The sequence below is a fragment of the Aedes aegypti genome, chromosome 3 (genome assembly GCF_002204515.2).
Source record: "Aedes aegypti strain LVP_AGWG chromosome 3, AaegL5.0 Primary Assembly, whole genome shotgun sequence".
NCBI lineage: Eukaryota > Metazoa > Arthropoda > Insecta > Diptera > Culicidae > Aedes > Aedes aegypti.
This window is the reverse complement of record NC_035109.1, coordinates 125,974,561-126,046,649: the sequence shown is the minus strand read 5'-3', so window position 1 is coordinate 126,046,649 and position 72,089 is coordinate 125,974,561. Positions and strand designations below refer to the sequence as shown.

Genomic DNA, 72,089 nt, shown 5'->3' with positions numbered 1-72,089 from the left:
CTCGAGTTTTTCGACAATGGACCAATGCAAGAGTTCATTATTTGACGTATGAGCGGTGCCGTGTTATTTATGTGGCCATCACAGAAAAAAATATTTAATTTTCAATGTGATGTAAACTGAAGTCTACTGTAAAAATAAATCAAATTCGTGTGTTATTACATTATCATGTAAATTTAAATCAATATACATTTCATTTTCAACTAAAAATGGTTGAATATTACATGATCGTGTAAATTTAAAGTGAATTCAATTGAAAAATAATGAAATTTACGTTTATTTTGATGCTCCAAATATGTGCATGAAAATAAACTTAAATTTACAACATATTTTTAGCTGTGATGGTAACCAGTGAATTTGGCACCGCTAAAACGTCAAATTAGTGAACTCGTGCATTGGTCCATTGTAAACTAATAGATTACTATGGCAATCGACGGGTGACATCTAAAATATGTCTGCTTGCTTTGATCGACAGTGATTACAGACGAGTCACATGCATCTGCTCGATTTACAAAATAGATCCCTATATGAAACATATATTGGCTCTAATCTTGATGTTAACATTTCTTTACAAACAAAACTTTATGTTGACAATGCTCTTGAAACTTTAACAAATTCCATTGTTGAAGCCAGGAGCATTGCAATTCCAAAATGTGAAGTAAAATTTGAATCCGTGATTATAGACGATGATCTTAAACTCTTGATCCGTCTTAAAAACGTGAGGAGAAGGCAATTTCAACGCACTTGCGATCCTGCTATGAAAATGATTTGGCAGGATTTGCAGAAAGAAATCAAGAAACGTTTTGCATAGAGTGTCCATCCCGGGACATCCCGGGACAAAAAATCCCGGGATTTGACAAATTTCGGGATTTCCCGTTTCCCGGGATTTTATTTTTGACATCTCGGGAATCCCGGGATTCCCGAAATGTACGTAGAATTTGATGAAAACCACAAAATTCAATGAATAACGATGACATTTTTTCCTCACTATCAACCTTATTTGATAAAGAGAAAATCATAATGAAAAAGAGAATAAACGAGTAATTATTTGTATGAAAAGATCAATTTACCAAGTAACAAACACAGATTTTTATTTGTCTAGTTGCAAAGTTTTAATGCTTTTCTTTTCAACATTAGCCGTTTTTATAAGCTAAATAACAAATTTAAAAGTACACCTTAACTGCCGCAAATCGCAATTCAGTACCATCTGTAAAAAGTAGGCATTGAGAAAAGTTGACTTAGAAGTTTTCAATCTCGTTTTCCATACAAATATTCAAAAAATTCCAGGACATTGGAACATGTTTCGATCTCAATGAAACTGTCATAATTTGCTTTTCGCTCCGTTATCTTTGCAGGAAAAATATAAAGATGACCAAATAACGATTCACGATGCAGATACATGCGTTTACTTTTCATTATAGGACAATTCGACTTGGTGGGTGCTTTTTTCTAATTTTACTGAACAAAAAGTGATTTCTCGTTAGTGCAGCTGAAAGATCATTAGAAGATATAATTAAAACTGATATCAACTCAATTTTGACCAAAATACAGATGGGACTGACTTGCGATTCACGGCATCAGTAAACTTAAGTCAATAATTTTCAGTAGTTAACTTTTAGCATGATCTACATTAACTTCAATGATCTTCAACCGTTTATTTTGTTCTAAAGTTTTTATGACTTTTCAAATGTTTGAAGCAAATTGCTTTAAAATTATGATTTAAGTACAGAATTTGAAAAAAATCCATAGCAAACCCGAAATTAGTCAAGCTAAGTTTTGATTTTTGTTAGGTTACTTCATCAGAATAAGGAAGTCTTATCTGAAATGTGATTTGCTATAAAAAACATATTGGTTTGAAAAGTAACATTATCTGTTTATTTCATTGACAAAAATTGTATTGTTGAATTTGTACTTCCATTTCAACTGAAATGCTACTAAAAACTATAGTTTTATTGAAAAATTGATAAATCCCGGGATCCCGGGATTTCCCGGGACAAGCATAGATTTTTGTCCCGAATCCCGGGACGAGCAAAATGGCCGGGAAATGGACACTCTAGTTTTGCACAATTATAAACAAACGTGCTTATTCTGCGCGGCGTGTGAGTAGAGACGAGTCGCTCTCACCGCGAGTGACGTGAGACGACTAATGTTAATCAAATGGGAGCGAGTCGACAATTGTCACCTCATTCGACTCGTGTCACCTCACACGCCGCGCAGAATAGGCACGAAAAATTTTGAAATAAAATTTCTCAATTGAACCCTGGCTCTAAGCCCTTTTGGGAAATTATCTAAAATTTCGAAAAAAAACCTCAGAAACCTATACCGGAATTGAAAGAGGAAAACAAATTATTACTAACTAATTGCGAAAAAGCTCAAAAACTTGCTATGCAGTTTGAAAGCGCGCACAATTTTAATTTAGGACTTACTAGTCTAATTGAAAATCAAGTTACTCAGGACTTCGAGAATATTCTCAATCAAGATAATGTTTTTGAAAATTCCTGGGAGACTGTGGAAAATAGGAACTATTATTAAAAAAATCAAAAACATGAAAGCTCCTGGCGATGATGGAATTTTCTACATCCTCATCAAGAAACTTCCAGAAAGTAGCTTATCATTCTTAGTTGATATATTTAACAAATGTTTTCAATTAGCATACTTTCCTGACAAATAGAAAAATGCTAAGGTTGTACCAATTTTAAAACCAGACAAAAATCCTGCGGAATATCGTCCAATCAGTTTGCTTTCCTCCATCAGTAAACTTTTTGAAAAGGTCATTTTGAACAGAATGATGGTCCGCATCAACGAAAATTCAATTTTTGCCAATGAACAGTTTGGATTCCGCCATAGACATTCGACCACTCATCAACTTTAACGTGTAACAAATTTAATTCATTCTAACAAATCTGAAGGCTATTCTACTGGCCTTACTCTTCTAGACATAGAAAAAACATTCGACAGAGTTTGCCATGAAGGTTTGATCGTAAAATTAGAAAACTTTAATTTTCCAACACACATTGTTAGAATAATTCAAAGTTATCTGTCAAATCGTACACTTCAGGTTAATTATCAGAACTCCAGGTCTGAAAGACTTCCTATAAGAGCTGGTGTTCCTCAAGGCAGCATTTTGGGACCAATATTATACAATATTTTCACATCTGACTTACCTGAGTTACCTCAGGGATGTCAAAAATCTTTGTTTGCGGATGACACAGGCCTCTCCGCCAAAGGACGAAGCCTGCGTGTCATCTGTAGTCGATTGCAAAAAAGTTTGGATTTTTTTTTTCATACTTGCAAATATGGAAGATTTCTCCTAATGCTTCCAAAACTCAACTAATAATATTCCCACATAAACCAAAAGCTCTATATTTGAAACGTCTTGTAATCGATTCGTCTTCAAGGTATATCAAATAAGTCTTTGAGGTATTGCAATGCATCAAAATTAGTGTAACTCTAGTATTATCCTATGAACTCATATATGAGAGAAGGATAAAAATACAAAAATCGACTTCTTCAATTTTTGCCGATGAAAGATTTTTTAATATTCCGCAAGCTTTTTTTGACTATCAAGGCTATCTTTAAGTGAAAAAAGATCGGAGGTTCATGCAAGTTCGATAATATGTGTGTTTCAGCACACCGTGATGTCAAATAAAATCATTAATTGTTTCAGGCAAAAATCGTTACAATCTTCTATTGAAACGATTTATGCGTTATATATTTAAGTTAAGTAAATTACGTTATATTTTTTCTCTTATAAGCAGGTGAAATCAACTCACCTGTAAATAATCTGAACTGCTACGGCAAATGAAATGTAATATGTTGTTAACAAAATGTTAATAAAATCTTAAATTTGTTTTACCAAATTAGGATGATAGTGTTGTCTAACACAGAACACCTGGATAAAAGAAATTAATGTTATGTTTGGAATGAGACTAATAAAGAAATTAAAAAAAAAACCTGCATGATGGCAAGATTAAGTTTGCCGGGACCACTAATAAGTTATAATTTTAACGCCTATCGGGGCCCAGATAGCCGTAGCGGTAAACGCGCAGCTATTCAGCAAGACCAAGGTGAGGGTCGTGGGTTCGAATCCCACCGGTCGAGGATCTTTTCGGGTTGGAAATTTTCTCGACTTCCCATGGCATAGAGTATCTTCGTACCTGCCACACGATATACGCATGCAAAAATGGTCATTGGCATAGTAAGCTCTCAGTTAATAACTGTGGAAGTGCTGATAAGAACACTAAGCTGAGAAGCAGGCTCTGTCCCAGTGGGGACGTAATGCCAGAAAAGAAGAAGAAGCCTTCTCATTATGGAGTATAGTTATGGATCAACTAAGGATCTTTTCCCGGAATAAAATATAATTTAAAATCTTGGTGACACTGTCCAAAACAAAATAACCTCTCTGGTACCTATTTACAAATAAATCAATGGTACAAAACAGAAGAAATAGATGGTAAGTGCGTTGGGAAAAAATATTGCTCTCTTTCGTAATCCTTAAAAAACGTATTGTTACCATATAACCTATCGTATTTAATTATATTTTTATATGGGTCGACAAACCACATCCACCTGACAACGATGACGGCTTGAATGTTTGCTGGATTGCTGGACTCGAGGTGTGATTGTTGACGATCAACTTGTTCCACCGCTGAAGATGGTGGCAAATGTTTATTTCTCTATAAACGGAGTTTGTGTGCGGTTTTTGCTGTTTCAAACAGGAGGCAGGAGCAAGGGCTGGCCGGGATTGGGTTTTTGTGTTCTGTTTGGACTCCGGAGTTGGCCTCGTGGTAGGTTGTGGAAAAGTTCTGCTGTTCACTGACGCCACCGCCGTCGGCCTTTACGGTTAATGCTATGGAATTAAACCGTTAAGTGAAACCGAAAGCACGTTGATGTGGCCCGAGTTGCCGATCGCAGAGCAGAAGGGAGCGCCTTAGGGGGGTAATCACGGATAGAGTCATGATATGAAATGGGCTTGATGGTTAATAGCATATTATTTGCATTATGCCTATTATTAAGGGGCCCAAATTGATCTGTGATGAGATGAAATTCAACGAGTGATTGTCGGCAATTATGTCCATACAAATGTTGGTAACATTCAAATACGTCAATAAGGTTTATGAATGAAACAGCTATTTATAGCTTAGATACCAAAAACATAAAAATTAGAACATCGAATCCCATGACTAAGTGGATTTTAAGCTTTGCATACATTTTCATTCATAACCAGTGGAACTGAAATGACATCATAACGGCTGTGGAGCCGGCGCTGATTGGACCTGCTTGGAGAGTGGTACTCTACTGCTTCACCAACGTTGTTTTTGTTGTTGCTGCTGCTGCTGCTGCTCGGGACCTGTTTCGGGTTGAACCTAGCCGCAAGTTGTTTTTTCTACGCGATCGCTCTGCAAGCCTATGGTTGTCGTCTGTTGGCTCAATTTGGCCTCTGGTCTTTAGAGAAACGGTCTGACTTCGGAAAGTAATCAGCCACAGCAACACGTCTCCGCCCACACGACCCCAACAGACTGTAAAGTAATGTGGGGCATAGGTTCGCACCAAACCTTTTGCAGAAGTTATCTTTTGAACTTAAGGTGAAGATGAAACGAAGCCAAACTTCAAATTTTCAAGAGCACAAATTTGGATAACCAAGCAACCGTTTGAGCTGAAAACTTAATCGATTGATCACTAGCTGGTGGTGACCTGGGAGGGAAAAAACAATACAAAATTTCTCTACGTCACAGTGAGCCGAGATTTTGCTGTCACGAACTGTCACTGTGAGCCCGGATCTTAAGCAATAGACAAACATGATAAAAGCGCGTAATTAACCTAAGCATATTTTTGCATTTTATCAAAAGTAGCAAATATCGAATTAAAATCAATTCATGCACATTCAAAAGTAACGTCACGAGAGCACCGTTTTTGTCTAATTGAATGTAACGTATTGAAATGTGGCTCTTTTTACTGTTTTCATTAAAACTGAAAATTAAACGCATAGAAAACTGAGGCCCTTTTTCAATGTTTGTCCAGTAAGATCGAAGGTACACAACAAATGAAAACTAGTGATTTTCACTAAGCCTGCCTTGATTGTCGTTGGCAAACTGGACTTATCTTGCAATTTGAAAAACAATTGTATCCAATTTCGTGTGTAGTATCGGTGCCTCCCTCCCAGGTGGTGACCAAACAATTAAGTTTTCAGAACATACGGGTGTTCGGTTCTCCAGATTTGTGCTCTTGAAAATTTTAAAGTTTGGCTTCGATTAATCTTCACCTTAAAGCATTTAAATTCAAAAGTGATGAAAATTGTACCTCTTTTTTACTTGCCACGGAATATCAAGAAAATTTTCTTGACATTAAGTTCAAGCTTTTTTTTGCTTAGTGTTCTATGAACTGTTCCACAGGTACTTTTGCATTTTATTTTTCAAAATGTTATAAGTGTTTGCAACTAGGGTAGGTGTACCAGTTATGGACATTATCTTATACATTTTTTCTAAAAAATGGTTTTAGGCTGTTTAAGGTAATAAATATAAGTTCAACAATGATTTTACTATGGCAAATCAAAAAATGCTTCTTAGCTGCTAATGTTAAATATGATGTCGTACTACAGTACAAAGATGACAACTAGCTAATGGAAGTAAATTGATTCCAACTAGTGCTGTGTATAGGGCCTCATACTTAGGATGGTCGGTGAATGGCACCCTAAACCTGTATCATTGGCATGCATGTCATTCGGTACCATTATACATTTTCCACATTCCAACTTTTTTCCTACAAAAACAAATGGTTTACTTAGCGTCTAGCGCAAAAAATTATGAAAATATCAAACGACGGATTTTTGACAGAATTTAACATGTTGAAATGCTGTTAAATGAGCGGTGAATGGCGTCCTTACGGTACAAATTATTTGTGTTTAGATCTGTGGACAACTAACCTAATAAGGTTGCAAATCCATACATTGTTGCCAGAGGGTCTTCCTCGTGTGCTGCGAACCCTCCCATTGCGACCTTTTCTCCCGAGCGAACACGTTCCCCGAATTACTCTATAGTAGTCAGTAGACCTGAGCGTGGTGAAACATGGCACACGAAAGAGACTCAACGTGAGTAGGTAGGCGACGACCGGCAGGCTAAACTAGAGACACGCGTCTCGAGCAACAACGAATTTATGAATGAAATCACGGCAGCGCACTCGTATTGCTGCCGTTGTGGGTTCATAGCGATCAAGTGTGACGATGGCGACGACGATGACTGCGGAGCTACGAAAAATGCCTAGTATGGAGAGGTCTTATGTAAACAACAAACCAGAAGTGGTGCATCGCACCAAACGATAAAGATGCAAGGATGTACCTACTATATTTATATTTGGGTGACGGGATTCCAACAGAAGGCTAGAATACGAAAGGCTTCCATAAGGCTGAACACGTCCACATACCTCGTGAATATAAAAATCCCGATTTTGGACCCCTCCTCCCTTACTGTGGACAAGCGTGCACATTTTGTAAAACCCTACACAGTTAAAAATGTGTTGTAAATTTCAGTTTATTTTCATGCACATATTTGGAGCATCAAAATTAACTGAAATGTCAACGACAAATCGCTTACAGAAACTCCTTAAGCACGGACTTAAGAAGAATTAATTAACGTTAAATAAACGAAGCACCAGTGTAGGGGAACTGGGGGTAATATGCCCATAGGGGGCAAAACGCGCCACCCTCGATTTGGACGAACGATGTGTTTTAGAATGCTTTTTTCACCCTAGATCATAGAGAATTGGTAAAAATGCTTCTATTAATATATTTTTATGTTTTTTCTCAAGAAAATCGTTATAAACGTATAAAAACGTTTTTCGCTGTTTTCGTTGCAATTTTGTGCGATTTTTAAAGTAATTTTTCAGGTCGAAAAATAACCAAATTTTTGAAACTATCGCCGAGAGCAAGGATGGAATAAAATCAGCTCTAACGACAAACAACACGGTATTTGAACGGTCCAAAAGGGCCATCGCTCTTGCAGCAACATGATTTCAACACCTCACCACGCGCGCTTATCATAGATATATCGAGCATCCGATAAACTGTTTGTCGTAGGACAAAAGGTTTGTCGGATATTGTAACAAGTTGCGATTAATGCGAATCAATTTAAAATTCACGGATAAACTTTCTCACATTCCATGCACGATTGACTTTAGGAACAAAAATGGTATGCTAGAAGTCATATCGAAGAGTGAAAGCGTGAAAATCTTCCAAAATTTATGAATTCGGTTTGCGAACAATTGATCGTTAGCACACATGCCGAGCGATTCATTTTTCGCGGAGCGAAGTTTTTTATGATGGCTTGACGACTGAGGGTTTATCGTTGTTGCTATGATCGCATGATAAAGAACAACCACGATGCATCATTTGTTTTATCATGATCACTAGATTTTCATCCTTGGCCGAGAGCTAACTTGTGCACTGTCATAGTTTGTATTACATGCAAAAAATATGTTAAACTAGTGGTCCCGGCATACTTCGTCTTGCCATTAAGTAGGCTATTGAAAACCGCTATGAATCGTCCCATACAAAATGTCAGTTCCGTTCACTCTCGTTTTTCTGAATTTTCCGGTGAACATCTTGGAACTTTTATACACACAAACACGTCGGAACCCTTGAAGAACAAAATGTAGAAAGAATCATCCGAATCCGTTGCCCCATTCGTGAGCCATTTCGTGACACACAAACACCATTCTATTTTTATTTATATATATAGAAGATTTGTCCTAAAAAAGCTTATCGAAGGACCTAAACTTTAATCAACTCTGGGGGCAAAACGCCCACCCCTTTTTCATAACACCAAAACATCCGTTTGAATTCAATTTCTACCAAACGTAATGCCACGTTGAAGTTACGCACAAATTGGAACCTTACAAATGTATATTTTTCGCATCAATATGTATACTATTATTGAACAAAAACATCTGAACAAACGCCTGGATGTATGCAACCTATAAAAAAGCATGATTGTGTGCGTACATTTACAGCTCAGCTAACGCCGGACGGGACGAAACAAAATGTAAAAATGAACTCATAGAAGAAGCGTTTTATGCAAGGAAGCTCATCAATCTGACGATTTTATCTAGGGGGACTGGGGGTAGTTTGCCCACGTTAAGGAGAACAGCGATTTTAGATGTGAAAAACATTATTTTATGCTCTTTTTTAGTTATGGTCGGATAGACAAACATGATTTCTACCAAATAGTTAAAACAGCTATCCATTTTAACTTTTCTGGGGTTTATAAATCAATTTTAAAAAAAATGCTTGCTTAACTGCATATGTATTGTTTTGCGGGGTAAAACGCCCCGCTTGAGTTCGGCGTTAGCCATGCTGTAAACGAACGCACACAATCATGCTTGTATGTGAGTTGCATACATACGGGCGTTTGTTCAGATGTTATTGTTCAATAATAGTATACATGCTGATGCGAAAAATGTACATTTGTAAGGTTCCAATTTTTGCGTAACTTCAACGTGCCATTACGTTTGGTAGAATTTGAATTCAAACGGCTGTTTTGGTGTTATGAAACAGGGGTGGGCGTTTTGCCCCCAGAGTTGATTAAAGTTTAGGGTCTTCAATAAGCTTTTCGAGGGCAAATTTAACATATGTTTTGCACGTAATACAAACTATGACAGTGCACAAGTTGGCTGTCGACAATAGTTTCAGAAATTTGGTTGTTTATCGACCTAAAAAATGACATTGAAAATCGCACGAAATTGCAACGAAAACAGCGAAAAACGTTTTTATACGATTTTATCAATTTGGTTGAGAAAACCACCTAAAAACATATTAGGAAAAGCATTTCTATCCATTTTCTATGATCTAGGGTGAAAAAAAGCATTCTAAAACACATCGTTCGGCCAAATCGATGGTGGCGCGTTTTACCCCCTATGGGCATATTACCCCCAGTTCCCCTACCGTGTCATGCAATTTTTATGTAGTTTGTATGAATAAACGAGTTATAGCGTGAACTCTTATGCAATTTCTGGTTGTCTGGGAAGGTGGTTCCAAGAAGAAAAAGGTCTTACACCACTTACAGTGCATAGGTTGGTTTCAGTAGGTCGCTGGTGGTGCGCACGTTCTATGAGTTACCTTCTCAGCAGTCTGATTGCCGATTTCCCCTTGTAATAAAGGCGTATCTGCAATAATCGATTTTTCTTTGTCGATATTCTTTTTAGATTACTGCACGTAATTCAATCAATTATCATAACTGTTTTCAATGCGAAGGACGTTGAGCACTTTCATACTTTCTATTAAATAACAATAGAGAGCGTGTCCTTGCTACTACTTTGGCGAACTTTCCCACTATAATAACGGCTCTATCGTGTTCACCCATGTAACCGTGGAGCATTATATCATTACTTATATGAAGCAGCTGCATTGCCGTAAGCCTACCATTAAAGTACCGTCGTAGGGGGTGAGAATGGGTCAGAAAAGGATATGTACAAAATTTTTATTGAATAACTATCGCAATTTAACTACAATAAACATCTAATTTGGTGTATATGTACTTTGATGGTACATTAACAACTGTCCAAAAACAATAGAGAAAAATATTAATTCACTACGGCACTATACATGCATGAAAAATGAGGGGGTGACATTGGGTCACTGTACCTGAAATACCTTGCTCTTGAGAATATGATTGCAAAACCATTCACAGTTGAACAATATTGATGAAATACGATGCAAAAAATACAAAAAGACATCAAAGATGTTTCACAAGTATGATAAACCCACTTACAATTATACAATTATACCAAAAAATTGGAGAGCTATGAGAAAAAATATGTAAACCCAGCATTTATCGTCAAGTTAACATAAATTTACTTTTTTTTCTCCTTCAAATTGTCTTCAATGTCTTATCTCCATCGCCATAGAGCCTATTCAGTTTCCCAAAGGTGCACTAAAACAGAGATTATTTTGAACCTTCGCATATAGTTAAATTTGGTGCAACATTCCACGATCAAAACATTTCATACAGTTGTTGACGTCATAACCCCGGTATTTTAGCAATCCAATTCATTTGTACTTTTGTGAGATATTTCTATAATATGAAAACACTAAAAAATAATTAAATTTGAATATGAATTTTTATAAAATTGTACGACGTTGCTGCGCATGAAAAATAGTTGCTGTTTTAGGAAGTTGTCAAAATGCATTGGATTGTTATTCAATGCACGGCATCCTCAAGTAGACTTGTTTGATGTTTCAGTGATACTGTATTTAGACAAAATAAACACATGTTATTGATGAAAGGGTACACGCGGCACCGTAAAATGACAAAAAAGTAGATTTTTGATTTCATTCCCAATCGTTTTTGCATGACCCAATCTCACCCCGCTTTTTACATTGATACATTGCTCAGGAGATATTCAATATTGTAAATTTTCTCTAGTTTCAACATACAAGTTCATTGATATGTTAAACAAAAACTACTGTTTCCAAAAATGCATATTGTGATTGATTATGTGTGATAACATGTTCCCTAACATATGAGTTATAAATCTTAGTAGCGATGTTAGTAGATGAAATATTTCATAAATCATATTTTTCCGTTTTGACCCAATCTCACCCCTTAGACCTAGACGGTAGTTTGAAAGTGGAAAAGGCCATGATATAGTCGAACTAATGCAATAATGTTTATAAAGCAACCAAGCGCTAATGCTCTTTTGCTTGACAGCTCTTGTAATTTGTCTAATAAAAGCAATGTCGCATCAGTATAGTTGATATGCAGAAGAATACGTGCAATGTTACAATGCTTGGTGTTACTTGGGCATACTTTAATTTGAAAATTCATACAAACTTGAACCTTGACACTTTTGATCATGTTGACGTTTACTTCGCTGAAAAATTTTCACTGGAGTTTCACTTTTTAAAAACCCCCGTTATTTCTATCTGACATTTTGAGAAGGTCACGGGCTTAAACCAACGAAAAGCACTTAAAAAATGAGTAAACATGTGTTTCTGGCCTTAGCTTAAGCATTTGGTAATAAAATTGGAACAGGGCTTTAGGACCCTACTAAAAAAGCAGTCGAAAACAGTCGCTCGCCAAAGTATCAAGCAAAAGAGAAAATCGACGAGCAGAAATCGATCACTGCAAATACGCCCATATGATACTGAACGCGAAAAATAAGCTATAGAAAACGAGATGGTCATCAATTACATATACTATGAAGCTCTATCAGTACCCTTCTCTCTCTCAACGTCCGATCAGGAACTCACTCGGAGTCCCATTCAGGTAATCGTTTAAGATTCAACTTCACCGGAGCTGAGCATGTTCACGCCGACGACAAGTTTTCATCTGTCTTTAATCGTATTCCCGCCAATCCGAAAGGTCCAAAGTAAGAGTCTGAAATCTTATCTCTGCTCGTTTCATGCGACATTTCTCATTGCACATATTTAATGACACCAGGATCCATTTCAGGAGGGAAATGCGATGACGACAACAATCAACACCACATCAGCTGGACACTACGTAGATATCCGCGGATATTTTTCTTCTTCTTCTTCTTGGCATTAACGTCCTCACTGGGACAGAGCCTGCTTCTCAGCTTAGTGTTCTTATGAGCACTTCCACAGTTATTAACTGAGAGCTTTCTTTGCCAAAGTTGCCATTTAAGCATTCGTATATCGTGTGGCAGGTACGATGATATCCTTTGCCCAGGGAAGTCAAGGAAAATTTCATTACGCAGAGATCCTGGACCGACCAGGAATCGTACCCATACACCTTCAGCATGGCTTTGCTTTGCAGCCGCGGACTCTAATCACTCGGCTAAGGAAGGCGCGGACATGCCCTTGCTGATATTTTGAACAGCTGAGAAGTAATGGAAGATACTGAAACATGAATGGTAGTCAGACCGACTCTTAAATCCGGGGTTCACAATGAATTTACTTCAAAACGTTTTCATTATCTATTCTTTACATTAGCATAACTGTCCCAAATTGGACAAACAGACATCGATAAAATAGCGCTCTTAATACAATGAAGAAACAAATGATAATCTTACCAACAGTAAGATTGTTCCAAATGAACCGCGAATACAATAAGATTGGCAACCGCTAGTCCGGAAAGTTGGATTGTCTTCCAATCGTTACACAGTTTTTCCTGGTTCTCAACGACATTTATTGACCGCTTCTAAGTTATTCACGTGATGTCTATATAAATTTCCGCACTCCCGAGATATGCTGCTGCCGTTGGCTGTACTTACTACGCCGGATCCCGGTTCTTATCTGTCGTTACATTTCCATTCGGCGTTGACAATAAATTGCACCCAGAAATTCCGGTTGTTCCTTCTATCCTTCGATGTGCGTCAACCATCCGATGAAAGCTACATACAGTATTGGACACTAGATTGGACAATGCATTTGCAACTTTCCATATAAAAAGTCAACTTTGGAGGTTTTATATATGGACCGATATGAATAAAATTTCCATAGCACCTTAGAAATAACTTGAATTTCAACATATATTTTTCACTGTTCTATTTCCCTTGGTTGCCTGAATTTCAATATATATTTTTGAGTGCTTTTTCCAATCCAAAAGTTCAAAAGCAATAACGGTATGACTAAAGTGAATTTCAGGATAAATTTTCATAATTGATTTAGTCTAGATTTAAATAGATTTTGAGTAGAAGTTCTATATTGTTAGGTGAATCGTTTATGTTTCGTTAATAATTTCACTTTTATTACATTGTTTTTATTTTTAAACTCGTTATCAGAAAAAATATTAAGAAATATATGTTGAGTTATGTCTGTGTTAATTTCATTCAAATCGGTTCATAAATATCTGAGCTCCAATCAAAGGTACCGTTTTGATTCATATTCAGAACACTTAAGGCCAACAGTGATTTCAAACGCATCTAATGGGCATAAATAAGCAGACATCTGTAAAAATTTAAATTTCTCCGCAAAGTCTAACTGTTAACTGTTGGAGGTGCCAAAAAAAATGGTAATTTGAACTCGTTTAGTATTGTTTTTACGTAAAAGTATGGAACAACATTTTGATTCAAATGCCGAACACTCTGTTTATTCTGTCTCATATTCCGAACACCTTGATTCAAATTCCGAACAGCACGAATAAATCGCATTCAAATGAATAATTTCGCAAATAAATTTATCTGAGCTGGTTCTACTGGTCTCGAACTAGAGAATCATCACTACTCCCGAAGTATAAAGAAGATTGGAAGACGTTAAAACTGAATTGCAATTGACTGCTATTTCTTAGTAATTTGATGACATATTTCAGCGAAACATTTCAACCAAATCGCCATACAAAAGTCGAGTGTTCGGAATATGAGTCTGTTCGGAATTTGAGACAAAACGGTACCGTAAAACGGGGTAACTTTGATAGTTTTTTTTCGAAGAAAACTTCAATATTTATGCATGCTGTTTCAAAGAATTATTATTTATATTTTTATAACAAGTACTGGCATCCTAGCTATCGATTGCACTCGATTGATTTCTAAAAGATTTATTTTGAATGGATATATAATTTTTCATATAAACGAAAGTCGGTTTCCTGTTTTGGGGTAACTTTGATAATGGAGTATGAATCGAACAAAATTGAATGAATAACGAACATTTGTAGGGCATTGCATACCTCTAGGCGTTTAACGTTATATGGAAATTTCTGACTTAGATTACAAAAATGATCCCAGTTTGTGAAAATGCAATTCGCTAAGAGATTTGAGACCGTATTCAAGTTCTATGATAACTTGGCTGTCAAAGATAAGTGGCCAACTATTCAAAATTACATCAAATAGTGATCGTAGAACAGATTGTTTGTAAGCGTTTCGAAAATGCTAAAATTCTGTCAATTTTTAATATTCGTATAAAATGCCTCAAATGCACTTGATTCCAATGAAAATAGCTTTGACATGAAGTGTCATACTAATACTCTTTACTTTTGCATTTGTTTTGCTCAACTGATTAAAAGAAACTTCGTTATTCCGTTTAATATGTTGTGGGTCTCGCACTATCAAAGTTACCCGCATTATCAAAGTTACCCCGTTTTACGGTAATCATTTTGTAAAGAAAAGTTTCAAATGATTGTCCAATACTGTATAACATCTCTTTACCTCACACCTTCGATAAACTACAAGTTAAATCCAATCGAACCGACCGGACCGCAAAGTGCACCCTCGGGGTAAATCAAATTGATCCAGTCGACCAAATCGAACTCTTCCCGAGTGAGGGGCATCGGAGGAAAGCTGTTGCCTCCAATCTGCTCGAACAGGTAAAGCCCATACCGGTGCTCGTAGGGTCCCGAAGTTGGTGCTAAATAATCTAGAAGGAATATGGATTGCGATAGATTATTATTGCACAGGTGGTACCCAAGATACAATGTTGCTGACGATGGTCGCTGCTGGATGATCAAAGCGACAAAGACGAAGCTTACCCAGAATAGTATCGCCATCCACATAGGTCAAGCCTTCGGCCAGAGCGATTGCCTAGAAAGAGAGCCAGCAGAAACCAGTGTTCGAATAAAATTTAATGTGAGAGAGTCATATTAGGTAAGTGTGAGAGAAGATGTGACCTAACGGCAACTAGAGGAAGCTCTACGAAATACTACTATGCTGCTCAGTCCAGTGGCATCGAGGTGGAGCTCGCATCGTTCAAGATGCAGATCGTAATATAGACGATTAGCTGTATGAATCATTCATACTACTGTTCAAGTGAATTTCTACCTCACTGAGAAACATTTCAGCACAGATAAATCGACGTCACACTTTCATCGATATCCATCGACCATCTTTCCAACGACCAATTCAAATACATGAAAGGTGGTCAATAGGGCGGATCAAAATTCATAAAAGTTTGAAAAGAACATCTCCCATATTTTTCTTACCATACTTACCATAAAAATAGTGCTGTGCTGTTTTTTTTTTCACAAGAGGTTATCTACATTCATCGAATTCTCTTCATCATTGCTTTCTTTGTGTTATTCGCTCCCAATACGACAATTCGTCCGGTGGGGTGTGCTGCTGTCACCATGATGATGGTTGACGAGAGCAATGTCAAACTCATTCATGATTTCAAAACATTCGGAACAAAATATTTATTTTGATCGCTTACTTCACTTATGTATGAAATTGAATTGAGAATTCATTTATCTACCCAATGGTATTTTTAGGGGCAGCGGAGAATGTCCCGAAGCGTGTTTTATTCAAGCGCAAAAATCGTTCAGGCGAAAGTTCCAATGAAACTAACCTCACATATCCTGGTTTTCCAACCTGAAACTAGTGCTCCTACCAGCCGGATCTCAATTTTTATCAAAGTAGTGCAATAATACAAAAAACAAACGTATGTAGAACTTAGAGATTGGATATTCCTACCTTTTCCGCCTAACTGTTTCACTGTTAACCGTCTTATATCAGGAAAATAAAACATTTTTCCCCACAGTGGCATATAATGGATGCGTGAAAAATCAAATCTCTCATCATCTGACTAGTTGCGCTACCAAAGTATAGATGGCTAACAGTATGTTGCGTTTTGCGATTGGAAGCGTATTGCAGCAAACTGATTCTCTTTTCCCAACATATTTTTGTGCTGTAGCATGAAGAATCACTATATCTTGCTTCATTAACCCGTTAACGCCCAGCGTCCTATTTTGAGGACAGTGATTTGCGCGAATAACTTGAAAATTACTCAGAATATAATGATGTTATGTTTGGAGAACTTGTTCATAGACCTGATACCTTCCACTCAGTGGTAATTATATTTTGCAATTTACTCATCAGGTGGCGCCACAGCATGATCAAATGTACCTTACATCTGCACATCCAACACCCTGAAAACGTCGGAAATCCAACTTTCAAGCGATTTCAAAAATTCTTTCAGCAATGGAACCAAGAATCATGCAAGATCAACGTCCATTTTAAAAGGTTCTCAATAAATACGTCTACCCAAAGATATTCAGCAATAGACGTTTCCTAGCACTTTGGAAAATACATTCAACAATAAAAAGAGATTCAAATACAGTTGACATACAGTTTTTTCGACATGAATTTTTTTGAAGTAGTGCAGTGAAATCATTTTAGAAGAAATTTAGTTTTTTGGCTACACTCCAAATTTATATTACTAAAAAAAATAATAATAAATACTCTTCAAAGCGATGAAATATGATTTCATTTAAATCAATTTGACAAGAGTAGTCCAATAAACATTTTTGAGTTGAAATATAAATTATTAATTACACTCAAAATTTGTTTAACTCTGAGAACTACGAGACACTTTAGCTTTTCGATCTGTTTGCATATAAATCTAAAGTAATAGCGATGATATCTAACTTTTTCGGTATAAATTTGCTTGTCCAATTGCATTGAACATATTTGAGCAGACAAAGTTATTTTGGATTACACATTTTTTACGAGAAACCCTACATTTTTAACCATTTTGTCTTAAAATCAATATATTTATACTGCCCATAACTGTATATTTGTAACATTCGACAAAAGTAGGCATTGAGTAAATGGAACACCAAGTGTGCATTTTATGGCAGTATGGGAAGAAACTAAAATTTCAAAAAATTACCAGAAACTTAAAAGTGCTTACTTGAGGCCGAAAATTTGTACAGCTCATGTCGTATATTGGGTGGATACTCAGAAAATAATTCTGATAGAAATTTCTTTGCAACTACATTACGAGGCTCATGCATAGTCTCAATGTGACTGTTATGCGATTATAATTACCAATGTGACGAAACAATTTGATATTTTTTTCGAATTTTCTAGAACAAAATCACATATTTTAATAAGTTGATCGAGAGTATACATCGTTTGATGACTCACCTCGGTATTAACTCGAAATTGTCAAAAATGTCGAATGTGACTGATATGCAGTTATGGGCAGTATAGCAATGGCATATTTTTTCGGCATGAACTTGCTTGTAGAAATTCAGTGACCATCTTTGGGAAAATAATAAATTTAGAAAACACTCAAAATTTATTTTATCAAAATTAAACATTGAAAAAACTTATTTTCGTTAACTATTCTACTATAAATCGAGTTGTAAAGCAATTACATGTAGTTCTTAGTAATATATTTGAATGTACAAGAACAGTGATTATAATTGAGCAGAAAGAGAAAACACTCAAAACATTTTTTGCCAAAAAATAAGACACCGAAGTTTTGAATTTATTAACCTACATCCTAATTCAAAGCGATTGCATATATTTTTTGGCATTCATTTGCTTATATAAGTTCAGTTAACATGTTTGGTGTAAAAGAAAAAGTTCAGTTTACACTCAAAACTTATTAAGCTTAAAAGTAGAAGAAACGCTCTTTGTTTTTTTTTTTAATTATTTGCTAGTTAATTCATACTTGATGGGATAACATTCAATTTATTCGACATAAATTTTATTCAAGAAGTCTAGAAAAAATATTTTAGCAGAAATATAAACATTGGGAAACACTCAAAATTTATTTTACCTAAAACCACTTAAAACCATTTTTTAAACTGTTTACCTGTAAATCAAAATTCATGGTAATTACATGAATTTTCTTCGAAAATGCATTCATTGTAGAACTCTTTTTAACGCGTTGGTGTAGAAATAAAGCTTCTTGTTAAGACTTATTTTATAACCTAAAAAGCTATTAAAAACTCATTTTTTAACCTGTTAGTCTGTTTTAAATGCAAAGCAACTATAAATATTTTTTACAATAATTTGCCTTTAGATGTCTAGTGGATATGTAGCAAGAAATGAATTTTAGATAACACTCAAAATTTATTCTACATGAAAAACTAGAAAACATTTAACTATATAACCTCTTTTTACCTTAAATCAAAGCTAAAAGCGATGACATGTTTTTTTTTTCGACCTCAGTTCGTTTGCATAAGATGTTTGGATACCCAAGTAACATTAGAAGCTGAATAAAAGTGTAGTCCAGTGGAATTAGTTTCAGAATGATTTGTTCAACAGTTATTCAGCAATATTGTTTGCTGGGTAGAAATAAACAAATTGATGAGTCATCGCATTAAATTTTGGTTTAAAAACAGTTAAAGTCGACTCTCCACATGTCGATATCAATGGTCGATGGTCCCGATATAGGAGGAGATCAAGACATAGATTAAATTTTTAATGAATACTTGATTGAAAATCACTCCGTTACCAGGAAATTTTAAAACAAACAGACATCATTTCTTCTTTGCAAATTGTTTTGAATCCCTAAATTCTAGTCTAGTAACCTTTGATAATGAGAATATCGACATATGGAGAGAACATCGGGAATGGCAATCGCATCGAAATAGGGAATCGAGATAAGGAGTATATCGAGATATGGAGAGTAAAACTGTATGCAGAATGAAGAGACCGTAGCGAGAGCTATCGAGGTGTAGAACTTCGAGATGTGGAGAGTTGACTGTAGTTAGAAAATGTTTCTATCGTATTTCCAGTAAAATAAATCTGAATATAAAAAAACTTTCTATTGACAAACAAAAACTTTCAATGAACTTTTATAAACTGATTGATGTGAAAAAAGTTACAAGTCTTTGTTTTATTTATTTAATTGGATGACATCAACAGGAAAAACAGATCTCAATGATGTATACACCTATATATGATTATATATATCTTTCTATATGATGTGACACCTTCAGCATGGCTTTGCTTTGTACCCGCGGACTCTAACCACTCGGCTAAGGAAGGCCCCCGAAACAGAAATCTATCTGTTAGATTTATTGAAATCATGTCTTGTTATAACATAGTTAACTTCTACGAACCTTAAATAATTATGATCATCAAAAATGGCTCCATATGATAATGTTGCGTAACGAGCATTCAATTAAGCGATCAAATCAAATGAAATCTGCACTGCTCATGATGATAGACTAAAGAAGATTTTTTCATGTTTGCTTTTGAATCTGAATTTCTTACCGATGGTATGCTGCCTAATTCTTTTTTGAAAAGCTCCTTGCCTTAACGGTGGTAGGCTTTCAAACAATCTTTTTGTGTAAATAATTCTTCCACAGCGCACCGCTTCATTACAATCATGGTAAATGCGTCTTTGATTGTTGCCTTAACCATTTGGCAGTAGAGAGATTATTGAACTGCGCAGTACTTTGGACGTTTGCTCAGCTGCTTTATGATTGTTCAGTCAGTGTAAACAAATTATAGAAGATAATATAATATAAATGTTAACACACACAAAATTTAAAATGACGTTACATCAACTATTCTGCCGTGAATAGCAAGTCAGTCCCATCTGTAAAAAGTAGGCATTGAGAAAATGGGCGTGAAGTTTCCAAACTCGTTTTCCATACGAATATTCAAAAAAAATCCAGAGAATTGGAACTTGTTTGAATCTTAATAAAACTTTTACAATTTGCTTTTCACTACGATATCGAGAAAAATATAAAGTTGATCAAAGCACCGTTCATTTTTGTGTTACAGGTCTTCAAAGTTTGTACGGATAATTTACGGACACCCTGTATGTATCGAAAAATCAAAAAAAAAATCCAGAATTAGGGTGAAGATGAATCGAAGCCAAACCTCAAATTTTCAAGAGCACAAATCTAGAGAGCCGAACACCCGTTTGAGCTGAAAACTTAATCGATTGGTCACCACCAATCTAGTGACTAATCGATTAAGTTTTCAGCTTAAATGGATGTTTGGTTCACCAGATTCGTGCTCTTTAAAATTTGAGATTTGGCTTCGATTCATCTTCACCTTAACGTGTCTTTAGAAGGATAACATACCATCTAGTACGGTCTGTCTGGACACCGACCAATACACCTTGACGCGTGCGTAGAATTTGGTAAATGGTCTTTCGACAAAAAAAGAACAAATATTGCAAATAAGATTCGAGAAATTTTAAAAGCCCCACCGTTCCACTATAAGTTAATTATAACAAACAATTTGGAGCGATTTCATGAAGAAATAATGAAGCTTGGAACATTCTGGAATCGGTTCTAATGGAATAATGAGGATAATGATGATGCTTTCAAAACCATGACTAATCAATAACAATGCTTACTTACCGGAATGTTTGCCATAAACCAATGCACAAACACCAGTCCCTCCTTGCTTGCTCCATCGAGATCAACCATAAACAGGGTATATTTTTTGTCCGGATCGGTAAAATCAAAATACAGCACCGGCGGTATGTCGAATACATCGGCAGTTATTGTTACGGCACAGTTATCACGGGACAACATCCACCCGGATTGCTTGGACATAGCCATCAACGGATCGTAGGTGCAGCTATCCGTAAGATCTACGACAATGTTCTTCGTACAGTAGCATCGAATAGCGGGAATCGCCAGGAAAAGAACGGCCAGCAAACAATGAAATCTTCTCATGTTTGATCTTGACTGGAGGAAATGTATACGGTTAACTGAAATGCACAAGAGTATGGCAAGTACTTTTATCAAATCATGTCGGAAAATTTACGTGCATGTAATAAGTGCATAATGGCAGTATACAATAATGATGCCAATTTTGCGAAAATGCATTCCAGAGAACGGAGGATCGCTATCTTTCCACCTCTTCGTAGTCGCAAATAAGCGTTGACAAGTTTTCTTTGGCGTCGCACAGGTCACTCTCTTCCAGACCTGGAATATAAATAATAGAAAATTATGAATGTCCACTCATAATAATTATTTATTCGATATACTATAGCATTAAATGGAAAGAACCGAGAACCTGGAAGCAGTAGGATATAAGTGACATTTCAGTAAATTAATTGAAATTTGTACTGGCCATTGATGATTGTGGCTAAACTGTCTCATGATTGAAAATTAAAGAAAATCACATGGTTTTGCACTGTCATAGCTGAAAAACTATCAGCATACTTTTTGCAAGTAAACGCAAGTAGTGATACTTTTCTGAATCAATATGTCTTTTGATGACTGAGTTTTTTCACTTTGAAATTGCTAGCTGCCAAATCAACATGGCTTCCAAAACGAATGACGGATTACTTTGCTTTAATTTAATGTCACGAATACTGAGAAAAAAAGTCCTTCAAATCGACCTAAATTAATCATAATCTCTGCTCCCGTTCAAGTTAAAACCTTATACAGATTGGGTCAGTTTTAGCACTTTCTCCTCGCCTCTTTTATATCACATTGCGTGTAAATGTGATATATAATGCACATAATTGGAGCGTAGCATGTCATGAATATTTACATAATATGTTATGTAATCCAGCAGATCCTGTGGTTACATTTACATGGTTTTGACATGACTTAAATACTGGAATGCGCAAAAATTACTTAACAAAAAAATCGTATCTATCGTATAATTCAAAATACAAAAAATTTCTTATTTTCTTTTTAATAGCTTAACTCATATATTTAAAGGAAACAATGTTTATTATTTTGGTTTGCCAAATCAGAACTGCTGTGCTTTATTTGTCACCGAATACCAATTTGATTTTAACTACTGCTCATTTTCCACGGATTTATTATTTATTTTCAAATTCCATCTGACCAAGGCTAAATACCGTTTGAATGGACGGAGTTCTACACGCATCGAACTGGACTATCGAAATTTATACAATTTGCCTTATGAAAGGAGGAACGATTATTGCAATGCGAGCGCTTTATGTACCGTTCCAGCATCACGCCTTGCGATAGGCGCGTGGTATACGCACGGGCCTATCGATCGCAAGGTTCTTGGTTCGATTCCAGGTTGCCACGTATACATTTTTTGTTTTCAAATTTTGGTTTCATAAGGCAAATTTATGAATGTCAACCCGCTTCCTTGTGGCGAATTTTCATAGGGAGTTCTTATGTATGTGGATTAGACTAGCCCAGCTCAGTATGGGAGAAAAATAAAGTTGTATGATTCCACGGGGCACTCCCCAGGATTATTTCTTGGGGTTAAAGGAAGCCTTTATGAAAAATTCAGCTTATTTGAGCTGGCGCATTTGAATTGAAGTTAGTATGGGATTTTCAGCTCAAACATATGAGCAACAGCACATCATCTACTGTTTGGTTCAGGAAAATTGATGATCGCGTTCAATTGGACCCAGAATGTATAAAACACTACTTGATGTAATGGCGAAGATTGTATCATGGTCAAAATTAATAAAGTTGGTGTTTTAACCATCTGAAGTATATCATGCAATACTGCTTGTATTTCTTCAACATAGCTTGGAGGTAGCCACTAAGCGCATCATAGCCACCTATGACGCTGGGCGAGCTGAGGCATATGTCGCATGCATATAAGTGACTGTACGGGAGTGCTGATCTAAGCCTAACTTTCAACAACTGAAAGAGTAATGAAAATGAGATTAAATCCAGATACAACCTTCTCCAATTATGTTCATTTGGGTATCAACTAGTGTATTTCTCATTCTGAGCTTATTTGAACGCCAACAATTAGTTTACGGAACGAAACAGTGACATAGGATCAATTTTCAATATATTTGAGATGAATATCCCATACAAACTTCAAATCGAATGCGCCAGCTGGTGGAGCAACCAATTGAGTTGAAAATTTAGGGGGTGCCCCGTTGAGTTTTACAACTTTTTTGTTTAAGGGCCAGTCTAATGTCGATAGTCCATTTGCCTGAGTGTAGGATGTTGAGAGGGTTGTGCTATTTGAGTTTTAAAACCACGTTGTTCACATCATACCACTTGATCATGCCATTTTCCCATAGTGGCAGCTCGTCCAGTCCAACCAGAACAGCACAATGATGATGATTTAGGAATGGTAGCAGCCGCATTCCGAGACATGCTGGACGATGTATTGTTTCGGGAATTTCAATAGTTTGATTGATTTAAAAATTTCGGCCACCATCCCTTTTCCCGATGCAGTATCAAATGCGCGTGCAAAACTTAGACACGCTACGCCTCTTACTTGGACGTCATTTTGAAAACTAAAGAGTAAAAAGTGAAAACTCATCAAAGCAACCATTGTACACTCCCGTGCATAAGTTTGGGTTCACCCCCTAAAAAACATACAAAAGTGTTCAATCCATATCTTTGGAATTACACGTCCAATTGAAACTCTCGCATTCAAAAGGCAAAAAGTTATTCTTACTTCGTATTTATTTTTTCCAAAAAAAAATTTTTTGAATTTTGTATTCTAAATTTTAACTTAAAGTTGTGGCATTTTTTAAAATACACACTGAAAAAACATAGTTAATTTCCTCAGCATTGGATCGACCAAAATTTCAAAACAAGGTGTCATTAGAATAGTAATTTTATATTCTTCGAAGAGCACTCACGATTTTTTTGCGGAACAATCTGAAAACTATTCAAAATCAATGAAACAGTCAGTCAAGTCATCGTGCGAAAGTTTGGGTTCACTCCTCAGTATGGTGTATCGAGCAAAAGTGGGTTCTCCTGAACTTACTTAAAACACGAAAAATCTGTTCAATCTCAAACCAATCATGTACGCACCATTATTTGCGTTTGAAAAAGCTATGAATTATTAAAATCGGTTGAAAAATGTCAGTGATATTGACAAAAAATATTTGCGTGCGGCTCATATGAACCTAAACTTTTGCACGATGACTTGAATGACTGTTTCATTGATTTTAAATAGTTTTCAGATTTTTCCGCAAAAATTTCGTGAGTACTCTTTTAAGAATATAAAATTATGGTTCTAATGACACCTTGTTTTAAAAATTTTGGTCAATCCTATTCTTTTTCAGTGTGTTTTTTGAAAAATGTCACAACTTTAAGTAAAGGTTTAGTATACAAATTTCAAAAAATGTTTTTGGAAAAATACATACGAAGTAAGAATAACTCTTTGTCTTACGAATGCGGCTAAGATAGTTTCAATTGGACGCGTAATCACAGAGCACGCGTAAAGCACTCGCATACTCTCCGATGAACTGAAAATCCGCGGTTTCGACAGCGACCAATAAGTAATCAGAGATTAAATATACAAGAAAATCATCATAAATTACCGATGTTGTTGGGTTTTATTTAAACAGTGCTTCATATGTTTAAATTCAGTTCACTCTGGCCGAACAAAAATAAAAAATATGGTTCTTGGTCCGGCATGGTTGGATGTGTTTCATAATTTTCAACAACACAAGCAAAATTTGAGACAAATGATATTTATCATTCCCATGCATATTGGAATTCATGTCACAAATGTTTATGTACTAAGATTGGGAAGAATTCGTTGTTATTCAAAGGTCTGGACATGCTGTTGTGTTGTGTATCTATGTTGATATTAATGCAACGGCTTTCCTACGCTTTCCATATACACTCCCGTGCATAAGTTTGGGTTCACCCCCTCAAAAACATACAAAAGTGTTCTGTCCATATCTCTGTGATTACACGTCCAATTGAAACTCTCTAAGTCGCATTCGAAAGGCAAAGAGTTATTCTTACTTCGTATGTATTTTTCCAAAAACATTTTTTGAATTTTGTATACTAAATTTTTACTTAAAGTTGTGATATTTTTCAAAAAACACACTGAAAATTCATATTCAATTTCCTCAGCATTGGGTCGACCAAAATTTTAAATCAAAGTGTCATTAAAATCGTAATCTTATATTCTTTGAAGAGACCCCACAAAATTTTGGCGGAAAAATCTGGAAAGTATTCAAAATCAATGAAACAGTCAGTCAAGTCATCGTGCAAAAGTTTGGGTTCACCTGAACTTACCTAAATCTGTGAAATCTCAAACCGATCATGTACGCGCCATTATTTGCGCTCAAAAAAGCTTTAAACTGTTAAAATCGGTTGAAAAATGGCAGAGATATTGACAAAAATGATGTGCATGCGGCTCAGGTGAACCCAAACTTTTGCACGATTTGCATCATACTGAGGGGTGAACCCAAACTTTTGCACGATGACTTGACTGACTGTTTCATTGATTTTGAATACTTTCCAGATTTTTCCGCAAAAATTTCGTGGGGTCACTTCAAAGAATATAAGATTACGATTCTAATGACACTTTGATTTAAAATTTTGGTCGACCCAATGCTGAGGAAATTGAATATGAATTTTCAGTGTGTTTTTTGAAAAATGTCACAACTTTAAGTAAAAAATTAGTATACAAAATTCAAAAAATGTTTTTGGAAAAATACATACGAAGTAAGAATAACTCTTTGCCTTTCGAATGCGGCTTAAAGAGTTTCAATTGGACGTGTAATCACAGAGATATGGACAGAACACTTTTGTATGTTTTTGAGGGGGTGAACCCAAACTTTTGCACGGGAGTGTAGGTATCTTTGATTAAGCGAGTTATCCATTTTTACAGAACTAATAAATATGTATTGAATCAAGGTCCTCACTTTCAAAAATAAATTCTGAAAAATAAATTCCCTCTGATGACGTGCGTTGGTTTGTTTATGGTTCACTCTGGCTGAACAAAATTACAGTTTTGCATGTCCTTTTTGTGATCTAAGATTAGAAGGGACTGTTCAAATTACCTGATATTTTTATGGTAGAAAGGTTATGATTATTTGAGTCCTCTGGTGTAAAAAACTCAATTTGGAAAAAAAATGGTACTTGGTGCGGTTTAGCAGAACCTCGACCATATGGGACTGAATAAACTTTATATATATCTTGAGCCTTTTTTCTGAAACGTTGCTGTTGAGCCCTTTTTAGCCCGCTCACGCAAACTAACACCACTATCAGAAAGATTAGTGTTAGCTCTTCCTAATAGTGGTATTGGTTTGCATGATCAAGTTGAATTGGGCTCAACAGCGGCTTGCAAAGCCAATGTTTACCAATGTCGATGTGCCCTTTTGAAATGTTTGTCCAGATATATTAAAATATGGCGACAAAAAAGGTGTTGTTTCATAAATCCATATGGGACAGTTATGCTTTATGGGCAGTATGGAGTCTGCTTAGAGCTTTTAAAAATTATCCCATATCAACAAAACAGCAGGCTATTGGATGATCTGGCCCTCATACCGAGAAAATTAACAATGTGAAACAATTTTCCATTATTATCGCTACAGATTCGCTACACTTCAAATCTCCTAGAGCACAAATCTGTTAATCAGACGCAGGTCGTTTAAGTTGAAAACTTCATCGATTAGTCACTCGCTGCTGGTGACCAATCGATCAAGTTTTCAGCTCAAATAGATGTCTGGTTCTCGTGATTTGGGCTCTTGAAGACTTGAGATATGGATTTGACTCATCTTCACCTTAAGATACAAACCTTCATCCACAAAGTGGTGGAAAAACGCCTTCCGATCGAACATTTGCTCAAACTTTCGTACGATCCGCTCCCAAGCCGTTCGGACCGCCGTATTGCCGGAGAGCATACACACCGCCCGGTCCACTTTCGCCAAGTCTCCTCCCGGCACGGCTATCGGGGGCTGATAGTTAATTCCAATCTTGAATCCCGTTGGACACCAGTCGACAAAATTAACGGTCCTCTTGGATTTCAATTCCTGGATCGAGCGATTGATGTCCACAGGGGATACGTCTCCTCGGTACAGCATACAACAGGACATGTATTTTCCGATTCTGGGATCACATTTGACCAACTGATTGGATGGCTCGAAACATTCCGATGTAATTTGTGATGTAGTTAATTGTTCATGTTTGGCGTTTCGGAAGGGGATGAGCGGCGAGTAGGTAACCAGTGGGTAATGGATCCTAGGGAAGGGGACCAGATTGGTTTGGAATTCTAGTAGATCTACATTGATGGCTCCAGTAAATCGAAGCGATGACGTGATACACGAAACAATTTGGGCAATTAGTCTGTTCAAATTCGTATAGGTAGGCTCGCGAACGTTCAAACTTCTATCACATACGTCATAGATTGCTTCATTATCGAGCAAAAACGCGCAATCGCTATAATCCATCCCTACATGCGTGGAAAGAACTGCGTTGTACGGCTCTACAATTACCGGCGAGATCCTAGGCGAAGGGAAGATGTTGAATTCTATTTTCGTTGTTTTGCCATAGTCGTCAAACAGCTTTTCCAATGCTAGCGTTCCAAAGCCACTTCCCGTCCCACCACCCAGGCTGTGAAAGATCATGAAACCCTGTACAGTTGAGCACCCTTCCGCAACCTTCCTGATCCGCTCCATTACGCCTTCGATCATCATTCGCCCCAGCGTGAAATGGCCCCGGGCAAAATTACTCGACGCGTCTTCCTTGCCGGTGATCAGCGTGCTCGGGTGGAACAGATGCCGGTAGGCACCAATTCGGATTTCATCAATCACCGAGGGCTCTAAGTCTGCCATCACAACTCTGGGAACGCAGCGGCCCTTTTTGTCACAGCTGAAAAAAGCACTACAATCGTCGTAAATCGTGCAGTCGCAGAATCGCCCGTCCGGGTAGATGCCATGTTCCAAGCAGTACAACTCCCAACACGCACTCGCAATCTGTACGCCGGCTTGTCCCACGTGTAGTTGGATAATTTCACGCTGGAAACAGACGACAAATATTTGAGTCAGTACGTATGGTTTTTACAACCGCAATCATGCAATGCAAACATGTCATGGGCGATTATACATATGTTCTTGCTGTCACCGAAAGTTTCCCACAATATTGATGTTTGTTTTCGTTGTTGACCAAATAAAAAACAATACATCATGTTGGTAATATTATGTGATGATTTCCGGTCAGTATCGGTTTAGTCTAATTACAAGGTTTTTGTCAGTGCAACGATTCAAAAGTTGTATTTTTGTAATTTCTGATTTTTATCTTTTTATATATTTACTAGTTTGTCTTAAAAAAAAAACTGTTTAGGGTAATTTATGGCTTCGGCACAATTCGACTATTATCGGCAACCAAATTTGAATACACAAATACACAATAGATTTCTTTTGAAACACACCAATCGAGACATTCAAATGATTCCTTGTTTAGCCAGCTTCCCGCTGACGAAATTTCCGAGACTGAATAAACAATTTTGCCATAGATGTCATCAATTCAAATCAACACGCCTCAAAATGCGACTGATTTGGAGCTGCCAAATAGATTCACCAGCAGTTCTTATTGTAAAGCTGCCAAACAGAATGAGGCTGCCGACAATAGTCACACTGATGTACAAAACAATACAAAAGAAGCCGATGTACAAAACAATACAAGTTTGCCGAGAATACGTGAATTCCCCTACCAATTTCATTACCATTTTGCTCATATTGCAGTTAGGGGTCCAAAAACAAATGTTGAAAACGGTAAGATTTTACGAAGAAGACCTGGCAACGAATAAAGGATTGAAAAGTCGAATCTTGAAACGTGAGAACTTTGAATAAACCCGTGCGTGTTGGTTTACTGGTCCGTTAACTGAAGGATGTCGAGGCGAACGTAGTTATCCATGAAATACGCTGGCCGAAAACCGGAGACCGTGAATGCCGATGTGCCAGAGAGTGACAGACATAGACTGTGGTAGCTGAAGCGCAAGATAGTATGAACCGGAACGATATGCGGAGATTTTATGCAACGGTCAAAGGCGCGGCACAATACCGTACCAGTGCCCGCCATGTGCAATGATCGAGAAGAAAAAGGCGGTGTCTGCCAGGAGAAAGGAGCACTTTCAGCAATTTTTGAACGGTGAAAATGGAAATGTAGCAAGAAACAGGATGAACATTGATGCTGACGATCAAGCTGTGGATCCACCGACCATAGGAGAGGTTGAAAAGGCTATCGACGAGCTGAAGAACTATAAGGTTGCTGGGAAGGACGAGATCCCCGTCGAGCTTCTCAAGCACAGGAACAGCTTTACTAGTCGATCCTCCGAGTACTTCTGAAGGTATGTGAGGACGAAGAAATGTCCACCGGCTGGTTGGACGCAGCCCTGTCGTCATAAAATTTGAGCTTCTTAGTCGTCCCTTTTTTAACGGGGCGTTACTATAGCTCAGAGGGCGCTTCTGTTTCCAGGCGTTATGATGTTTTCTTCTAAGAAATATCACATATATTTTAGTAGATAGGGATCAACTATGACGGAGGTTATATTTGCTAAAGGTTTTCGATTTTTAGTCTGTACAGATCATAAACGGAAATCCAAAAACCCTTACCAACATTTAATATATAAAAATTACAAATATCACAAATACTTGTATATACATTCCTAACAAACAAAAACTAATATGCTTTTGCACGTATTTAGTTTGTATTCCATTTCTATTAAAATATGGAACGAAGATATCAAGTACATGGGCTTAAAATGATTCAGTTGATGAATTTGTTAATGTAAAAAGTGAAAATTATTTACTCTTTGTACCAATTGAAACTACCATAACAATGCCTGTGACTATTTATTAGAGTCTAACAACTAAGACTATTACGATGTGCACTTTAAAATTAATCTCAATCCATGAAATAAACTCAGTCTTTTAGAACCTATCACTCAATGTAAAACGGATCATCGAGTGCAAATCCAAAAACCTCATCGAACCGTTTATTTGAAAACGTTTTTGTGTCCGCCTCAAATTTAATTTTTTTTCTTATGTTCGGCATAAGAAAAAAAATTAAATTTTTTTAAAACAATATATTGTTATTGCATTTCGCTTTTTAAACAAAATTGTTACATAGATTTTTTTTTTCAAAAAACTGAGCTTTTTGCAAACTGTCAAGCCTAGGGTTCAGCATTTTGAGTTATTTTTTTGTTTTTTTTTATTTATGAGGGTTTAAACTTAATTAGCCAGTTCATTCGCCTCGTAATTTTATTAACCAAAACGCTTCTCCTCTAGTTTTATGAAATTGAAGCGAAATAGGAAACAAACTGTAATTCTAATTATGTATGCCAATGGTAATCACATTTCAGCGATAATTACTCAACCATAACTCGAAATATTTTTTAACGAAGTATTATGTGTATTCTCAGTCCTGTCAGACTAAGAAAATTTGATTAGGAAGCAAAGAAAAGTTTTAGAGTTAATCATAAATAAATTAATACTTAAAATTCAATGTTTCAAATGATTGATTATATTTGAACGTAAAGTATTCATATATTATACATACATATAGAAAAATATTATATTTTTTCTGTAGAAAATAAATCAAATAACTTAGTTAACAAAGACTTTTTTTGAGTTTTCTAAAAGCAGGACATCTAGAAAGTTCGAACTTTTTTTAACTTTAAAAAGAGGTGTTCAATTTTCAGCCAAATCTTCTTTCTGGAATTACGTCCCCACTGGGACAGAACCTGCTTCTCAGCTTAGTGTTCTTATGAGCACTTCCACAGTAATTAACTGAGAGCTTACTGTGCCAATGACCATTTTTTGCATGCGTATATCGTGTGGCAGGTACGAAGATATTCTATGCCCTGGGAAGTCGAGAAAATTTCCAACCCGAAAAGATCCTCGACCGGTGGTATTCGAACCCACGACCCTCAGCCTGGTCTTGCTGAATAGCTGCGCGTTTACCGCTACGGCTGGCTTAAATTAAAATAAAATATCGCTCTTGAAGTGATATCAAAATGAAAAAAAAAAGTCAACAATTGCTCTGGATTTCAATATATTTCGCTATAGTTTTATCTTTTGTAGTTTTACGTTGGATATATTTGTGAATCTTGGAATTGTCAAGTATCAATTACAGAATTTAATCAAATTTAATAACACGAAAATGCTGCTCTTTTTGCATACTTGACTATGAAAGTTCACTTGAAAATTATTGGTCCAAAATAAACAAGGGTATGAACTGACTGTCTTAAGAACATATAAGTTGAAAATTTTTTCAGCTTTAAACATTAACATATTTCATCAAACTTCGAGAGTGGTCTTGGGCCTCTTAATAATCACGTGCTGTTATCGAAGCATCTCTCAAGATAATTTAACCAACAATTTCTTTAATAACACTGAATATTTGAGATAAAGCGCATACAGCCCATTTAATTAAGGGATTCACTATGGCCGGTTTCCATACAGACTGACGGCCAAAAATATTTTTTTCACTATACAACGCCACTGTTGCTCTAGAAATGTCAATACAAATTCACATTCCTGCTGTGTCCATACACGCTATTTTCGTGCACAAGAAAGAGTGCACGGCTGAAATGAACATTCTCTGCAATACGATGGAGACGCATGGCAGTTTGTTTTGTTTGCTTCGCTGTATTCGCTTGCTGGTTGAGCAAGACCATGGAGGGGAGAATCAAACGGTTTGTTCACTGAGGGCGATGGACCAGTTGATGGTGAAGAAATCAAACAACATTTTCAAGCAACTACACATTATGAATGTTGGAAGTTTTGAGAATTATAATATATATATTTAATTTGTTAGTTTGAAATCTTTGACTGTGCAGTGCACCAAGTGCACCTTAGGACGAGACGCCACTGTGTTTTGTTACTAATGATGTATATAAGCCATTTATGCGATTAACGTTGTGCAAACCATTATAAATATTATAAATTACAAAGAAACGATGATATGAATGATTTAGCTATATTCAGTCATCCTTTGAATTATTTTTTAGCTGTTTTTTATAGAAAATGGTTAAAAATATTGGAAAATTTCAAAAAGCCCTAAATCAAAAAAGTGCAAATTTGTGCAGCTAAATTCTTCACGATCCTTTTGTTTACATCTCAAAGTACCCTTGGGATTAAATTTTAGCCTGGGACAACTTGGGACAAAAAAGTATGGGATGTGTAAAGTATCGATAAAAAATCAAATACAGTTAACTCTCCCTTACTCGATATTCCGTATCTCGATATCGAGTTAGAGAACCATAGTAAAAGTTGGTTTTCATGGCTAACTCGATGGTCCCTTGGATCGCAGTTGCACTGGTTTTGTGTTCTGTAACTCGATACCTCCCTAACTCGATGGTCCCTTCAATATCGAGTAAGGGAGAGATGACTGTATATTTTTTTCAGTGCACTCCCCGCATTTTTCCGACCTAAGGTACGAAATTTAATTTCATTTTATTTTTCTAAGATGACTTTTTGAGTAAGCTTTCGGACAGTGTATAAAGATCTGTAGAAAATATTGCGATTATGCAGTATATTGTATTCAATGTGTACCTTGTGTTTTCACTATTTTTTTATTTTTCTTAAAAATTCTAACTTTGACACACTGTATCAATTAAACTATACGAGATCATGCCCTTATATTCCAGGAACATTTAATAGAAGTGTTCACTATGGAATGATGTGCAAGAAAAACCTAACAGAACAAATCATTTTTTCGATTATTGGCCACCTGATCGCCCATAGTGGGGATTGCGCTACTTTGCCCTACATATTGATTCCCCAAATGTCGTTTCCTCGAACGTCAGTCCCTTGAATGTCTGTTCTCCGAATATCCCGTTTCACAACTTCCTACATTTCAGAGTAGTGAACCAGTCATCTGGTAGCACTCTGTCACTGAGAACTATTCTTGCACCTTCATGAACTGCATCACTTCTCGAAGTGACAGGTCATTCGGAAAAATCGGATTCGAGGAAAAGGATTATTCGGAGAACTGTCATTCGCAGAAGCGACATTCGAGGAAAAGTAGCAAAATCGTTTGACAAATAGTATGGAAATATAATATGAGACAAAATATAGATATTATTATGGGCCTCGTGGCCGTGTGGTTAGTGTCACCAGGCCTTTAAGCGCATCGTGTCATGGGGTGAGGGTTCGATTCCCGCTGCAGCCATTGAAACTTTTCGTCAGAAATGTTTCTCTGCTGTGCCACTGGAGCATGCTTGTCCGTTGTCTAGTGTTAAGATACAGTCTGTGCAGCTAAATAACTGAAGACGGTGACCGTGTCTTTTTTTTTAAACAACGTATAAAACGGAAAGAACTCACCAATATAATAAATAAATTACTCAGCATACACAATCAACATTGATCTTGATTGCATCGCTCGGCCTCGCAAGAGCAGACGACGCAACTAAAGTACCAAATACTACTCTCCACTTGATATAAGGTACCGCGGGGCAAGTGGGAACGAAAAAAACGGTAGTTCCAACAAATTGTTCAATTAAATTTTCAAATGTCAATATTTTTCAAATAAAACAACACAATCACATTTTGGCAACATATTTGCTGGTGTGTGCATGAAACTGATCGAATAATTTGATTTTTTTCGAAATTGTGAAAACCTTGGAAGAAAGCTTTAAAATGAGCCATTGGACGCAGTTACCTCGCTAAACGGGGCAAGTGGGACACATCCAGTTTCATGCATCAATCCACATCAGTAAGTAAACCATTAATAATAGGATTGATAAATCATAGATTTTTAATTTTAAGTACATATATGATGTACATAAGGGATCAACCATAAAATACGTAACGTTTTAGGAAGAAAACCTTTATTTAATAATATGTCACCTCACATTTAATATTAACTGAAAATTCCTCAATAAAAGCGTAAAGAAGAATTAAATATGTTCAAAATATATCATTTATAAGTTGTTAACTAAAATGTAGCACATAAACAATCAATAATTGACGAAAATATGTTTTGTTATTATTTATATGCATGGGGTGGAATTGTTTTCAATCACTTCTTAATTTGGTAGAAATAACAAAACAAGTTCAAATAAAATAGAAAAGTAATCGTTCTCATGATGCATTTCAAATTTCATCTTCGTGTTTGTTCAATTTTGAAGTCGTTTTTCATAAATAAAAAGAAAATAAAAAATAAAGAATGATTACACTTTTCTTCTCCCTTTTATGCAATTACGTAATTTGAGATTGATCTTATTTTGATAAAAATCATTTGTTTGAATGTTTTGGTGCTACTCTCTAAGAAAATGTATGAAACGTATACGAAAATTTTTGATTCTGGTTTTTGTTTTGATAGGTCCCACTTACCCCGGGTACAAACATATTTTGGGGTAAGATAGACCATCAAAAATTTCATATGAAATGAAAACAAAATACTGGTTTATCGTTAGCAGCGTGTAATAATACTTAAAATTGTAGCTTACAGATGAGTATTCGATTTATAACACATTTATTTTTTGCGAGTCAATGCAAGACGTGAAACGTGTCACAATTTGTCATGCAAGTTGAAAATGGCGCTGAACTGACAACTGTTACATGAACCACATGGTAATGAAAATAACAATATGTTAAGTACTAAATACATTCCTTGTCATTGTATCTTCAACTTTCTAGAAGAATACCCCCATGAAAAACTTTTCCTAAGTGAGCTATGACGAAACGCCCCACTTACCCCGTATTCTCACTTGCCCCGGGGTACCTTACGTTAGTTAAGGTCATAGAACAAACAAAAATTAATTGTTTTTTTTTTACAGGGCGTTAAGATGCAGCTGATCTACGTGAAACAAAGTATTATCACTTCAGGGCATTGATACAAAATGAAAAAGATTGATTTTTACATGGCGTTACGGTTCAATTCATTAATGTGGACTTAAGTTAATTTACTGCAGAATGTTGATAGAGCTTGGAATTTTCAAGTAATGACCTTCAGAGCATTGAGATCTACCTGATCTACATAGAATAAGGTCAAATTACTCCAGGGCGATAAAACAGTTTGGAATATTCAATTGATGTTCTTAAGGGCGTTAAGATGCACCTGAACTACATAAAATAAGCTTGAAATATTCCAGGACGTTGAACAGGCTAGAATTTCCAATTGATGGCATATAGGAAGTTAAGATATACGTGAGAATGGAACAAATTAATCCAGGGCGTTGATATATTTTGTCAATTTCGATGACATTAATCAGAGCGTTGAGATGCACCTGATCTTCAAAGGATAAAGTCAAATTACTCCAGGGCGTTGATACTACTAAGAAATTTCTATTGATTTTAAACAGGGCGTAAATATCCTCCAGATCTTGCAAAGATCTATATGGAATAAAACAGAATTACTTCAGACCATTGATATAGCTTGGTCAATTGATGTTATACAAAGTGTAAAGATGTTTCTGAACTATGTGAAATAAGGCCAAATTACTCCAGGGTGTTGCAAAAGCTTGGAATTTTTAATTGATGTCCTACAGGGCGTTGCGATGTACCTGATCTACATAAAATAAGCTCAAATTACTCCAGGGCATTGATACAGCTTGGAATTTTCATTTCAGGACATTAGGTTGCACCCGATTTACGTAAGACAAGGTCATTGGACAAGGTCGTAAGACAAGGAAAATAGATATCGAACAGGGCGTTTATATGAATTGATTACATGACACCAGTCCAAATTACTCCAGGACGTTGATACTGCATGGAGATTTCAATTGATGTCCTACAGGGCGTTAATGTGCACCTTATCAAAGTTCTACGTGAGACAAGGTCGAATTACTCCAGGGCATCAATACAGATTGGAATTTTCAATCGATACAGGGCATTGAGGTGCACCTGATCTTCGTAAGACAAGGTCAAATAAGTGAAGGGGCGTTAACATTTGTCCCACAGGGCGTTAAAATGCAGCTTATTTACATGTAACAAGGTCAATTCACTCCAGGGCGTTGAATATTCAATTGATGTCCTACAGGGCGTAAAGATGCACTTTGTCTACGTAAAATGAGGTCACATTACTCCAGGACGTTGATAAAGTTTGAATTTTCAATTGATGTCCTACAGGGCGATGAGATGTATTTGATCGACATAGGATTAGGTCAAATTACTCCAGGGCGTTGATAGTGATTGAAGTTTCTATTGGGATGAGGTTAAATTAGTCTAGGGCATTTAAACAGCTTGATTTTTTTTTAATAATGTCCTACCAAAGACAAATTAAAGACCCCGATGTCCCTTGCAGTTGCCCAAAATTTTATGGCTCATAAGGTAATCTAGAATGCCTTTCAAAGTGTACTGCGATCTGTCAAACTTGGGTACCTTTTGCACTACCGAGGGACCAAATGCAGTACTAGAAGTGGTACCCAATCTGAGCCCAAGTGCGACGGACCTGGTCCTACAGCCCTGTACGTTAAGAAGTTGCTGATCTATATGAGACAAGTTCAAATCACTCTAGGGCGTCAATAGATTGTAGCTATCAATCGATGCAGGTCATTGAGGTACACCTGATCTACGTGAGACAAGGTCAAATCAGTCAAGGGCGTTTGTACATCTTGACATTTGTCCCACAGGGCGTTAAGATGCAGCTGATTTACATGGCACGAGTCCAAGTTACTCCAGGGCGTTGATAATGCTTAAAATATTCAAGTGATGTGGGGCGTAAAAATGGGCGTAAGGATGCACTTGGTCTTCATAAGGGAGGTCAAGTTACTCTTCGGCGTTGATAAAGCTTGAATTTTTAATTGATGTCATACAGGGCGTTAGGATGCTACGGATCTATATGGGACAAAGTGACATTACTCCAGGGCGTTGATACAGCTTGTAGTTTTCAATTTTGATCTACGTAGAATAATGTGAAATTACTCTAGCTCAAAAATTTCGATGGAATTTTTACAGGGCGGTATTATGAAGTTCTGAAAGAAATAGGGTAACAGAGCGTTGGTAGGTACAGGTTGGAAATTTCGATTGATATCTTATGGGGCGATAGATTGTTGTTGATTTTGCACATTTTTTTCTATGACTTCGGGTGAAAAAATAAAAAAAAATTGTGAGAAAAGCTTCTTAGTCGTCGACTACGCGCGACTAAGCAGGACGACAGGGCTGGTTGGACGGTCTCATACGCCCAATCTACAAGAAAGAGCACATATTGGAGTGTGCAAATTACAGAGGGATTACCTTGGTGAATTCGGCGTACAAGATTCTGTCGCGCATCCTGTTTAACAGACTGAGACCGCTCAAGGAGTCCTTCGTTGGCAAATACCAAACATGTTTTCGTGCCTCTGAAGAGGGAGACGAGGATAAACCTGATAATAAATTCTACCAAAACTAAATACATGGTTGCAGGAAGAGTAGAGGCAGGCTTGGTCCTACATCACCTGAGGTCCTACATGGCTGAGGTAGTAACCGCTAACCGGACGTTGAAAGAGGCAAACCGGAAAGCCTTCGCTGTTTTCGAGCGTAAACTGTCGTGAATCGCATGTCATTCCCATCTGCATGTTCTTAAAAATTGAGTTGAGTTCAGGTTTCAACATATCTTTCAATGCTCTTTCAGCTGCCCTAATGAGATAACATTATTTGTTCGGAAAAAAATAGGAAAAGACAGCAAGCCATTGTCCCATAATGAAAAGAAATCGTATCAGTCCCACTACAGATTGCCGCACTGTGTAACAAAAATGAACCATGTTTTGGTCATCTTCATATTTTTCTCGGAAAGATATCGTAGTAAAAAGCAAATTGCGAAAGTTTGATTAAGATTTGAACATATTCCAAACCTCTAGAATTTTTTGAATGTTCGTATGGAAAACGATTTTAAAAACTTCACAGCCCATTTTCTCAATGCCTACTTTTTACAGATGGGACTGACTTGCGATTCACGGCAGTAAAGTGCTGCGATCAATACTCGATGGAAAACTCGAAAATAGTGTGTGGCACAGACACATGAATCACGGGTTGTATCAAGTGTAAAATGATGCGATTATTATCAAGCATGTGAAATACGGTATACTTCAGTAGGCTGGTCACATAGTGCGAATGTCGGATGAAAGAATTGCGAATATAATATTCAAAAAATCCACGTGCTCGGCTGGGATTCGAACCCAGGACTCATCTAGCAGTCCTGGGTTCGAATCCCAGCCGAGCAAGTGGATTTTTTCATAATTTCACCCATAATTTATCTATCTTTACCACGAGTAATGAGTTAATTAGATTTTATTAGTGAGGCCATTTGTAATATGAGCAATAAACACACTTAAACAGATTCTCTGAGTTCGGTAATTTTTTTACAGATTTGATACCGTTATCTTGTAAAATACAGATGTTTCGGTAAACAACAGCTTGTTTACCGAAGACTGTGAATAAAATTGCCGTCTGTTAGTGATTCTATTAAGATTTGACGATTTTTTTTCACAGACTACTCAGTAAATGAGTCAATCAGTGCACTGATGTCGGTGAAATATAAAACTGACTTTTCGGTAAACAAAGCGCTGATTACCGAATTCGGTAACGTAGCAGCACGAACTGTCAAATCCGCCATGATCATTTTTTCAACTGAATATACAAATCCTGTAGTGAGGAAGTCATTTCCAAAAAATAAAGTGAGAAAAGTGTAATATCAAATGGAGCAAGAACTGAAATATGTACGAGAGGAGGATGAGTGCATTCGTAAGGAAGAAGTGCCCCGTCACTAAGTAGTGCGAGCAAATTTGCCGGATCTGTTTGTTAAATGTGCGATCTGCTGAGGTCCGATAGTTATTCCCGTTGGAGGTGGCTTGAAAACCGGGTTTGGCTTCAATGTGTCGTCAAACCCCTCCGATAAATATTTCTTTTTGTTCATCGCAGGATTACAAGCACCATTAGATTGACTACAACCGGAACGAAATTTTTGCATACGCGTTTCCAATGAATACGAAGTGAATTTATTGAACCGTATCTATGAGTGAAAAATAAAATTTTGGCCGTCTCAACACAAAATCATGTCTTTTTTATGTCGACTATATGTTTAAAAATATCACAAAAAATTATGTGGCTTGTAAAAATTACAGTTTTTTTGTTATTCCAGGGATCAGTATTGATTTGAAAATTATTTTCGGTAAATTGAATTACATTCCAGGCTCAATAGATTCGGTAAAATTTACAGATCAATCAGCAATTTTGAGAGTTGGTCCTGCTGAACCAAATTACTGATCGATCGGTAACTTTGTTGATTACCGAACTCATTACCGACCGTTCGGCTGTTGGGATTTCGGTAAATGAATAATTGAAGTCGGTAGTTTTTTCCAAGTGTGTAGATATGCTCTCTAATTTCAAATAATTTTCAAGTGCAAAAACTTTTTTTTTTTTTTTTTTTTTTTTTTTTTTTTTTTGTATGGTATTCAGTTGGAGCTGCCTGACAGCTTAACTTGTCAAGGCTGAACCCTCGGTCTGGCTTTTGCCAAGTTTCCCTTCTACCAGGACCAATACTCAGACGGACTAGGCAATGGCGCCCACATGAACACTGTTTTTTTATTAGTATTGTGACGTGGTAGTTTTTGAAAAGTACCCATATTCCCTTGCTTCTGAGAAAAGGAAGCATTGTGAAAATCAGCAGCTCCATCAGAATTTGTTTGAAATAGTAGTGTAGTAGTGTCATTACTAATACTGTCTAGTCGAAATGGTTTTGAATAATTTGTCATTCAAGTGCTATTCTGATTACTCCTGTCTTTTACGTAAGATTAGAGTCTTAAATGTCAATTGTCGACAAGTCTTAACAAAATTAGGCTGTTTAATAAGAGTTCTAGTTAATTTCATTTTTTGTTGTTAAAAGTATTTATTGGTCATTACGTTCATATATCCTTAAAGAAAAATAGTCGCTTTCCTTGTCTGTTCAACAATTTTTCGAAACTAGCAAGTGTGCCCTAATGATCGATCTCAGCGTCTTACTTTCTATAGTCATTTTTATAGTGAATATTGAAGAGTAAAGTTACCTTAGGCTTCTATTACAGTCTCCTACAAGATTCACTTTTCGGTGGCAAATGCAATGCTTCACAACGCCTACTTTCTACTTGTATTTTTTGCGAAAATGAAGCTGGAATTAGATTATTTATACCGCTGTTACAAAATAGGTATTTCTTATTATGGCAATGTAAAAACCATATTAAAATAAGATTGTCGCCACTTATTTCTACTCAGTGAATCTACTAGTCATTTTCCTAAGAGTTCCTAAGTATTCCCTACGTCGTATATGATAACGATGTATCTAGCTAGCTAATAGTAAGAGTGGCTACGGATCATTCTGGTTAGCAAAAGGCAAACTGAACGTCACCAATAGTATTAATGTCCACTTCGAATAGATTAATTATTTGAAATGGGCATCAATTCTATCAATAACGCAGAATGTCCGTTGGATCACATCCGAGATATTATTGCGTCTATGCCATATGAATTATGACGCGGCTTTAAGCAAAAAATGCCAAAATGTGATACCACCACTACAGGTTACGCCTTTGGTTTCCATCATATGGGCTAATGGATTATGCCCTCCCATCGCGGCAAGGTCGCATAACCAAGGGGAGGGAAATAATTTTCAAGTGCAAAAACTTGTTTTAAAATATTTTTTCTGTGAATATAGGGAGTCGATGCTGGTTATGGACCCTTTGCGTATTATGGACCCCCTACAGAAAAACATAAAATTAACACTCAAAACAACCTTATTCTAATGAAAATCCACCGGAGGAACTTCGATTGCATTGTTAGTCAGCAGTTTCAGGCAAAATATTTGGTTTGAGGCGCATAAATACAGATATTTGAACAGTTTTGTAAATGAAACCACACAAGAGGGTCCATAATACGCATTTCCAGGTGGGTCCATAATAGGCTCGTCGGCAGCGAGCCGGATTACATGGGAATCAAATGGAGGGTCCATAATACGCAACGTCAAATTTGTAAACAATCCTATTATGGACCCCGGGAGGGTCCATAATAGGCATTCGGACAACCGTTTTCCAAATGTATATTTCTCTGGGAAAATCGTATGATTTTGTATGTTGCATGGGTGTACTGTGAAGTAAAGACATTGAACTCGTTATTAAACTCTACAAAACGTATATGTATCTGCCTGATATATAATTGCGGAAAGGCATCGAGAATGAATTTCAGCTACTAAGGGGTCCATTACTAGCATTGACACCCTACACCAATCTTTCTCAAATTAGATAGAAACGCTACGCCAGAAACAAGCCGTCGTCCTCGATGGCTATTTGAAACGGCAGACTGGCTGACCTACCGATATGTGCTCGAAGAAAAACTGAACTCTCCACCGTAGTCTATTCAAGATTTCATCAACCACATCAGTTCTGCCTCTTCCGAAACTATTCCGAGGACTAGTCCTAATCCGGGTCGCCGCGCACTTCATTGGTTGGTGGTGAGACCGATAAGACCGTTAAATTACGTAGAAAAGCGCTACGAGTAGTTCAAAAACTAAAGAAAAAATTATCTCCCGACCATCCGGACCTACTCCAAGCTCTAGGGCAGTACCACACTGCCCGTAATACGTGCAGGCAGATCATGCGAGAAGCTAAACAAAAATCCTGGACAGAGTTTTTGGATGGAATAAATGAGGACGAATATGCTTCTGAAGTCTGGCGTCGAATCAATTGCTACCAAGGCAAGAGAAGATCTCGAGGGATAGCCCTCATGGTCGACGACTGCTTGTCTCGCGGCCCAGCTGTCATCGCAGATGCACTGGCGGATCATTTCCATGACATTTCCTCCTATCAACATTATCCGGACGGTTTTCGAATAGCTCACCCATCTCCGGACGATGTGATACGACGATTTGTTGTCACCCTAGACCGCGGCCAGGACTTCAACGTACCTTTCACCTTTAATGAACTCGAGTTTGCCCTCAAGAGGGCAAAAGGAAAATCAGCTGGACCTGATGACATTGGCTACCCGATGCTGAAAAACTTGCCTTTGAACGGCAAACTCGTGCTGCTTGATATGGTCAATCGACAATGGACCACCGGAACAGCCAAGGCTTTCAACCGGACATGGACCCCGGTATTCTCTAGAAGCTGGTAGATATGGAAATCTCTGGAAACATGTTAGCGTTTGTTCGGAACTTTTTGGAAGGACGGACTTTCCAAGTTCTTGTAGGAAACCATCGTTTTAAAATAGTCCAAGAAGAAACAAATGTACCGCAGGGCTCCGTCCTGGTTGTCACCCTGTTTCTTGAGGCCATGGATGGTGTTTTCTTGGTACTATCGAAGAGCGTCTTCATCCTGGTATACGCCGATGATATTCTGCTGCTTGTGAGAGGAAAGCATCCAAAAATGATACGCCGTAAGCTTCAGGCGGCTGTTTCAGCTGTTGCTAAATGGGCAACTCAAGTTGGTTTCGACATGGCGGCGGACATGTGTGTTCGCCTTCACGTGTGCGACTCCAAACATCGCCCACCTGGTAAAATAAACATCATGGGCCTTCCTATACCGACAAGAAACTACGTCAAAATATTCAGTGTCACGATAGATAGAAACCTATTTCACGGCGGTCAAATCCGCCTGTAAGACTAGAATCAACATCATCCAAATTATCTCGGGAAAACGCCCCCGAAACGAAAGGACCACCCGCAAACGAGTAGTTGAAGCTGTTGTCAATAGCCATCTGTTGTACGGGATAGAAATACCTGGAAGATCTTTCGATGACCTTGTTAAAACCTTATCCCCGCGTATAATAATTGTGTTCGTGCGCTATCCGACCTTCTTCCCTCAACTCCTGCAGTTTCCGCATGCGTGGAAGCTGGAATCCTCCCCTTTCAGTACAAGGCAATCATGGCACTGTGTTGTCGCGCAGTTGGCTACCTGGAAAGAACCGTAGGTAGAGGGCAGGACTGTTTCATCGCGGAGCAGGCAAACCGTGCCCTTAGAGAATTGGCCAACGCCACGCTTCCCTCAGTGGTGGAACTCCATCGTGTAGGACCTAGAAGCTGGTCGGCCAAGGAGATCACAGTAGACAAAACAATCAAAAACCATTTCCGCAGAAACGCCAATATGGTAGCCGTTAAAGGTCCTATAACACTTCCCCGAATACCATAACCCCGAAAACCATTACCCCGAAAACTATTACCCCGAAAACCATTACCCCGAATGAAACGATTCCCCGAATGGCACATTACCCCGAAAACCAGTTCCCCGAATGACACATTACCCCGAAAACCACTGCCCCGAATGTCACGTTACCCCGAAAACCTGTTCCTCGGAAGAAACATTTCCCCATTGATGCTATCAAATATTTAAAGCTTCTAACATTTGCAAATCGAAACTTCACATTGATGAATGAAAAGGAAAAGCATACAAATATATCTTTTATTTCAAATGTATTTCATACAATTTAGACGAATCTCCGTACTCGCACAGCATATCAACATGTTATATATAGCTACTAAGTAGATGATAAAAAAGATTTTGGAAGCATCAATACATCAGCAATCTTCCCATGAACACGAGTGCCATGAACGGACCATTTCTGAATCTTCTCAGTTCTAATAACTTTTCGTTAGCCTGTCTACGAATAGCAAGGATTTTGTTCTCATGCGTTGTACCAAACACAACGGCGAAATTAAAGTATGCAATTGATGACATTCGAGTAGATGAATGCTTTTTTATCATTAAATGCTTCGGTTCTAATCATAAACAAAACTGTTTCCATAGTAACGGTTTTGCTGTATGCAAAAATAATCATAGTAGACTAGCACTTTTAAATGTGAAAAAAAAACCATTACCTATAAGTCATTCAGTGCGACAAGTTCAATTTCAAGTCATGTCTTCGAGTGAATCCGAGGAGTTTTTCGGCTACTCCGCAAGCCCTGGACCAAGCTCGAAAGCAGCGGAAACGAAGGATTTCAAATTCATCCGAACGGCACGTGGTAAAGAAAAACTGCTCTACCAAGGATATTTTTACCACTTGAATAAAAAGGTAACGTCATTGCAAATATAGATATTTGATAGGATTACAAAATTAAATTTTTAATTTCAGAGTGAAGGTGTAACCTATTGGGACTGTGAATTCCGGAGAACCCCGACAGCAGCAGGACCATGCAAAGGACGTGCCATGCTCAGAGCTGACAAACTTAGCGTGAAAGGCACTCACAACCATGAGCCAAACGCTCTGAAGGCAGAAGTCTCGGAGTTTCGGTCTAAGCTACACACAAGAGCAGCTGAGAGCAACGAAAAGCCGGAAAAGGTTATCCGAGCAGTATCCGCAGGAACATCAGCAGAGGTAAGTTGGTTTTATGTAGTTTTTCGATTACAGCCTACTATTCACCGCTGTGAAAAATGATGTGGAAGCGTTGCCATAGCAACTGTTCTTCTGAACTAACTAGAATGTTTTTACACTACTTCTAGGTGCAATCTACAATTTCAAAAAACGCGCAGCGAAGAACTGTACAGCGATCTCGGAAAGGCGATATGCCAAAAGAGCCTCAGGACTGTGAGGACTTTGATGCTGTTGAAGAAAAATTCAAGCAAACGTTGGACGGAGAGTGTTTTCTTCAACAAAACTATGCAACCGAAAATGGTCGCATCATGTTGTTCACGACAAACGCACATATCAAGGTTTTGTCGATGGCAAAAATGTGGATCATGGATGGGACGTTTTCGACAGCGCCAAAACACTTTGCCCAAATATTTTCTATCCATGGGAATATTGGCGATGGTGCTGTTCGACGATACGTTCCACTGGTGTATATGTTGCTTCCTAAGAAAACCGAAGCCACTTACGAGTCTGCGTTCAGTAGCCTCACTACAATAGCAGAAAAACTTAACTGCCAGCTTGATCCAGACATGATTTTGATTGATTTCGAATTAGCTTCCATGAACGCTGCTCAAAGAGTGTTTCCAGATGCTAGTTTCCATGGTTGCTATTTCCACTTAACGCAGAATTGGTTTAAAAAAGTGAAGCAAATTGGGCTACAGGCCGAGTATGGAAATAGCTATCGATTGCAACTATTTTACAAGAAAGTTGTTGCAATGGCATTTCTTCCGGCTAATGATATCCCGGAAGCTTTTCAAGAGCTCAGGAAAAACAGTCCAGAGTCCATGAACGAATTCATGGACTACGTTTCTGAATTCTACGTGATCGGACGTAGAGTGCAGAACAAAAACTCGAACCGTGCACCCATATTTCCGCCAAAGCTGTGGTCTGTGTTTGACAATGTCAAAAATAATCTGCCTCGTACTTCGAATAATATCGAAGGCTGGCATTCGAAATGGAATTCGCTCTTGAAATGCGGCAATCCACCGTTTTATTCCGTCCTTCAACAGTTTCAGCTAGAAGAGAGAAACGCAAGTACAGAAATCCTACGTACTATACAGGGACAGCCAGCTCCTAAAAAAGTAAGAACTAATGTAGAAAGAGATGAGAAGTTGGCTAATATGGTTACTAATTATGATAGTGCCAATAAGATGGATTTCATCACTGGAATTGCTTTAGTATTGATTAACACATAATTTGGTTGTATTTTTAATGTAAAATGTAAAATGAATTCAAATTGAAAACAAATAAAAATGAATTGGAATTGAAATAAATATAACTTTTATTTTTTTAGAAAAACAAATTTATGCTTTAAATAATTTAAATAATTCTTATTTATTTATGATTTAAATAATCAATTACAACTGGTTGTTGCGGCACACAGTATTTACACTAAATATGCTATTTTCGAACATCGGACTACTTTTCAAGTTTGTGGTTTTACGATTGATGGACTAATTTTCATCAGTGTTTTTCCTTCTTTTGATCATAGGCTGTTCTTTCGATAGTTATACATAACTAGTTATCACCCGGCCAACATAGTTATTCTTGCTTAGATGTTTTAATATGATTTAATGTGTTGGAATTCGAGCATTCCCGAATCACCTATATTTATGTAGAATTCATCATGATTTTTATCTCATAAACCTTCCTTGCATGAAAACTAAGCATACGAAACAGACGCAGTGCAAATCGGATGATCCCTTCAAAGATATATAGGCTGTTATTTCAAGCTTGCACTGTTCAAATTGATTTTCAGCATTGTAACTGTGTAATATTTAAATTAAATCATTAATTTTTCCTTCTTTCTTCATAGGCTGTTCTTCAGAGTCGTCGTTTAGATTTCTGTTTGTTTTTCAAGCAAAGCCTATTATTTCAGCATCAATTAGATGAAAGAAAATCCTATGTTTAAAAGAAGGAAAAAACATCAATGAATAAAAAAATAAGAAAAAAAAACATATGTTTATTATAACATACGGACTTGTGCTTTTTGGGTCTACAGAGAAATAAAATTATTTAAATAAACTGTCCCTGATAACTATAGAAAGGCGAAATCAATTCCTGTTACTTTTGATTTACTTTGCTTTGAATTTAAGACAATTTTTGCAACGATAACATCCATTCCATGGCGATCAGGTTTATGAGGGTGAAGGGTAGTGTTTTACCATTGCTTGTATGAACAATTTGATGTCAATTTTTTGAATCATCATTTCGGGGTAAAAGTCTATTCGGGGAAACTGAATTCGGGGTAAAGGACTATTCGGGGTAATTGTTTTCGGGGTAACGGGCTATTCGGGGTAATTGTTTTCGGGGTACATGTTTTCGGGGTAGTGGACCGTTCGGGGTATTGGTTTTCGGGGTAATGGTTTTCGGGGTAATGGTATTCGGGGAAATGTTATAGGATCGCCGTTAAAGGTTACTTTCTGGAACGATTATCTGAAGCCTACCCCAATGTCGAGGTTTATCATACAGATGGTTCCAAATTGGCCAACCGTGTGGGAGTCGGAGTTTTTGGCTCTGATACAGAAATATCTCTTCGTCTATCAAGTCAGTGTACCGTCTTCACCGCGGAGGCAGTAGCAATCTATCTCGCTGCCAAGAAACAGACCGACAGAAGGAAGCTGATCGTTAGTGCGATTACCGCTATATGCTCTGACACGAATAAACATCCTTTCATCCAGGCCGCTCAGGATCTTCTTGCTAATACGAAAAAAGCAGGCGACACTTATGTGGGTCCCCAGCCATTGCGGCCTTTTGGGGCAACGAGCATGCTGATAGATTGGCTGCTATGGGCCGCCAGGAAGCTCTTCTAACGCCCAAAGTTCTTGACGCCAAGTCTTCGGTGAAAACAATAATCAAAAGTGCCTGGGCTTTGAAATGGGATAGAGATCGGTCATTGTTCTTGAGAAGAATCAAGGCTGACATAGCCCTTTGGACTGATATACCAAACTGGCGGGAGCAGAAAGTCCTTTCTCGACTCCGAACAGGGCACTCGCGACTCTCTCAACATGAGTGGAAGTGGTAATTTCAGAAAGACATGCGATATAACGATATAATACGATGGAACATATCATTAGCTGTTGTCCCAAATATGATCTACTTCGTAGACAGCACGACATAACATCGACCAGCCGAGCAAAACAACTCTTTCTACGAGAGAACTCTTATCAACTTCCTTCGGGAAGCCGGACTTTTCCTGGAAATCTAAAGCCCTAAGAGACGATCGAACTATGATGATCCCGCTGAAAACCACGGACACGAATAGACAAAAATACGCTAGACAGCCTAATTTCATCATATAAAAACTCTGTAACTCACACTTACACTTACTAGCTGGTTGTACCCTTAAGGTGCCAGTATGTTCCTTCTTTCTTGAGATGAACCAGCCTAGGGCTGGAAATCTCTTAAATAAAGATAATAATAATATTAATATTTTTTCTATGAAGTTGTTCATAAAAATGCTTCAAATGAGCCCATAAACAGTAGTACCTAATGAGCATTGGAATACGATAGAACAAAATGAAACAATGCCTGATTGTTAGCCTTAAAGAGTATCTTTCAGATGGAAGTTGTTTGGTTTGCCACTTTCCATAATATTTTGAGACAAAAAGTGACTATTTTTTAACTAAAATTGTTAATAACTTCAAAAAAGATGAGATAGAAAGTTGGTGTCTTCGAGCAAAAAAAAAATACAGGTCGGACTCGATTATCCGGGATTCGATTATCCGGAATTTGTTTTTCAGTTTTAATTAATAAATATGAGATAATTTGGTATTGCAATATAAAATATGAATGGTTTGGCAGTTTTGGACGTAGGTAAGAAGAGGGGGGTTTGGAAAAGGGGTTTGTTGTGTACAGGCATTGAAGATGTGAGCGAGCACTGTGAGCGTGATTCTGCAGTGATCATAGTACCCATCCTCTGTGAGCGAACTGTGCTGCTCAGTCAGACTACAATAAATGATCACGAGAAATCGTTGCTATGATAAACAATGAGCTAGAGTTTTTGCATAACCAAATCGAAGTTTGCACCTTCGAAAGTTGACCTGTCATCATAGGCATATAACCAACGTACGTTCGAATATCACACAAAATTTTTTCAAGAGAACCGATGGTGAATGTTGCAACTGAAAGTACAGAATGTATTCGTACAATCTAAAACTGCTTGTACATAGAACTAATATGGATAATTTTGAATTTCTAGGCCCTTCATTCGCGTGATTATAATGTCAATAAGCTTGGCGATCCTATAGCAAAGGAATAACCACCGGGAAAATCGCAACGATTCAAAGTTATCATAGTATTTTTGACTACGTTAATTAACGGTTAAATAAACGATAAACTCAACTATGAACTCCTGAAAGGCCCCAAATTTTATTTTTTTTGCTGATATATACTTTTTTAAAAACGTAATAAATATCTACGCACTTATACAATTGTTCCGAGGCGTCTTCAGAACAATGCAGTACAATCCTTAATAAGGATAATATCAAATGGAACGATTTTGATATCAAATTTCATGATAAGTATTCCTTATCAAGAAATTAGACATCAAAATCATTTCATTTGATATTTCCAACTGTGCTTCACAATTTCAGTTCACGTGAGGTAATCGAGACAACTGGTTTCACTCTCCTCAATACTTGATTCAGTATCAGTACACTTTCTACATAGTACATTCTGCATTATTGTTGCCTACAAATTGAATTTTTCCTAAGTTAGTTTTTATGCTACTATTTTCATGAATTTGCCGTGGTCTCATCTTATAATCACCAAGAAAAAAGATAATATATAATACGGGAATTTACAACGAACCACCCTGCCGTAGATTTTCAGGATCGTTCCACTTGTATGGTGCATTGACTTTTCAAACCGCATAGCCGAAAGGAAGCAAGATCAGAGAGATAAACAATTTAATCAAAGGAGATGCGGTATTATTTTACTCTGCATTCAAGTTAGCAAAAAGTACCCGCTTGCAAATTAGATCAGTTGAATTTTATTGATGAGCAAAGACGATCACAAGCCGTTATGAAGATGAACGTCAAAGCTCAACGAGTTTTGTTGCTCAAGTTAGCCTGAAATCAGCTGATTTTTGCTTATGAGCTGAACTTTTTCAATACCTGGTTGAGTATGCTGGTAAAAAGTTTTTTTTCTTCACAAGACCCCTAATGTTCATAGAAATAATTTCTGGCTACATCATATAAACAAAATAACAAAAAATGATAATATTTAAGTTCTTTTATCGCAGAGTTTATTTTTTTTAGTGATTCGATTATCCGGAGGATTTGATTATCCGGAGTGAAAAAAAAATCGATACTCCGGATAATCGAGGTCTATTTGTACTGTTGACAACTTTATAGATTTTTTTGTTTTTGCTAGAATCGTATTAGAAAAAGTTATTTGAAAAATCAGGTTTAAGGAGTATTTTATATAAAAGGCTCTGCGACTCTTGAACAAACGTTAGTGCAAAGTTGGTGTCTGAGAAGAAAAATTTTCAATTATCATCTATAACTTTGCTGAAGACTGCTGCTCGTTTTGAGCAAACATAGAAAAAAATATTTTGCGCTGCACAGCTGGGAGGACAGATCACAATTATTTTTATATCAAAATAAAGCATAAGCTATACCCTCCAATTCTTCAGAACACACTAATCTTCTAAAATCGTGTTTGAACATCGAAAACTATTAAAACGCATGCTAACAACATAATCTGTAAAAACAAACACTTTTCTTAATCACAACAGATATCATTAACATACGTATATTTCATAAGTGTTCCAAGGTAAATACGTTATTCAGCAATTTGAAACACATTCAAATCAAATTTGGTTGTTTTGTAAAATGTCGTAAATGAAACAAAACAAACAAACTACTTAAGCACTAGAACTCCCTTTTTCTAAACATGCAACCATGTACTTCGTGTTTTTGGAGTTCTGCTTATTGATTCAAGGTCACATGTACTGCCCATACTCGCAATACAGTCCCAATAGGAAAATCATAATAAGGTACCGCGGGGCAAGTGGGAACGAAAAAAACGATAGTTCCAACAAATTGTTCAATAAAATTTTCAAATGTCAATATTTTTCAAATCCAACAACACAATCACATTTTGGCAAAATATTTGCTGGTGTGTGCATGAAACTGATCGAATAATTTCAAAATTGTGAAAACCTTGGAAGAAAGTTTTAGAATGAGCCATTGGACGCAGTTACCTCGCTAAACGGGGCAAGTGGGACCAATCCAGTTTCATGCGTCAATCCACATCAGTAAGTCTACCATTACAATAATAGGACTGATAAATCATAGATTTTTAATTTTAAGCAAGTATTTGATGTACATAAGGGATCAACCATAAAATACGTGACGTTTTAGGAAGAAAACCTTTATGTAATAGTATGTCATCTCACATTTAATATTAACTGAAAATTCCTCAATAAAAACGTAAAAAGGAATTAAACATGTTCAAAATATGTCATTTATAAGTTGTTAATTAAAATGTAGCACATAAACTATCAATAATTGACGAAATAATATTTTTTTTATATTTTATATGCATGGCAGGAGACCACTCAATAAGTTAAAATTGTTTTCCATCACTACTAAATTTGGTAGAAATAACAAATAAAGTTCAAATAAAATAGGAAAGTAATCGTTCTCATGATGCATTTCAAATTTCATCTTTGTGCTTGTTCAATTTTGAAGTCGTACTTCTAAAATAAAAAATAAATTTAAAAAAAATAAAGAAAAATTACACTTTTCTTCTCCCTCTTATGCAATTACGTAATTTGAGATTGGTCTTTTTTGATAAAAATCATTTGTTTGAATGTTTTAGTGCTACTCTCTAGGAAAATGTATGAAACGTATACGATAAGTTTTGATTCTGGTTTTTGTTTTGATAGGTCCCACTTACCCCGGGTACAAACATATTTTGAGGTAAGATAGACCATCAAAAATTTCATATGAAATGAAAACAAAATACTGGTTTATCGTTAGCAGCGTGTAATAATACTTAAAATTGTAGCTTACAGATGAGTATTCGATTTATAACACATTTATTTTTTGCGAGTCAATGCAAGACGTGAAACGTGTCACAATTTGTCATGCAAGTTGAAAATGGCGCTGAATGGACAACTGTTACATGAACCACATGGTAATAAAAATAACAATATTTTTAGTACTAAATACATTCTTTGTCATTGTATCTTCAACTTTCTAGAAGAATACCCCCATGAAAAACTTTTCTCACGTATTCTCACTTGCCCCGGGGTACCTTATAAAAAAACGCATCTGAACCTTATTGCAAATTTTTCGTAACGCCGTTAGTGGCAACAGAAAATTCTGGTGGCATTACTCAACACATTATCATTACAGTATAAGAAAATGCTCAACGAATAAAATATTGTTAATGCAGTTGATTTTACTGTACAAATCTGAGATAATAGCAGGTGGGACTCGTTTTCTGAGTACTTTTCTCACCAAATGCAAATATACCCGCATACCAGTCCCATAACTTGGAACTCGCTTACTTTGTTATCGCGCTTCTTGACACATTTGTTGGCAAATTTACAACATCTTCCAAAGCACTTTTCCTTTTGCTAAAATTAGTGCTATCATCTTTTAATTGCAATATTTCCTTTAAAATAATTAACTATACGGTGGTGGTAGTGACAGTGTTCAAGACATGCCTAGGTTTGATGGTAGTGTTGCGGCCAGCCAATATGAATAGGTAGTACCCTGGATTCATCAGCAGTATGTTTTTGTAGGGTTGGAAACATACACTACCCGTCATAAATACGGACTCACTAAAATAAGTATTGCAACACTCAGCTGAATATTGAATCACCCTGAAAAGTTTAGCATCACCTCAATACAGGTTAATTCACATTGCTATATCTCGAGATCCTTACGACTTGCAAAGAAGCGATCTTCAGCAAAGTTGTTCAGGGGATCAAGGACATCCGGAAAGCGAACAGTTTAGTTCGCGATTTTGCCGCTAGTTGGCGCTAGTGAGCATGCAAAATTGAGCATTTCAAACTAGTTCTAGCTTGTGATCCATAAGAGATAGAAAGTTCGGGTCTTCGGCAAAATTGCTCAGGGGTTCAAGGACATGCCTAGATTTTACCGCTAGAATCTACAACCTAACTGTTTGTCTTCCGGATGTACTTGGCCTTCTTAACAACTTCGCCAAAGACTCGAACTTTCTGTCTCTTATGGATCACAAGCTAGAACTAGTTTAAAATGCTCAATTTTACATGCTCACTAGCGCCAACTAGCGGCAAAATCGCGAACTAAACTGTTCACTTTCCGGATGTTCTTGAACCCCAAGGCAACTTTGCCGAAGACCTGAACTTTCTATCTCTAATGGATCACAAGCTAGAACTAGTTTATAATACTCAATTTAACTGCTCACTAGCGCCAACTAGCGGCAAAATCGCGAACTAAACTGTTCCCATTCCAGATGTCCTTGAACCCCTGAGCAACTTTTCCGAAGACCCGAACTTTCTATCTCTTATGGATCACAAGCTAGAGCTAGTTCAAAATGCTCAATTTTACATGCTCACTAGCGCCACCTAGCGGCAAAATCACGAACTAAACTGTTCGCTTTCCGGATGTCCTTGATCCCCTGAACAACTTTGCTGAAGATCGCTTCTTTGCAAATCGTAAGGATCTCGAGATATAGCAATGTGAATTAACCTGTTTTGAGGTGATGCTAAACTTTTTGGGGGAGATTCATTATTCAGCTGAGTGTTGCAATACTTATTTCAGTGAGTCCGTATTTATGACGGGTAGTGTAGGTAATACTAATAGCTATCAAGCCATAAAATCGGGCAAGCTTTAGTAAGCCTGATTTCGGCAGAGTTGTTGAAAATTTTTAAGATATGTCTTCTTATTTCTCAGCATTCTTATTTCTCGCTAAAACACAGTTTGACTAGTCGACGATACCAGTGGTGATGTGCGTATGCCCATGTTGCCCCAAAAAGCTTTCCCCTCCATGTCGTTGGAAGATGAACCTACCGGAGGCGGAGATTTCGTTTCTAATTGGCTAGAGGACGAGGGATGTGATAGGTATAGTATGGACTTGGAGTAAAGCTATTTATCTTATTTTTTGTTAAGACTTCCGAAAGAATTTAAAACTTAAAATGTTTCAATCATTAATATCATAAGTAGCATTCTGGAAAAAATGAAGTAATGTCAAACAAAAACTACATTTTTATGAAATAAAAGTGACTTAAAATACTCAAATTAGTAGTTTTCCTTTTTTTTTTAAATGAAAACTACGATGCAAGATTACAGGAATCATAACAGGAAAGGGATGGCTTGAATTTCATCGTAATCAACTATGCGAGTGCTTTCAATATGGGACGCACATAGCTTGGTATTTTTTTCGCATCTTGTACATACAAATATACAGTTTTAGGTATGCCACCAAAAAGTACATTAATAATAAGTACGATTCATGAAGAAAACTAAAAAATGATGAATTTGAATCGATCGCAGCCCAATGGATCAGGCTTTTGATTTCCTGAATAGAGACAGCGAGGCCATGCAATGTCATGCTGAAGGTGTCTGCGTTATTTTCCCGGTCGGTCCAGGAATGGAATTTTCTTTGGCTTCTCTGGGTATAGAGTATCATCGAACCTGCCACACAATAAACGAATGCGAAAATGGCAACTTTGGCAAAGAAAGCTCTCGATTAATAACTGTGGAAGTACTCATAAGAACACTAAGCTGAAAAGTAGGGTCTGTCCCAGTGAGGATGTAATGCCAAGAAGAAGAAGACAGCAAGGCAACCCACATGGTTATTTGTTAATAAATAAATCCATATGTAGGTAATAGGTAACAACAATTCATAGACTGTGACCTTGACCCCATCGGAAAATATTTATATTTGTTCCAGAAAACTAAAATTCATAACTTTGCCACAAAACGCATGACTTTGAATTGGTCAAAATAACATTTTCCACATGTTGATTAATTAGCGTTCCAAGAATCCCATCCAAACTAGAATTGATTCTCATAGCAATAACTATGGATTGATACTCATCTCCGTACCGGATGTAATTTGACCACGTTTTTTTCTTGCTCTATAGAATGCCTACCGAACACATACGCCTTCGAAGAAGCAACTCTCCAGCGTTTCAATGATCCGCACAACGCTCGCTATAGAGCATCTTGACCTTACTCCCAAACGAACGCTGCACAGACCGCACAATTCAATTCGAGTTGTAGTACATACTTACACTTTTTGCCATTACTTCTCGTGGATCGATCTTTTTTGGCTCCCGGTTCCTACGTAGGCACTTATCCACGTATCTCACACTGCAAATTTAGAATCCGTCGTCCTAATGTTTACTCAACAAACAAACCGTCCACGGGATTTTGATTGATTGCCATTTTTCGGGACGCAAACCTGCGGCTTACTGCGATGGGTTGCTTCTGGAGCCAGCATTAGGCTGATGCATGGTTATAAAATTCTGTCCTAGGTTCTGTCTGTTGTGGAGAAGTTTTGCTTTGTACAAGTTTGGCATGGGACAAAAACTATAACGATATGCTCAAAGCTGATTTTAAGAAGATCAGTCTTCTTAAATGTATGTTGGAAATGTATGTTTTTTTAATTTTTCAATCGAGTCTTCATGCCAAACATTGACTGTCGCATGCTTTTTCTATGTCTAGAAGAGCAAGACCAGTAGAATAGCCTTCAGATTTGTTGGAATGAATGAATGAATCACGTAAAAGTTTGTGAGTGGTCGAATGTCCATGTTGGAATCCGATCAGTTCATTGGCAAAAATTGAATTTTCATTGATGTGGACCATTCTGTTTGTTAAAAAAGTTTACTGATGGAGGAAAGCAAGCCGATTGGATGATAGCTAGAAGCTTCTTCAAGATTTTTGTCTGGTTTTAAAATTTGTATAACACTGGCATTTTTCCATTTGTCAGGAAAATACCGTTTTGACTCATATTCCGAACACTTAAGGCAAACAGTGACTTCAAATGCATCTGATTGGCATAAATTGGCTGATATTTGTGTAAATTTTAGTTTCTTCGCAAAGTCTAACTGTTAGCTGTTGGGTGTACCAATAATAATGTTGATTTAATTAGTTTAAGTATTGTTTTTACGTGAAAATATGGAAGAACATTTTGATTCAAATGCCGAACACTGTGTTCATTTCATCTCATATTCCAAACACTGTGATTCAAATTCCGAACAGCACGAATAAATCGCATTCAAATGAATAATTTTGCAAATAAATTTATTTGAGCTTGTACTACTGGTTTCAAACTAGAGAATCATCACTATTTCCGCGGTATAAATTATATTGGAGACGTTAAAATTGAATTGCAATTGACTATCATTTCCTTGTTATTTGGTGACATATTTCAGCGAAACATTTCAACCAAATTGCCATACAAAAACCGAGTGTTCGGAATATGAGTCTGTTCGGAATTTGAGACAAAACGGTATGCCAACTGAAGACATTTGTTAAATATATCAACTAAGAATGATAAGCTACTTTATGGAAGTTGCTTTATGATAATGTAAACAAATTGCATCATTGCCAGGGGTTTAAGTAACAGTTTTCACTTCTTCCCAATTAGTCTCCCAGGAATTTTCGAAAACTTTCTCTTGATTGAGAATGTTTTTGAAGTCCTGAGCAACTTTATCTTTTATTGAACTAGTAGGTCTTAAATTAAAATTGTGCGCGCTTTCAAACTGCATAGCAAGTTTTTGAGCTTTTTCGCAATTTGTTAGTAATGATTTATTTTCCTCTTTCAATGCTGGAATTGGCTTCTGAGGCATTTTCAAAATTTTAGAAAATTTCTCAAAGGGTTTAGAGCCAGGGTCCAATTGAGAAATTTTATTTTCAAAATTATTGTTTCTTAATTGAGAAATTCTTTTTTAAATTTCTTTCTGCAGATCCTGCCGCGAATCGTGAGTGTGTTGACATTGTCTTCTCCTCACGTTCTTAAGAACTATTTTATTATTTAGGCAACTATTCTCGCAACCCAACCAGTCTATCGAGCAATGTGACACCTGAAAACTGGTGAGGTCGCCCCGAAAATGCACATCATTGAGAATAAATAATGTAAAGTTTAACAGTGTCCAGTTGAGAGCATCGCACCAAAGTAAGAAAAACAAGTTCTATCGATGTAAACCAATCCTGTCCACAAATATTGCCAAGTCATAATAAATTGTACACTTTACAGCGAACGAAACGAAGGAAAGTCAACAAGAAGCACTCGTTCGAAGTACTTGTTTGACGCAAATTACTGCCTCATCAAGCTAGGTCATTGGGATGTAACCAAGCATAAACTTTTCCTACCGTCCAATTTTTTTCTGAGACCACTCGGTGACGTCAACCGAGCCATTAGAAGTTCAATTACTGAATTTATCGAGAACCTGTCGGTGAGTTGTTTGCCTAAAAACGTGAAAACTACAGAAGAAAGAAATTCATACTCAGAGTGTACATCAAACAATTCGGTCCGCAGGCAATTATGGGACAAAGTTCAAGTAGGGTAACTGGGGGTAAAATGCGCCCTCTAAGGAAGGAAGCGTTTTTAACTATGAAGAACATTATTATAAGACTTTTTTTTATTCATTGTCTCATAGACAAACATGTTTTCTATCAAATAGTTAAAACAGCTATCCATTTTCATATTTCAGGAGTTAATAAATCATTTATTATAAAATGCTTACTTATCTGCATTTTTATTTTTTGCGGGGTAAAACGCGCCACCTGATCTCGGCGTTAGTCGTTCACGCGCACGCATGCGCAATCATGCTTGCAAATACGTTGCATACATAAGGGCGTTTAATCAGATGTTATTGTTCGATTATAGTATACATGCTGATTCGAAAAATGTACATTTGTAAGGTTCAAATTGGCACGTAACTATAGCTTGGCAAAACCATCCGTTACCGTTATTGAGATGCAAACGAAAAGAAAATTGCAGATGTCAATGTTTGCTTTGAATGTTTTCCTGTAATTTCAGTTCAATGGATTTTTATAGCACTTGGAATAATAGCAAGCCTGGCACACTTTAGCGCTCTGAAGGCACAGCATGAAAAAAGTATGTGCCAACGAAGTGTGTAGAGTGACCACCCCCTTGGCTTGGCATTACGTTTGCTGGAATTTGAATTCAAACGGCTGGTTTGGTGTTATGAAATAGGTGTGTCCGTTTTACCCCACGAGTTGATTAAAATTTAAGTCCTTCAATACGCTTTTTAAGGATAGATTCAACACTTTTTTTGCATGAAATACAAACTATGGGAGTGCACAAGTCGATTCTCGGTGATAGTTACAAAAAATTTGTTGTTTATCGGCCTGAAAAATGGCCTAGAAAAAACACACAAAATTACAACGAAAACAGCGAAAAACGTTTTTTCGAGTTTTTTTTTACGATTTTTACCAGGAAAACACTTAAAAATGTATATAGAGAAGCATTCTAATACATTTTCCATTATCTCGGGTGAAAAACAGCGTCTCAAAGCGCGTAGTTCGTTCAAAACAAGGTTGGCGCGTTTTACCTCAACGTCGCATTTTACACCCAGTTCCCCTAATCTCTTTTGTTTCGAAAACTGGAAAGTTAGACAAATCTTTATCAAAACAACGAGGATGTGTATACTTTGGTCATTACACAGTGGTCTAAAACGCCCTTTCCATGCTCTTAATTAATAGCTTAAAAAATATATATAGTGAAAAAAATAAAAATAAAAAGATGTCGCTATTTCTAAATATGTATTAGAACGTCTCTAAGCCATTTTTACCAACTGAGCTTCGGAAGACCCCTGAAGACCTCGAACCATCAAAATTGCAATGAATGATCGCTTCTGTTTTCTGGGGGAGCCTTTATGACTCAGTTTGCGGATTCCACCATAAACTATCGCTGTTGCACCTTCCGTCTGGCGGTACAGAGAACGATTCGTCGCACAATTTAAGTTTGCAGGCTAGCTACAGCTGTGAAGCGTGTCCGGCAATTCGCAGCCAAACCAATTGGTAAATGCGCGATTGCTTTGGAGGAAAGCAATCAAACAAAAACACACATTTCAAGGTTATATTATATGTTAGTTTGATTTTATTGGCGTTTGATGTGCGGCGTGCGTTATATTATTTTCGGGTGCAGATTTGGGATCATAAAGCAATAAATTTTGTTCTTAGGACGTTTTCAGAGGTAATAAAAAGATTACATTTTCGGAAATTACTTTGCAAACTTGCAAAATGAATGTTATTGCATATAAATCGAAAAGTGAGCTAGAAGGTCAGTTAAATTTTGTTCAATTTTAATTTATACAATGGAGTTCAGAAGCATGCGACAATTTCATTTTCTTGAGTTTCTTTATTCTTGAAAAACTAAGTGTAACACGGTTCAACTTAAAAACGAAGAACGGAGGTTCAGTTTATTTCATATCTACAGTATCAAATAGTTCAAAATACAAACAAGAATGAAAAAAATCCTTATTTAATGCACAGGGTTGGTACACAATTATGTCACGCTAAATTCCAACTTTTTCGACCCTCTCCCCCCCTTTGTCACACTTTTTCTATGAGTCCTCCGAAAATTTTATAAGGCTTGTCACGCTTGGCTCGACCCCCTCCCCCCCTTTGGAGCGTGACGTAATTTGTGCATGACCCCACACGTCTACATTTCTTATTTTAATAAATCCGGGACTAAACCATTCAAATCACTCTTCATCGCTTTCCCACTGACCGGCAGAGCTTTTATGGAAAAAAATTGTATGCATGTATTTATTGATACCCTTCGATATATTTATATCTGCAGACAATTTTAGCCCAGGAAATGAAAGGATATTCCAACGACCCATTTCAAGAATGGCAGTATATACACACACACATTCTGAGGTTATTATCATTTACAGTAAGCCCGCATAAAAACACCCAGATATCAAATGGATATCTGAAATGTTTTTACACTTCTTCGAAAATAAATTTTTAACCCTGTATTTATTTTAAAATGGTAAAAGGAGAGTAAGTAATAATAAAGAACGCTTTTACCAGGATGTAGTGCTGACCACATCTTATCGCTTTCCGCGGAGATATTGTGCAAAAATGCTCTTTCAAGATTATGAATTCCACTTGCCTTAGTCAACTTAAACATGACATTTTTTAACCTTCGGGTCGTCGCGCTTTGTGCAACTTAGTTTTCAACTTTTTTTCATTTCTCTTATCGCTCGCTTGCGATTTTATCTTTCCTGTTCATACATTACTTTCATTACTCCCTTCCACTTCGAGTAGTATCGCGTTCAACGAAAAAAGCCAATCAATACTCATTATGATAAAATAAAACCAGCCTTTGAGGTACTGAACACCTCTTCCGAAGACGTCATCTTTCGAAGTATCAGGTATAAGAAAGACGGCTCCAAAGGCACGTGCCCCACCAGTTGGGAGATTTGTGTCATCGCCATATATGAGCCTATTTCATCCTCTACCAGATGGGAGAGGAAAAGGAAGGGAAAGATGGGAGAAAATAGGAGTGGGATCCCTTGAAGAGGGAAGATCGCATAAGCAAAATGAGAGCATGTAGTTCCATACCAAAATAGGTTCGAATCGCGCCCTAAATAGGGCACTGCAAAACGCATGAGCGTAAAGAGAGCCTATAGCTCATTATCACAGCTGGTTAAGAAGATTCAGGCTTCTGAATTCAGTTTCACTTAATAAGTGTTTACCAAGTAATTGAAATCGCATTTGCGCAAAAACTGGACAGTTACATATCAGGTGATACGAAGTTCCATAATCGGAATCACAACTATCACGCACAAATGAGTCAGCACGATGAATAGTTGCAATGTAATAGTTGAGTCGGCAGTGGCCTGCAAAAATGCACCAAAGCCATTTTCCCATACAAAATGGTCAAATTCAGAGAGCTATATCTCCACCGTTTCTCAACCGATTCTTTCCATTTTTTCTGTGACGAACTACAAAATTCCTCAATTTTCGAAAACTATTGTAAAAATTGTATGAAAACTATTGATTCAAAAGTTACAGATAGGTTGAATTTTGACATAAAAAATGCACCAAGACACAAAGTGATGTAGCAGAAAAACTACGCGTCGTAGCATCTTGGTGTCTTCAGCGTATTTGTTCATTGAGTAATAAGGACCAAATGCGCTAAAGACACCGAAAGCGTACGACGCATAGTTTGTCTGATACATTACTTTTCATCTTGGTAAATTTTTAATATCAAAAATCAACCTATCTGTAACTTTTGAACCAATAATTTTCACACAACTTTATAATAGTTATCAAAAATTGAGGTAATTTGTAGTACGTCACAGAAAAAATGAAAAAAAAAATGGTTGAGAAACGGCGGAGATATAGCTCTCTGAAGTTGACCATTTTGTATGGGAAAACGGCTTTGGTGCATTTTATATGTCCGATACATCAGAATGGAGCCTCTCAAATTGATATCTGAGCTGCCTCAGATGATGTGATGAGCATTGGCAACACTGCCCATAATCAGCAGAAGGCTTTTTGTTACGCAGTGTACGACAACTCGTTTGGGGTCGTCCATAAATGACGTAGCATTTTAGGGGAGAGGGGAGCCGTCAGGAATTTGTGATGATGTGTCGACGAGAGGGAGGGAGTGGTCCCAACTAGTGGACGTAGCATTTTGAATCATGTCGGTAAAAAGAGTAGCGCTGAAATAATGTTGACAAACAGTTTATTTTATTAAAACACTGGTTTGTGTTTGACTTTTCAAACGAGTTTTCATTTGATGATTTCATTTAATAGGAATACAAATTTTCAATTGATTCAATTATCATCATAGAAAAACAAGATATTTATTCAGTGAATTATGCGTTCAATGTTGCAGGAGATTTCCACCCAATCAACTCATTGATTTTTTTATACATCAATGCTATTGATGGAATTGCCTAGATAATAATGAGGACATCAGATTCAAGTGTTATCAAAATTGCCCCATCAAAAATCTAAATCACTCGGTAATTCAGGGAATGCATTTTTATTGTTTCATTCTGAGTTGTTTAGGAATATTTCAGTTTGGTAAACGATAATGGAATATAATTGAAATATGAATAAAAAATTAATAATTTGTATGATAATCGCAAAGAATTTCGAAATATTCCAATCATTACAATTGTTATTTTTTCTTTATTTAGCTACTGTTCGCTTAACGGATTTGAATTTGGAAGATAACTACAAAGATTCGTTCCACGTCAAGGTAGTTTGTTCAGCATATTCAATGAAATCTGTTTCTGAACAACGAATAATTAAAAAACATCCTCTGCCAAGAGAAAATTATCGTTGAATATATTATAAAATATGTAGTACGCTAACTCGTTAATGGAAGTTTCACCGATCCAAATAAAAACGTTTCAATTTCGTCTACCTTTCTAACTGTAAACTTGTTTTATATTTTAATGATAACAGCAGTAAAAGTATTATAATATAAATTTATCCTGTATGAAACTGGAAAGCTAAATTATGTAAGTAGATGAAAAAACCGAATTTAGTACAACAGTCGCCTCTCCACATCTCGATATCGAAGGGCCCATCGAGATAGGGAGAGATCGAGACAAAGAACAAATGTTTGATGAATACTTGATTGAAAAACACTCCGTTGCCAAGAAAGTAATACACAAACGTCATTTTGCGCTCCTAATTTGTTGTGAATTTCAAAACATTGGTCTAGTAACCTTCGATATTGGTCATATCGACATACGGTGAGAAAATTGAAAACGAAAAATCAACAGAAACACATCGAGATATGGGGGTATCGAGATATAGAGGATATCGAGATATGGAGAGTGAAAATGTATGCAGACTGAAGGGTCTTATGAAATCATCGACATAGGGAGAGATATCGAGATGTAGAACATCGAGATGTGGAGAGTAAACGGTATACCATTTAATTCCACTAGAGTTTGTATCCTTTGACAGATACGCGTATTTCGACCTCAACTGTAAGGCCGTCTTCAGTGTCGTGTACTAGACTCGAGAAGTCGAAGTGGAATTTAATGGTATAGTACTAAATTCGGTTTTTTAATCTACTTATAAGTATTCTACTAAACAGCTCGAAGATTTATTATCATCATAAATTATGTAATTAAACAGAAAAAAATTTATTTAAAACTGTTTTCCAAATGATTCAGTGAGTGATGCATATCAAGCTTTATTTTTAATTTCTGAATTTCAATGTTTTGTTTTAACCCAATTGTTGATGGTGGGGGTGCTTGATATGCTACGTATTTTTCAAGGGTGGGTATGCGCATTTGTGACGAAATGCTACGAGGGAGAGGGGGGTGTAAAAAATCTGTGAAAACATGCTACGTCATTAATGGACGGCCCCATTGAAGTCATCCTTTGGGGATGGTTCATCATGTGGTGAGTATACCGAACAATAGACGTATTTCTTGTTGAGGTTACCAACAGAAACATCGATTGTAACAGCGCATACATCTCTGGTAGTCAACTCAGAAATATGTGTAGCAACGATTGCTTTATTAATGAGCACGCATGCGCGGGGCATGGAGCGTGAGTTTGCCATTTTAAGTTTGCTGAAAGTAGCGAAAACTGGGTCCACAAGGTTACCTAGATAGAAGTTCCCTCTACGAAAGTAGGGTTCTTGAACTAGCGCCACTTGGGCTGTACCATTTTGCATGAGTCTGCAAAGATTTATTGTTGCTGTTATTTCATGCTGAAGATTGGTCTGAGCTGACCAAACCGTAGCCACTACCCAAACTAGGCAGGATTAAGCTTTTTGATATCTCAGCACGAAAAAGACCCGCAGCGACAAAACCAGATAGGAATTTACTGAAAGTCACCAAAGGCTAAAAAACACAGAATACAATGTGTAAAACGCATAATGCGAAACCATATAGGTTATAATTTAAATTAAATAGCAACATCTTCATAATCCCGCCCTTATTTAGCCTCAGGCTAGAGACAGAAGAAGGGCAGCCGATTATCTCGGAGAAACACAAAGTCACCTGCGCCATTGCTCCGGGTAGCACAGGAAGGGCACAATACTGCAGAGGGCGCCCTGGTGCTCCACAGGCTCGTTAGCGGTTATGTTTTATTTGGACCTCTCTAACCATTCATTCCTAGGCACGGTACGCATCACACCATAAATTAGGAGTCACCTGTAAGATGGACTTTTACCACCGGAAGAGACAGTCCGTAGTTAATTCTTAGCCATTTAAAACAACCGCTACCGACACTACGCGGCTATCTAGGCTGCTTGGGAAAAGGAGGTTAACATTGATGATTAACTCCTGACGTGCCCAAGCAGCCCCAAGACCACAGAAGAATCAAGAAAACAAAACAAAAACAGAAATTAAAACAAAAAAGTTGTGTGTCATGATTCAAATACCAAAAATGCTGAGTCACGCATCCTTTTATGAGCGACAAAACAAAAAAAAAATAAAAAAAAAACACTACACACTGAGATTTGAATAATGATGAACCATGATTTGCGATCCTGATATTACGACCATCCAATTTATGAATTTCATTATTTGTCAATCTTGATTTGGGGATCAGATTTTTTCCCGTGATATGAAAATAGCTCCCTGGGCTTGGGATTATATTTTCCAGGGAGCGATGAATTTTGATAATTGATCGCTGTTATTAGTAGTTTTGATTAGATGTTCGGTGAATTTCAAAGCAATGGCAACCTTTTTATTCCAAAATTTAGTTTTTATATTTTGATCTAAAGATTATGTTAAACTACTGCATAGTACGGCTATCACTCATCAAAATTACTTTCACTTCGGGAAAATATATTTTCAACCTGGCGAGAAATTTACAAACTGAGGGTAAGTTAGGAGCACAATCAGACCCTTGAATGTGCAATGTGGGGAAGAAATTGGGAATGCCATTGACGGTTTGTAACCTACTACGAGGTTTTCGAAACCCAACAGAGCGCATGTACCATAGGAGCAAAGGAAGATCAATAACAACTACTTAAATGCCGTTCCATGATTAGGTAATGTTTAGCGATCTTCTACGGTGTTCTAGTACTATAAAATTCTTCACTCAATGGGAATTCTGGCCTTGATAATATCAATCGTGATAAAAACATAAAATAATACATAATACCGTCGATGGGGGTGTGGGTCTAGAGGGTGAGATTGGGTCAAAACGGAAAATTATGATTTATGTAATATATCAGCTAATAACGCTGATATCGCTAGAAATAATTATTCATATATTGGGGAACATATGATTACACATAATTGATCACAATACACATTCTTAGAAACAGTAATTTTTATTTACTATATCAATAAACTTGTATGTTGAAACTAGATAAAATTTACAGCATTAAATTTCTCCTGTGCAAAGTATAACGCATGTACTTTAACCTCTATCGTTATATTAGTAGAAGGTTGAAAGACTTTTCATTACACTTCACAAGTATTTTCCGGAATCTAATTGATTTTTCCACAAAAATTTTATTTTTTTCCGTACGGTGTCTAAAACATTGAAAATGGGGGTGAGATTTGGTCAAGCAAGAACGATAGTAAATTAAATTGCAAGACCACTTTTTTGACATTTCACGGTGCCGGGTGTTCTCATTCCTCATTAAGATGTGTTTATTCTTTCTAAATACAGCATCTCTGAAACATCAAACAAGTCTACTTGAGGATTCCGTGCATCGAATAACAATGCAACGAATTTTGAAAACTTCTCAAACCAGTAACTGTGTTTCGTGTGCAGCAACATCTTAAAATTTTATCAGTTGTTTTTTTTTTTAATAAATTTAATTATTTATTAGTGTTTTCATATTACAGAAACATCTAACGAAAGTACGAATGAGTTGGATCGCTGAAATACCGGTACTATGAAGTCAAAATCTGTCTGAAATATATTGATCGAGGAATGTCGCACCGAAATATAACTATTTGCGAGGGTTTAAAATAATCACTGTTTTTCTGGGCAAACTGAATAGGCTTTATGGCAATGGGGATGAGATAATGATAATGAAGATAATTTGAGGGAAACAAACAAGAAAATTTATGTAAACTTGACGATAAATGTTGGGTCTCATATATTTGCTCATAGCTCTTCAAATTTTTGGTATAATCGTTCTTTTAAGTGGGTTTATCATACTTGTGAAACATCTTAGATATCTTTTCGTCCTGTTTGCATCGTATTGCATCAATATTTTTCAGCTGTGAATGGTTTTGCAAACATATTCTCATAAATAAGTAATTTCAATAATAGTGACCCAATGTCACCCCCTCTATGGGGTAAGATTGGGTCATTTTTCATTCACTTGTAGTGCCGCTGTGAATAAATATTTTTCAATAATTTTTTGAACAGTTGTTAATGTACCATCAAAGTACATACACACCAAATTTGAAGTTTATTGGAGCTAAATTGCGATAGTTATTCAATAAACAAATCGTACATATGCCTTTTTGAACCATTGTCACCCCAACGACGGTACTTAATAAGTACGTAGCTTCACTGTAGTAATAAATAAAATAAAATCAATTTTCTATACTTGACAAGGTTTTGGAGACAATCAGTGAGTGAAAGAGCTGCCTATTAGAAAATCCACATCAGCTAAGTCTATACATATACAAATGTTGGTCATTGGGTCATGGCGAACATTCGATATGTATGTCTATGACTGATTCTTATCTAGTAGACCACGCCAACAATTTCGAAACAAAACTTTATACATCGGTCTTACGATCCGAAATGCTGTAAAATCATTCTTTTGAAGCTACTCATCAGTACTGTTACATTGTTGAATTCTTTAACAAAATTACATAATCAACTCATTACTAATCACTGTCCCTATATTCTCTTATTCTCACCTTCTTATCTGTTGCACGATTATGATCATTACTAATATAATGTTTATATAAATCAGTACTGTCAATTAGTGCACTCAACTAAAATTTTATATCAGCACATGATAAAAACATATATAGTTTGTAAAGTCGTCATCATCGATTGAATTGCGTTCTTTACAATAATGTTCATCCATTATCAAAAATTTCTAAAACATCGTAAAAGTATCCCTCAGCATCACTCTCATATTGTTATTATTTTGTTGTTTATAAAATTTATGAAAAACGATAAGCTCATTCTTCCTAACTTGTACAATTGCCAATCTATTTCAAAATTAAATTAGCAAATCAAATTTCAAAACTCAAATTAACCTGTATAGGCCTGAGTGAAGGCAAAAATACTAAAACCCTCACAGTTCAGCGGTTACTTAACGAATTCAAATATGTTTTTGTCAGTATAGGGTAACCAATATATTTTGGACCCCCTGAGCCATTTTCCTAAAAATTTCCCAGTTTAAATCGGAAGACCAACTCAATGCGCATGCCATTTGGAAAAAGAGGACTATACCGCACTTGCATCAACCGTTTGTACATCGAAAATGTATTTATTTTATCTTAAATTGATTTAATTGATTCGGGTCATCCATGCAACCATTACAACACGTTACACACAGAAATTGAAGCCGTCAGATTTTTTTCAAATGTAAACAAAAACATTTTTCAAATTTCTGAACTAAAAGCGTACAATTTCTTCGGTTTTCCATTGTCAATCGATTGATTAGACTATGGGCTAGCATATTATACATCCAGTGTCATAGACTTTGTCGCCAAACGACAAAAAAATACCGGGGGTCCAAAATATATACTTTAAGGGTCCAAAATGTATAGGTGTGTCCAAAATAATGAAAAACAGTGCATCACAATTCAATTATTTTCGACGTTTTTTGGATCGTACATGACCGTATGGGCATTTTTATCTCGTTGAGGAAGTTTTTCTCTACATTTTGGCATGTTCTTTGACTTGGTTAAGCAATTATTTAATTGGGACAAAAAACTAAAATAACTTCCTTAGGGGGTCAAAAATACGACCGTTACCCTACTGGCCTACATATCTCATTTCTAGAAGAAGCGGGAGGAAATACTCCTATAGCCGGAGTTATTGCGGTGGGTCACTGGGTCAGGTCGGGTGACAAGGGTTCTGTGCTTCTGTGCCCCTTGAGGTAGAAAATTTCAAAGCACAGATAATTTCCAGAATCGGCTATAATGTGGCAACTAAACACCAAACGCTGCAATATGAAAATGAAAAGTAATCCAAATGACAATAGTTAGAAATGGAGGAATCGTTGTAAGGTTTCCCTAAACGAAATTCTTCAAAAATCTCGAATACAATCTTTTGAAGATTTTCTTAGAAAAACTGTTGTAAGAATTTTTTTGGAAAGTCTGTAAGAGTAACTGCCGAAGAAACCAGCAGAAGAAATAGTGGACAAATTTATGGAACAAATTCTGTGACTTCCTAAAACATCTGAGTAATTCCTGTGGAAATTACTGGTATCAGTTGAGTGGGATCTCTTGAAGCAATTCCTCTAAGCATCTTTTGAATAAAACATCTGGAAGAATAAGTGGAAAATATTCAAATGATTTTTTAAAGAGATGCCTGGAGGAGTCCCTGAAAGTAAATCACTAGAAGAACGCTTGAAACTTTTCGTCGAGGAGTCTGAAAAAAATCCTTAAAAATAAACCTGTGGAATACTCGCGTAAAAGTCTTTAAAGTGTTCTCTGGAACTTCTGAAATGGTGCATCACTGCAAGTAGAAAAAAGAAAAAAAATGTTTAAGAGATCATTCTGGTTAAAAATAAAACAAATTTAGGAATGCCCGATGATAGAAATGAACCAGCCAACGGCTGAAAGTTTTGATAATAAAGATACTAAAGAGCTTCGAAGGGTTTTAATGACAAACTTGCAGTTAAAAAGTAATCAAGTATTTAGAAATAAACCTGTTATCACTTCAGCAATTAAATTCACAGAACATCAGCTCCTTGTCATGTAACTCAGACTTGGATGTCTACAGCTGTAAAAAACAAATCACGAGACTTTTACGATCAAACCAGTCGTGTGGAATTTTAATATTTTTCGGGCGATTAGGATGGAAACAAGTTATACAAAGTTTTTAATCATCATTCAAATATTTATTCATCTCGAGTGCCATAAAACACTCCAATCCACATGAATAACCAAAAAACACTTCCATCCACCAATTCCAACATGACTGTTGGAACAATGTTTCTGTACAGCCTTACGGTCATTAGCGAAGAAATCATTATCAAGCATATTGCCAGTGGCCGATTGATCTCGTCCGAAGCAAGTTTGTGTGTGGCCAACAGTATGAGTTTGTTTCCCGGAACGCAATTCGAAGATGCGCAATTGAGCTTCCGCACGCTCTGCTGGCAAATGTGTCTTCTCATTTTTCAGATGCGTAAACGCAACCTTGACTTCCGTGACCGGTTTCGTGGTGAGGCAGTCCATGAACCATATGTTCCATTTAAAATTTACTGTATTAACCTAATTTGCTTAGTAAGCAATTATACATGTTAGGTATAGACAATTTGAAAAAAGGCATCTATTGCGTGTGTAATTTTTGATTTCAATCGACTGCGTAGTATCTTAATAACAGAGTCGAATGCGTTTAATAGACACGCTTGAATTTGTGAAAGAAAAATTATGTCGAAAAAAGTTGTTCTTCATACAAGGAGATCCTAACAAGCGAACGGGGTTTGACCGGTTGATCTCCCGAACCTTGAATTTAAAAATTCAGAACTGATTTGGGTCAAATCAACTAAACTTCAACGATAGTGAAAGACACAACTCATAAATTAAAGAGTGCAAGAGATGATTGCAGAGCAAACATCCATTATTCAACAACAAAAACATCACTTCGGTAAGGCCAAAGTTCATCTGTGTCAATATTTTCACAGTGCAAACGTGCAGTGGTGGCTTTCAAGAATATTCAAATTAGTTTGCAGCTTTTAGGACGTATCCATCATGCGTCAACACCATCATCAACACGGCGAAAAGCAAATATACTCGCATTCCATTAGTGGTAGATGTCTGCCCATTAGAATGTCCCTTACTGAAACAAAAACCGATTTACTGCACGTAAATGAGATGATAATTGATTGGTGAAAAAAAAGAACGATGAGCTCAGGCGCAGAGAAAAAAGCAGTGTGATCGTATTGAAAATGATGACATTCCAATTGTAAGGCATTTTCCTATAAAAAAAATAATGATTGTCCGACTTTTCCCCGAAAACCATTTCCCCGAATGCAATTTCCTTGAATGACATTTCCCCGAATGTACTATTTCTCCGAAAATTATTTTCCCGATTGTACCATTTCCCCGAAAAAAAATCGTAATGTAATTTTGAAAGCTATTCATGATCCTGCTGTCAAAAAGTACTTAACATGCTAGATGATGTAAGACTAGATGAAAATTAATTAGTTTGCTATAATATCGATGTGTTTAAAGTAGCAGATGTTCAAAATAAATTGCCACGGGCATTGGACTCAACACAACTTTTTTTTGTGATAGCCTGTTGAAAAAAGCGACCACATGATAGGCAGTTTCATTGGAAGCGGTATCTTTGGAGTATCGGTATTTGGCTTATGGACATTTGGCCGACTAAACATTCGGCTTAGTTTTGCCTTCTTAGAATAAAAGGCTGTTCTTTATATTTATACTGCTCCAATATTTAGTGGCACTTAGCTGATAATAATTCAATTTGAATTTTCATTTCTTTTAATAATAAGCTGTTCTTTCACATTGTTTCGCACGATTACGCAGAGATGCCATATTAGGCCAAACGTCGTTATGCCATATATCTCCTAGGTTAAACGTAATTGCATTATACTTAGTGACAGTAGCTACAGTGAGTTCATTTACTACACAGTTAAGCCTCGAGTCTTCCTTCTAAATATATTTAAAAGACAACATGCTTCTTTATTGATTTACTGACAATCAATATAAGTTTACCAAACAGTAATAGCATATAATTACCAGAAAAAAATCTGAATAAAGTTTCAAAAGTTCTGTTAATTTGTTATTGATATATTTATGTATAAAGAACATCATTTCAATATAAGAAGGGCAAATTTCTGATGAAATCAGTACTGTCACCCCACAGTTATGGATCAACTAAGGGTAATTTTTCAGAACAAAATAAGATTAAAAAGCATGGTGACGCTCTACAAAACAAAATTACCTCCCTGGCACTGCAGAATATAGTTGTTTTTGAGAGTACGCCTCGAAATTCCCGGTTATTTACAAAAAAGAGTCGATTTCGATAGAAATTTAAAATGATGTTCACCCCACAGATGTGGATCAGTGGGAGAGGAAGATCCCAAACCGACTCATATTGTGGATCAAAACACTATAACAGCAATTTAACTGCGCGGTAAACGAATGGTGTGCTATAGAAAGCATACGTTTTGGCGTTTGTTTCGGAATCGTTTTATCTTTGATTCATAACTGTGGTATGGTTTTCAATGCCTCACAGTTATGAATTAACGCTTCTGGAAATACGGTTGACATTTTATTTCCCACGGACGGAAAAAATATGCTTAAGCATACTACAATTGATTGCAATGATGTACAGACTAATGGTTCACGTAGGTGAAATGTGTTCTGTGTAATTGCAACTCTATTTGATGAGATATTCTAGTTATAATCCAACTTTGATCCATATCTGTGTGCTATCCATAACTGTGGGGTGACTGTACTGCCGTGAATCGCATGTCAGTCCCACCTGCATTTTCGTCAAAATTGAGTTAAGTTCAGTTATCTTCCAATGCTATTTCAGCTGCACTTATGAGATAATATAATTTGTTCTGTAAAATTAGGAAAAAATACCAAACTGGATTGTCCCACATCAGTCCCACTACAGATATTTGCACCGTATAACACAAAAAGAACCGCGTTTTGATCATCTCTATAATTTTTTCAGAAAGATATCGTAGTGAAAAGCAAATTGTGAAAGTTTCCTCTGGAATTTGTTGAATGATTGTATGGAAAACGAGTTTGGAAATTTCACAATCCATTTTCTCAATGCCTACCGTTTTGACTCATATTCCGAACACTTAAGGCCAGCAGTGACTTCAAATGCATCTGATTGGCATAAATTAGTTGATATTTGTGTAAATTTTTATTTCTTCGCAAAGCCCAACTGTTAGCTGGTGTATGTACCGATAATAATGTTGATTTAATTAGTTTTAGAATTGTTTTTACGTGAAAGTATGGAACAACATTTTGATACAAATGCCGAACACTGGGTTGATTCTGTCTCATATTCCGAACACCTTGATTCAAATTCCGAACAGCACGAATAAATCGTATTCAAATGAATAATTTCGCAAATAAGTTTATCTGAGCTGATCCTACTGGTCTCAAACTAGAGAATCATCACTACTCCCGCGGTATAAATTATATTGGAGACGTTAAAATTGGATTGCAATTGACTGCCATTTCCTTGTTATTTGGTGACATATTTCAGCGAAATATTTCAACCAAGTCGCCGTACAAAAAGCGAGTGTTCGGAATATGAGTCTGTTCGGAATTTGAGACAAAACGGTACTTTTTATAGATGGCACTGGCGGGTGATTCACGGCAGAGTATCAGTTGCAAGCAGAACAATAATAATACAGCAAAGCTTCAAAGAACTGCCTACGATGA

General features: G+C 36.7%; 1 protein-coding gene across 4 annotated transcripts; it reads right to left on the bottom strand.

Moving 5' to 3' along the window:
* Positions 1–13,115: 13,115 nt before the first annotated feature.
* LOC5576272 (tubulin alpha-8 chain) lies at positions 13,116–55,002 on the bottom strand. Of its 4 annotated transcripts, none has more exons than XM_021851852.1 (6): positions 54,822–55,002; positions 27,091–28,309; positions 20,994–21,566; positions 15,414–15,465; positions 15,094–15,301; positions 13,116–13,363 (listed from the first exon to the last, which is right to left on the bottom strand). In XM_021851852.1, the coding sequence occupies exons 1-3, from the start codon at positions 54,831–54,833 to the stop codon at positions 21,487–21,489; spliced, it is 1,311 nt and encodes a 436-aa protein (XP_021707544.1). In that variant the 5' UTR covers positions 54,834–55,002; the 3' UTR covers positions 13,116–13,363; positions 15,094–15,301; positions 15,414–15,465; positions 20,994–21,486. The 4 variants fall into 4 exon arrangements, with proteins under 4 accessions (XP_021707544.1, XP_021707542.1, XP_021707545.1 ...); XM_021851850.1 differs by having other exon boundaries at positions 13,116–13,344; XM_021851853.1 differs by having other exon boundaries at positions 15,101–15,301.
* Between the last annotated feature and the right edge of the window lie 17,087 nt (positions 55,003–72,089).

Excerpts from the sequence above, each read along its gene's own strand:
- LOC5576272 (XM_021851852.1), bottom strand. Across the intron at positions 21,567-27,090 it reads CCACCACTTTGTGGATGAAG|GTCTGGAAGAGAGTGACCTG; the intron begins GTTTGTATCTTA and ends TTTATATTCCAG.